Source organism: Monodelphis domestica, chromosome 3 (assembly GCF_027887165.1).
Source record: "Monodelphis domestica isolate mMonDom1 chromosome 3, mMonDom1.pri, whole genome shotgun sequence".
NCBI lineage: Eukaryota > Metazoa > Chordata > Mammalia > Didelphimorphia > Didelphidae > Monodelphis > Monodelphis domestica.
In genome coordinates, this window is record NC_077229.1 from 340,039,946 (window position 1) to 340,112,034 (window position 72,089).

Genomic DNA, 72,089 nt, shown 5'->3' on the forward strand with positions numbered 1-72,089 from the left:
CTGCTCTGAACTCTTCAATTTTCTGACCTGAGTTTGGGATTTTGCAAGAGTATACTGTGGCAGGACTGTGCCCCTATCAGCAAGCCATGAAGTTCAGTTGTTTCAGAGTTTAGGTTTCCCTTTGATATGGAATTCCTAGCTTATTTTTTTTCTTTTACAGGCTTGGTTAAATGATGGAAATGAGAACCTGCTTTTAACTTGGGCCAAACATGTACTCCTGGTGCTAACTGTTAATCATCCTCTTTTTTCTGGTACACTGCCCAGAGTTTCCCTACATGGGGAATATTACCCTCATGTGCAGATCCCCTTCCTTTTGTGTTAGTGATCGACAACTGGGTAGTGGGCAATAAAGCTGCCAGTTAGTATCTGTCACCATCTTTATGTCCAAGAATGGGTCTGGTGCTATCTTGGTATGTTCTGGAAATTTATCTTGAGCTTGTGTTTTTCCCTGGGTAATAGAGTGGGCTGCACAATTGGCTCATCCCTACTCTTTCATCAGTATTCAGAGAGCTTCCTGTTTGTCTCCTTATGATAAATATGGAAAGTAAATTGCCTACTGTGATTTTTTTCTGGATTTCTCCATCAAGATTCAGTTGGATGATCTTCCAGAGGTGGAGCCAAGATGGAAGAGTAAATAAGGCAGCAGCTTGCCATTTCACCATGAAAATCCTCTCTGACCAAGTGTAAAATATTGCCACAAAATGAATACAGGAATGAAAGAACCAACAGAGACAGAGGGAAACAACCTTCAAAAAAGAAAATCCCAAAAGTTAGGCAGAGATCATCTGGGGAATTGAGGTGAGAATGGAGAATGAGGTGAGAATGCCATTTATTGATAAAATATTATAGGACTGTTATTAATGTTTGAATCTGATTCCAGAAATTGGGATGAAAATAAGGAGCACAGACTTAACCTGAATAGTGCCAAAAAGAGCACACATGAAATACTAATGTGCGACTCGAGGTTGCAATGCTTGACATATGTTAAGTTGTAGGACTTCCTTGTATCTACACTCTTTACGAAGTACTCATACAAGTACAAAATTTGACTATCATGCTGGCTCCCTATATCCCTGAGAATGACAAAAAAAAATCAGACGAGGGAATGACATTTCTCCATCAAAATAGAATTCTAATTCTTCTCTTCTTATATTATGGCAACTTCCTGTAGTCTTGGTTACAAACGACTAAGTGAAATATCATGGCATTCTGTCCTACAGACTTGTGGGATAGAAATTACTTTATATTGGACCTATACAAGGGCCTATTTTGAATTTTTCCTTATGGTTTTGATTATTGTTCTCTTCTTTTGATAATTGACTCATACACCCCCATAACTGAACATTGCATTCTGAGCTAAAACTTGATGTTTTTAATGCCTACTTCAGGGGGGATTGTATTTTAATTTAAAATCTAAGAATTTTTGAATTTTTTGTTTGAGATTGTACTTTTATAAAAATTTAAGATTTTGATTTTGTTCAAGAAAAGATCTTCAAGAAAGAAGCTTGAAAATTTTATATCCAGAGAATGAACTGTTGCAGAAAGATGCCAGAAAACTTACACTTCATCAAGAAGATCAAGAATGAACTTTGTATATGATTGATTGAACTGAACTTTGATTGAACATTTATTGTAAATGTACACATTTATGCCAAAAGGGACTGCCCCTAATTTGGCTTTCTGTCAATGCGCCCAGCAAAACATTGGTTTTGCTTTCTTTTCTTTTCTATTTCCTCCCTCACTATTCTAATTTCTCTTAGAAAATTAAATATTGTGTATATCTATAGTTAGAAGTGCATTTAGAACTACATAATGATTATGTTAAATGATCAATGGGGAAACTAGTCTCCCAATGATCATCAGGGGGGATTGTAAACCTTAAAATTTCCCAGACCCTACTTTATAAGACCGGATTAAGACCATTTGGGCAGTGAACTCTACTTAAAGCAGGAATGTGAGAATTCTACTTTACCTACTTGGGTCTGCCCTAGGGGAAGATAAAGTTGTAAACTCTTTTCTGGACAATGAAAAGTACTTAAACCCATACTTTTTGTCAGCTAAGTACCTATAAAGGTCAAGCAACTTGTGAATTTACAAGGAACAAAGAACTAGAAAACTTACTCAGAGCTTTCCTGGTGTGAATTACTCAAAAATCCACACCTTCTTAGGTGTGGACTAAGAATGGGCGGTCCTTTAAAAACATCTACAGAGATTGGTAGATGTAAGGACTTAGGGGAGGTGACAGAGAAGATTTTGCCCTTAAAAATAAGAGCTCAGGGAAGAGCTAAAAAGTCATTCTGAAAAATTCAGATTGGAGAGACTTATTCTGAGGAGACTGATTTTGAAACATTCAGATGGAGGAGGGAGCTGGTGAAAGCAGCTGAGATGCTGCTGGCCTGGTGTCATTAGAAATCCTTACTTAGACAGATCTTATGGTGAGTTATAAAAAACTGGCTGATTTCTCTTTTAAGACTCAGGTCTAGGCCATATTGGCTTTGAGGCCCTTCATACCTATTCCTTTCTTACTCTTTCTCTCTTTCTTTGATTACTCATTGTATTGTTAATTAAAATCTCTATAAAACCCAATTAACTTGGGTATTTGAATAATTGGGAATATTTCCCTGGCGACCACCTTATATTTGATTTTAAACCCAAGACACTGTAGTGAAACATATTTCTGCGATCAAACTTACTCACCCTCTCTTATATCTATCACAATTTATATCTTCCACTATTTTAACCACTACAGTTTAAGACTTCAACCATTTTAAATCTCACAATCTGCTCTCACAGGTTGCAAACTTAAGCTCAAGATAAATCAGACCCTGAGATCCTGGTAGGTAATTAGTATTCCAAGCCAATTCACACCCCCATGAAATTGCAGACCTGTGGAGAAGCTCCCAGCCCAGGGCAATCTGGGCTAAAGGGGGTTGATTCTTGTGGGCCCACCAGGAAGCCAAGAATCTCAGTCGGGGCTTGGGGTGTGGATATAACCCACAGTTTGGGGTGAGGACACAGTTCTCAGAGGAAGCCTTCCTAGGATATTTTTGCCCAAAACTAGGGGTAGAGCTCCAGGACAGGGCAATCAAGGGAGTGCCTAATTGAATCAAGAAAATCTTGAGACCAAACAAACATGAGCCTAAGCCTGGGACTAGAATCTGATCAGCATCTGATCTGATCAAGTTCAGACTGAGATCAAAAGCTTATACTCATGCCCAAGGAAAGTCTTTAAATTATTAGCATCTCAAGGGTCAATTGAATCAGCAGGGGGAGGAGATTATCAGAGCTCTTAGAGCTCAGATCATCAAGTAAACTAGTAACAACCCAGAAAATAAGCTATAAATAACATCAAGGAAGTTTAAGAGGGTACCCCAACTCTTCAGAAAACAGAGCCTACCTATAGTTAGACAGGAAAAATGAGCAGATGATCAAAAAAAGCACATAACTCTAAAGATGTTTTATTTTACAAAGAGCAAGGTGCAGACACATAAGGGGACAGCAAAAGCAAAAGCAACACACAAAAAGTCCAAAAGAAAAATATGGATTTAACACCGATTCTGGAAGAGCTTTAAAAAAGACTTCAAAAAATATTTATGAGAGGTAGAGGAAAAGTGGGGAACAGAAATGAAAGTGATGCAAGAAGCAATGGGCCAATTGAAAAAGAACCAAAAACTGACAGAGTAAAACTAGGTCTTAAAAATCAGAATTGACCATCTAGAAACTAATGATTTCACAAGAAATCAAGAAACAAAGGATCAAAGGAATGGAAAAAAAGAGGAAAACATCAAATATTAAATAAATTTATTTAGTCAATTTAGAACATTATTCCTTGGTTACAAGAATAATATTATTTCCCTCCCTCCCCTCCCCTCACCCTTCCAGTAGTTGACCCGTAATTTTGCTGGGTATTACATGTATCCTTGATCAAGACCTATTTCCATGTTGTTGGTGTTTGCATTAGGATGTTCATTTAGAGTCTAGATCCCCAGCCATATCCCCTCGACCCATGAAATAAAGCAGTTGTTTTTTTCTGTGTTTCCACTCCTACAATTTTTCCTCTGAATATAGATAGTGTTCTTTCTTGTAGATCCCTCCAAGTTGTTCATGATCAATGCAATGCCACTAATGGGGAAGTCCATTGCATTCAATTGTATGACAGTATATCAGTTTCTGTGTACAATGTTCTCTTGGTTTTGCTCTTTCCATTCTACATCAATTCTGGGAGGTCATTCAAGTTCTCATAGAATTCCTCTAGTTCATTATTCCTTTGAACACAATAGTATTCCATCACCAACACGTACCACAATTTGTTCAGATATTCCCCAGTTGGAGGGCATCCCCTCATCTTCCATTTTTTTGCAACCACAAAGAGCACAGTTATGAATATTCTTGTACAAGTCTTTTTCCTTATTGTCACTTTGGGGTACAAACCCAGTAGTACTATGACTGGATCAAAGGGCAGACAATCTTTTAGCACCCTTTGGGCATAGATCCAAATTGCCCTCCAGAATGGTTGGATTAATTCACAACTACACCAGCAATGCAATCATGTCCCAACTTTGCCACATCCTCTCCAGCATTCATTACTTTCCATTGCTGTAATGTTAGCCAGTCTGCCAGGTGTGAGGTGATACCTCAGAGTTGTTTTGATTTGTATTTCTCTGATTACAAGAGATTTAGAATATTTTTTTCATGTATTTATTGATGGTTTTGATTTCTTTATCCAAAAATTGCCTATTCATGTCCCTTTCCCATTTATCAACTAGAGAATGGCTTGATTTTTTATACAATTGATTTAGCTCTTTATAAATTTGAGTAATTCAGAGATTTTTGTTATGAAGATTGTTTCCCAATTTCTAATTTTTGTTGCACTGGTTTTGTTTGTAAAAATAACTTTTTAATTTGATGTAATCAAAATTATTTATTTTACATTTTGTGTTTTTATTTTCTAGCGCTCTTGCTTGGTTTTAAAATCTTTCCTTTCTCAAAGATCTGACACGTATACTATTCTGTGTTCACCTAATTTGCTAATAGATTCCTTCATTATATTCAAGTCATTCACCCATTCTGAGTTTATCTTGGTGTAGGGTGTGAGATGTATTGATCTAAACCTAATCTGTCCCATACTGTCTTCCAATTTTCCCAGCAGTTTTTATTAAATAGTGGATTTTGGTCCCAAAAGCTGGGATCTTTGGGTTCATCATAGACTGTCTTGCTGAGGTCACTTACTCCAAGTCTATTCCATTGATCCTCCTTTTTGTCTCTTAGCCAGTACCAAATTGTTTTGATGACAGCTGCTTTATAGTATAGTTTGAGATCTGGGACTGCAAGGTCTCCTTCCTTTGCATTTTTTGCATGATTTCCCTGGATATCCTTGATCTTTTGTTCTTCCAAATTAACTTTGTTGTTTTTTCTAATTCAGTAAAAAAGTTTTTTGGTAGTTCGATGAGTATGTCACTAAATAAGTAAATTAATTTGGGTAGGATTGTCATTTTTATTATGTTTACTCTTCCTACCCATGAGTAATCAATGTTTTTCCAATTGTTTAGATCTAGTTTTAATTGTATGGAAAGTGTTTTGTAGTCCTGTGTTTATCTCGGCAGATAGATTCCTAAGTATTTTATATTGTCTATGGTGATTTTAAATAGAATTTCTCTTTCTAATTCTTGCTACTGAGATGTGTTGGAGATATATGGCTGATGACATGGGTTTATTTTGTATCCTGCAACTTTGCTAAAGTTGTTGATTATTTTGACTAGCTTTTTGGTTGATTCTCCAGGATTCTTTAAGTAGACCATCATATCATCTGCAAAGAGTGATAGCTTAGCCTCCTCATTGCCTATTTTAATACCTTCAATTTCTTTTTCTTCTCTAATTGCTACAGCTAGTGTTTCTAGTACAATGTTAAATAATAGAGGTGATAAAGGGCATCCTTGTTTCACTCCTGATCTAACTAGTCCCAATTGCAGATGATGTTTGCTGATGGTTTTAGATATATACTGTTTATTATTATTAGGAAAGACAATTTTATTCCTATGCTTTCTAGTGTTTTCACTAGGAATGAGTGTTGTACTTTGTCAAATACTTTTTCTGGATCTATTGAGATAATCATGTGATTTTTGTTGGTTTGCTTGTTAATATGGTCAATTATGTGGATGGTTTTCCTAATATTAAGCCATCCTTGCATTCCTGTTAAGAATCCTAGTTGGCAGTAGTGAATATCCCTCGTGATCATTTCTGGAGTCTTTTTACTAGTATCGTATTTAATATTATTGCATTTATATTCATTAAGGGGATTTGTCTGTAGTTTTCTTTCTCTGTTTTTTACCTGCCTGGAATCAGTATCATATTTGTGTCACAAAAGGAATTTGGTAGAATTCCCTCTTTGCTTATTCTGTCAAATACTTTGTATAATATTGGGATTAGTTGTTTGTGAATGTTTGGTAGAATTCATTTGTGAATCCATCTGGACCTGGGGATTTTTCCCTAGGGAGTTCTTTGATAGCTTGTTCAATTTCTTTTTTCTGATATGGGGTAGTTTAGGTAGTCTATTTCATCCTCTATTAGCCTAGGCAATTAATATATTTGTAAATATTCATCCATATCACCTAGATTGCTATATTTCTTGTCATATAATTGGACATAATAGTTTTTAATGATTGCCTTAATTTACTCTTCATTAAAGTTGAGGTCTCCCTTTTCATCTTGGATACTAACAGTTTAGTTTTCTTCTTTCCTCTATTTAATTAGGTTGACCAGTACTTTGTCTATTTTATTTGTTTTTTTTTTCAAAGTACCAGCTTCTAGTTTTATTTATTTAATCAATTGTTCTTTGACTTTCAATTTTATTAATTTCTCCTTTGATTTTTAGGATCTTTAATTTAGTTTCCATCTGAGGATTTTTAATTTGTTCACTTTCTAGTTTTTTAATTTGCATGCCCAATTCATTGACCTCTACCCTCTCTAATTTGCTAATATATGAACTCAAGGATATAAATTTCACCCTGAGTACTGCTTTGACTGCATCCCTTATATTTTGAAAGGATGTCTCATCATTCTCATTTTCTTAAATGAAATTACTAATTGTTTCTTTGATTTATTCTTTAACAGATTCTGGAGAATCATACTGTTTAATTTCCAATTAATTTTTGATTTGCCTTTCCATGTACCTTTACTAATTATTATTTTCATTGCATTCTAGTCTGAAAAAGTTGGATTTATTATTTATGCTCTTTTGCACTTGTTTGCAATGTTTTTATGCCCTATTACATGGTCAATCTTTGTGAATGTACCGCCGTAAATATAAAATGTAGCTGCTGTAAAGAAGGTGTATTCCTTTTTGTCCCTATTTATTTCTCTCCACATATCTACTAACTCAAATTTTTCTAAGATTTCACTCACTTCTCGTACTTTTTCTTATTTATTTTTTTATTTGATTTATCTAGTTGTGATAGAGGGAGGTTCATTTCTGCCACTAGTGTAGTTTTTCTATCTATTTCATCCTTGAGCTCCATTAGTTTCTCCTTTAGAAATTTGGATGCTATTCCATTTGGTGCATGCATGTTGAGTACTTATATTTTCTCATTATCTATACTGCCTTTTATCAGGATGAATTTCCTTCCCTATCTCTTTTAATTAGATCTATTTTTACTTTGGCTTTCTGAGATATCATGATTGGGACTCCTGCCTTCTTTTTATCAGTTGATTCCCAATAGATTTGGTTCCAATCTGTTACTTTTACCCTATGCATGTTTACCTATCACATGTCTGTTTCTTGTAGACAGAATATGGTAGGGTTTTGGATTCTAATCCACTCTGCTATTCATTTGTGTTTTATGAGTGAGTTCATTCCATTCATATTTAGAGTTATGATTACCAACTGTGCATTTCCCAGCATTTTTATTTCTACTCCTAGTCCTGCCTTTTCTTCTTTCACTATTTCCTTCTATACCAATGTTTTGTTTTTAAACAGTCTCCCTAATTCCCACCCTCATTTTATTTCCCTTTCTATCCTCTTCCATTCTTATTCCCCTATTGTTCCCTTTACAGTCTTTTAAAACTACCCCACACTCTCTCTCCCTTGTTCTATTTCCCTCCCCACCAATCTGTTTGTTACCATTGCACTTCCCTGTAGGATTCAAATCAATTCTCTGCCCCAATATATTTGATTGTTCTTCCCTCTTTGAGTCAATTTCAATACACATAAGAGTTGAGTATTTCCTATCTCCAACCTCTTTACCCTTCCAGTGTATTTATGTACTCCCTCCTCCCACCATGCTCATCTTTGTGACATGAATTTACCCCCTATTGTTTCTTTTCCCTTTTCTTTTATATTAAGGTCTTGTTTTAGCTCTAGTGGTATATATATATATATATATATATATATATATATATATATATATATATATATATATATATATACATACATGTATTTATGCATATCTATCTATCTATCTATCTAGTTATGTCTTGACATTTTATCCTATAGAGTTCAACACTGTTCCTTCTAAGTGTAATTCTTCTAGATGCCCAGGTGATAACAACAGTTTTTAAGAGTTACCAATGGGCTCTTTTCTTATAGGGATACACATCATTTTAAATTATTGGGTCTCTTAAAAAAAGGGTTTTTTTGTTTTTTTGTTTTGTTTGGCTTTGCTTTTCTTTTTCCCCTCTTTCCTAATAACCTTTTGATTATTCTCTTAAGTTCTGTGTTTGGGCATCAAATTTTCTGTTCAGGTCTGGTCTTTTCTTTCCATATTTGGAATTCTTCTTTTTTGTTAAATGACCCCTGTAAGAATATAGTCATTTTTCCAGATAGTTGATTCTTGGTTATAGACCTAGTTCCCTTGCTTTCCAGAATATCATATTCCATGCCTTTTGGTCTTTCAGCATAGATGCAGCCAGATCTTGTGTTATCCTCACTGTGTTTCCATGGTATCTGAATGACTTCCTCTTAGCAGCTTGTAATATTTTTTCCTTGGTCTGATAGTTCTTGAATTTGGCTATAACATTCTTGGGTGTTGTCATTTGGGGATTAAGTACAAAAGGTGATCTGTGGATTCTTTCAATCTTCACTTTTCTTCTTGTTCTAGAATATCAGGGAAGTTTTCTTGGATAATTTCCTGTAGTATGATGTCCAGGAATTTTCTCTTCTCATAGTTTTCTGGTAGACCAATGATTCTTAAGTTCTCTCTCCTGGAATGATTTTCTAAATCTTCTGTTTTGTGAATGAGGTGCTTCATATTTTCCTCAATTTTTTCATTCTTTTGATTTTGTTTCATAGTGTCCTGCTGCCTTGCGAGGTTGCTTGCTTCCAGTTGTTGCCTTCTGATTTTTAAAGACTGGTTTTCATCCCTGGCTTTTTGGTCATCCTTCTCCTTCTGATCTTTCATCTCCTTTGTCTCATTTTCAAGCTGATTAATTTTGGCTCTCAAGATGCTATTTTCTTGTTTTAGTTCAAGTGCCTCTGTTTCCAGTTTAATTATCTAATTTTCTCAGTTGTCTTCAGCCTCTCTTAATTGTGTTTTGAATTGTATTTTGAGTCCTTCCAAAGCCTATATCCAATTTTCTGGTGTTTCTGTTTTTTGTTTTTTTGCTTTTTGCTTGTTGTTCCATTATCCTTCTCTGTTCCATTTGCTCTTTGTTCATTGCCTGTATAGAACCTGTCAACTGTAATTTCTTTTTTTCTTTTTCTGTTATTTGCTCATATTTAGCCAGTCTTTACTCCCTGAAGTTGCCAGAGCTCTTGCTCTTCTCATTTTTTGTTGTATCTGTGGTTTTGGGCTTTTCTGTTAGCCTTAACCCTTGGAGCTTAGTCAGTAAATCTTTCAGTGCAGTCTGTGGGGTAGGGGTTTTGAATCTTGAGCTTCCCTCCCCTCTGAAGGCTTTGATGGGATTAAGTGTAGCTGGATTGAGCTGGATGTGTCCTCAGGGCAAAACCTCGGAGACTGGGGTTGGGGGGGCATTATGGAGTGTCTCTACTGATGCAACTAGGCTACCCACTCTATGCTCTGTGCTTCTTCTCCAACTGCTTCCCCACCATGGGTGTTCTATGCTCTGAGCCTGGCACAGCTTTGCCCAGATGGTGGTCTCTCCAGACCAGCACACTTGCCTGCCAAGATGTTCTAGCTGCCTCTGGAGGCTTAGCATTCTAGGTGGGGGAGGGACCTGGGACCTTCTTTCTTCCTTCTCCTTAAACCCAAGTGTTCTTGAATTCAGGCTTTGGGGGGGCATATATTTTAAGTTGAGTCCAACAGGAGGGTTCCTTGGCTCTGTCTTGTTATTAGGTTTGATTTTCAGTCCCCTAGGAACATTTAGTTTGTAATTGGTAAGGAAGGGTTTTCAGAGGTCTGAACTTTCTCTGCCTCTATGTTGCCATCTTGACCCCACCTCCCCAAATATTTTTATTAAAAAGACAACTCATGTAGAAAACAGGTCTAGGAAAAAACTATGTGAGAATTATTGGATTACCTAAATGCCATGATGAATAAAAAACCTTGAATATCATTTTACAAGGAATTATCAAAAGAAACTGTCCAGAGATCCTTGAACAACAACAAAAAAGATTCATTCTGCTGAATTTTTTAGATATACTTAATGATGTTTGTAGTGAAACATCTACAACATTGCTTCCTTTCATTCTACCATTGTGACTCATCCACAAATCAGTTCACTTTTATAGTTGGTCTATAACTTTCATTCCATATTTCATCTATTGGATATTGATTTGGCACCAATAGTATTGTGTTTAAAATACCATATACTTAGTACAGATTTTCATAATATTATGGTTCAAATTTGGACTTCCTGAATATAAGCAATTATGGATTTTAAGAAGGGAAGCTTTCTCGAAAAATAATGGACACAAAAATAATTGTTAGATTTTTCTCAGGACTATTTAGTGTGAAGATTTATGGAAACTTTCTCCTTTGATGAAGGTCTGCTAAAATTCTAGGATTTTTTTCTAACTGGTAGTAAAGCATCTTTTGAAGTTTGAATTATATATACATTATATATATATAAAACAGAGAGTGCTCACCTAGTAATCAAGAGAACTTGGTTTTAAATCCGACTTCTAAAATGTACAAGCTATATGGCATGAGAAAATAATTTCATTTTCTTGAAACCTTATTTTCTCATCTTTATCTTGAAAATAATTCCTTCATTATCTATATTCAGAGTATCACTATGAGACTAAAATAAGAGTTGTGAAATAATACTTATTATTAAAGATTAGAAACCTCTTATAGATCACATTGAAAGAGTTATAGAAAACTAATGAATTTATGTAAATATAGGGAAATAATATATAAAGAGAAGAAATACTCTTTTCAGCAGAGAAACTGAATATTGTTACATACATCTATACTTAAAGAAGATATTTCAATTTTAAATAATGATAACCCTTGCAAGGCCTTTTCCAGAGTCACTGGATTCTCACAATTACCTTATGAAATTGGTATTATTATTATCCCCATTAAAGATATGAGAAAACTGAGGCTGAAAAAAGTAAAGTAATTCATTCAGCATCACAAAGCTACTAAGTTTCTGTAGCAGGATTATAACTCAAATCTTTCTCATTTCAACTCTAGCCCCCTATTTACTATGTCACCTAGCTCACTTCATACAACCAATTTGGTTGATGGGATGCTTTAATACCTAAGAGCTTTGAGAATCCTCAAAGAACCAATAAGAATATCCAATAAAATTGGATAAACATGGAGAGTATTCAGGGAAATCTCTAACCTGGAACATGATATTTCAGACATAATGAGAGAAAAGCAAGGAGAGATCCAAGGAATGCTAAACATCTGACTTTTCACAAAATATAAACCTAATTGTCCTTAATGCTTCCAGATTCTTCAAGGAAGGGACAGAGAGAGAGATGATATAGAGGAAAAGAGATACAATCAGTCATTCCACTGTTAAGTTCCTTTATTGTTCCTAAATACTTGAGGTTTGATCTTTAGCCCATAACCAAGGGACATTCCTATTGTAATATTTAAATTAGTTGTGGGGCTTAAATTGTTGTAGATAAAAGAGTGGGAGCCATAAACTGTGAGATTTAAAATGGTTGAGGTCTTAAACTGTAGTGATTAAAATAGTGGAAGATATAAATTGTGATAGATATAAGAGAGGGTGAGTAAATTTGACCGCTGAAATATGTTTCACTACAGTGTCTTGGGTTTTAAAATCAAATATAAGGTGGTCGCCAGGGAAATATTCCCAATTATTCAAATACCCAAGTCAAATGGGTTTTATAGAGAGTTTAATTAACAATACAATGAGTAATCAAAGAAAGAGAGAGAGAGAGAGAGAGTAAGAAGGGAATAAGTATGAAGGACCTCAAGCCAATATGGCCTAGACCTGAGTCTTAAAAGAGAAATCAGTCAGTTTTTTAACACTCACCACAAGGTCTGACTAAACAAGGATACCAGGCCAGCATCCTTCCTCAAAGAGTCTTTCAGCCAGAAATTGTTTCAAAGGGCCTCTCTCAAGAGCCTCCAGAGCTCCTACCCCAGAGGGACAGAGCCCCTCAGAGGAGCTCCTCAAGGAGCTCTCCTCCAGAATGAGAGTCAGAAATCGAGATCTCTCAGAATGAGTCTTCTCAAAATGAGCTCCCTCAGAATCTCACCCAGCTCTTCTCTGAGCTCTTATTTTTAAGGGCAAAATCTCCTATGTCACCTCCCCTAAGTCCTTACATCTACCAATCACTGTAGATGTTTCTAAAGGACCGCCCATTTCGAATTCACAGCTGAGTAGTTTTAATCTCTTTAGTAAGTCAGAAAAAAATGCTGCTGTGTCGACAAATTTCATTAAGAAATAACCTCTGAATAAGTTATCACCCTTTTAGGTTTAAGTAGTGTACAAGTTGCCCCACCTTTATAGGTACTTAGTATCCCATTGTATCAATTCTAAAACATTCATGTCTCAAAGAACTTCCTGTCCCTTCCATAAGCATGGATCAAAGTACTTTCATTGTTTAGCAAACAGTTTTCTGTCCTAAAGCAGTTTTAAGTAGGGTGGAGCAGGGACACTCCCATAGCTAGGAGCCCCCACACTCAAGTAGAGTTCTCACCATCTGCTAGGGAATTTTTTTTTAAGTAGAAGATTACCCAATGGGAGAAACCCCTAACATTCATAAGTCTGAGAAATTTTGAGGTTTACACTATCTGGTTTACTGGTTTATCCATGGTCACTGAAGAGGTTATATTGTCCCTTAAGGGAGGACCAATTGAGATGGAAAATGTACCCTGCTATTGACAGAAAGGAAGACTTAAGTGAGAATAGTGAAAAATTAGCTATTAGAGTTTATTTCCCACAACTTTTTGCTTTGGCCTCAACTGTTGCTTAGAGGCACCTAATGAAATAGCCCTGGTATCAATAGATCTAAGAGACTGGACCTTTTGTTACATAAAAAATCAGGGAATTAATTATATCTAAGTAATTTATAGGAATGATCATTTTCATCTGCTCAGATGACAATTATTAGAAGCAACTACTTTATTTTAAGAAATATCTACCAGTTCTAAATTTATTCCCAGTCCCATGTTCAGACTATTTTATTTTTGCACTGAAATCTTTAGCACTTTCATTAAAAATGTCATCAACTTTAGTGTCTACTGGGACTCTGCCTGGAAGCTGAGAAGCAGCTTTAAGTTGTGGGCCACTAGCAGTAATACTTACTTGTAGAAGGACACAGAACAATTTTAAAAAATGAACTGGCTTCCAGCTTACAAAATAAAGAGAATCTAAAAGCAGACCAAAGGCGCTTTGGTATTGCCTACTGTCAATAGACTATGGGTCAGAGAGGTCATTGATCTATTCCCTGTATGAGGATAACTCTCCATTATGTGGCAATTTTTACTTTGAATTAAAGAAAGTGAAACCTCCAAGATGTTTTCAAATTTGAGTCTTTTGAGCCTAAACTGAAGTCACAATTTGTCCTTGGTTACCTCTTTAATCCCTCCAAAAAACAGCACTTCCTACTGCCCACTATGATACACATAGGCACCACATACCTATTTGTGAGCACTCCCTCCACCAATGTAGATTGTTAGGATTTGGGTCTTTTGAGAGTTATTATGGCAGCTATATGGCACAGTGGATAGAGCAATGGGCCTGGAGTCAGGAAGACCTGATTTTAAATGCAACTTCAGTCACTAGCTGTGTGGCTTTGAGCAAGTCACGGAACCCTGTATGCTCAATTTCCTTAACTGTAAAATGATCTGGAGAAGAAAATGGCAAATCAATCCAATATTTTGCCAAGAAAATCCCAAATGGGGTCACAAAGAGTCAAATAGACTGAAAATGATGAAAACAACAATGTGAACTAAAAACTATTTGAGGAATATGCAATCTGGTGCAAACTCCTCTCATCTTAAAGAGTCTTTGATTAAGAAACATATTCATTTGGGAAAGGAAATAGGAAGATTGAAAAACAATCTTCCTTCCTGCTGGATGGGACTTGCTTCTGGGTGTCGGAGGAGAGAGGAGCTTGTTCAGCCGAGTCTGGAGTGGCATGCTCTTCTTGGTTCAGCTGGAAGATTCAGGCCCAGTCGCTTCTAAAGAATTGTTCTTGTTTGCTTTCTGTCTATTGCTAAGATTCTTAATTAGAACAACGAGAGTAGACAAGGGTGGGACAAACCCTCTGCCAGCCTCTAGGGTCTGGCCCTATACTCTGAAGCTAAGGAAAAACTCCAATTCCAACTGGATTATTAAACTTTATATTATTTGAATTCGCAGTCAGATAAGTGGACTATCTTTTCTGGTCATAGAGGGAGCAGAAAATCAGTTTTAGTCATTCAAAGACAAACTGTCCTTATTGGACCCCTGCTGTTTCCTCTCAGCAGGGGGCATCTCCCTCCCTTGCCTCACCAAGCAGTGTTCCCTCTCTCCCCTTAACTCCTCCACACTCCTCCAACCTCCCATTATCCCCCCTGTTTTTCAATCTTCCTATTTCTTTTCCCAATAAATATTACACCTAGTAAAAACTACCAAAACTTGTGTTATGCACTCATAGTTTTCAAAAATTACAAGGTCACCACCATGTCATGATCAAGAATTAGGGAATGACTTTAGAAAACTAGATATATTTATTTAACTAATGTTGCAGTAAGGATGTCACTAATGTCAGTTCTAGTAAGGAAGGCTGTTTTAATAGTCTTAGTCACTCAGTCAAAAAGCATTTATTAAGTACCTACAAAGTTCCAGCTGTGCTAAACAAACAAACAAAAATGATCTCTACAATTTTATCTAAATCCATAATAGTGGAACCTTTTCTTCTTTTTTTTTAATACACCATTCATGAATAGGACAAACAGACTGTATTCCACTATGAACAGAATTCAAGATATAACCTGTTAAAAGCTACACAACTGATCCTATCGAACTGAGTTTGATTCCAATATTAAGCACCTAAAATGAGCCAAACTTTATGTTAACATACTGGGAAAAGATAGATAGACAAGACAGACAGAAAGAGAAACAGAAGGAGGGGGAGAGAGAGAGAGAGAGAGAGAGAGAGAGAGAGAGAGAGAGAGAGAGAGAGAGAGAGAGAGAGAGAGAGAGAGAGAGAGAGAGAGAGAGAGAGAGAGATGTAAGTAACTTTGTGGAGTGATTTACTAATATTTCATTTGGTCTATTATACTGATTCTTTCTTGACACATCTACCTTGGCATTTAACATTAAATGGTTCAGTCATTTTATAGTTGAGTCCACCTCTTTGTGACCTGATTTGGTGTTTTTTTGTTGTTGGGTTTTTTTTTAGCAAAGATCCTGGAGTGGTTTGCCATTTCCTGTTCCAACTCATTTTAAAGGATAAGGAAACTGAAGCAAACAAGTTATAAATGAATTGCCCAGGGTCACACAGTTGGCATGTCTGAGACTTGATTTGAACTCCTGACTTCAGCCATGACACTCTATTGTATTCATTGCTTCAGCTAGCTGATCCATTAAAAAGGTGTCTAGAAAGACAGATAGATAGATAGATAGATAGATAGATATACACACACACACACATAGATCCAAGAAGATAAAAGTAATGTGAGGTGTGGGTCAACATTTCACAATTATAAAGAAAGCTGAAATACTACATAAATTCTTTGATCTTAGACTGATCTGGTCCTTGATCCCATATCAATGACATTTGCTGAGTACCTCAGGAAAGAGGCTGACTTCTTTGATGTAGTTTCCTTCTTCTTACTTGCTGTCCAGTAAAATTTCAGTTCAGTGTTTTCAACAACAATATTCTTCATATGGTTCCTGAACAAAGCATTTTGCATTATACTTATTTGACAATGAATAAAATCTCCATTAATCTGTTAGATTAGGGCTCCATTTTACCTCAACTTATTTTTTTTTAATCTATCATTTGCTCTAACACAATCTACTTCACACTTGTTTATTGAGTTGAATTGAATTACATAGGCCTATCTTCTCTCTTCCAGGGTACTGCAAAAATAAGAGAAAGATTTTCAGTCAGGCTATAACTTGTCTCCAAACTTCCCAACTTGCCTCTAGGCTTTAGTCACCTAACACCTACATGTAAAAGAAAAGCACAAGGCCATCAGCATCAACTCAAGGCTTAGTCCCTTCAAAAAACACTGAGGAGTTTTGTCATTTTTTCTCTTCTTATATTTTTAAAATGACAGAATGAGGATGTGCATTTTCTACTTGCAATAAACATAGTTAAAACTTTCATACCAATATTATTCATTTCCATATGTCCAAATGCTAATATATAATGAGAAATGTATTTTTTAAGACTGGGACTTCTTCATTGCTCAGATTATTGTCTTTTGTTATGTTAGTTATCCATCAATGACCAAATAATAGAAGGAATGAAAATAACCAATGAAGATAACCTAGATTCATTTTAAATGACCTATTTAAACCTAATGGCAAAATCTTTAAAATAAAGTCCTATTTCAGAAACCAGAGCAACATATACCAAATAAAGCTTGCCATTTGCAATTCTCAGAAAGGATCTATAACTATCTGACAGATGAATGCTTACATATTTTAGTGATAATATTATTGGTATATTTTGAATAATTTAGGATATATGCATGATTAATCACAGTGAAACTATTACTCCCTTTCCTGGGAACTAGTTATTTTTAATTTTTAATGTGACTTCCTGATAAAACATAACTATGTCTACAATTAACAAATCATGCCCTTATAATGTTCATCAAGAGATTTTTTCTTGTCTTAATGATAATCCTATTTAACAAGAAGACAATTATATTTTATATTTTGGATCTGTTAAGCTCCACAATAAGAATTTTCAATTTCACAGTCAAGAAAGCATTAGACCATCACAATTTTATTCATCCTAAACTTTTTGGATTGGTCATGGCTTCCTTCACTAGATGAGCACTTGCCTTTCTTTCTAAACCATCATAATCTCTTAAACTAATCCTTATGTTACTAGACTAAAACAGCAAATAAACTCAGGTGGTCTCTAATGGGTAACAAATACAAACATCTGGCTTCAATAAATGAACTTGAATAGTCTCTATAGTATAACAAATAGGAAAATTGGCAAGGAGTGAACTGCAGAGGGTTGTGAGTGGCAGGAGAAAGCAAGGAAAGTAAAACTTAGACCCTCTAGAATCTTCTGCAATTAATTGTTTTGAATAACAAAATTTTCCAGTTAGTGAAGGTTTCACAATTTAGCTTCTGAATCTTTTAAAAGTTAATTGTTACCTTTTATTTTTACATTACTTTTATTTCCAAATATATACTTCCTTCCTTCCTCATTCCATGCCCAGAGAACAAATGCTTGCAATCAAAAAAAGTTAATTTATTAAAAGAAAAAGCATTTGAGCCACTTAACAGTTGAGTACAACTAGCAATCATCACTTGAGGCATACACACATATACATATGAGTGTTTGTATAGCTACATCCATCCTTCCCTCCCCAGATACATCTCTAGAAAATAGAGAAGATTTAATTATCTCCTCTCTTTTTGTCATTATAAGCCTTGTCATTATAATTATAACATATATTATAAAAACATTCAATTCTTTTTTCTTTCCATATACATTTTTTGAATCATTATATATGTATTTCCTGATTCTACATACCTTAATGGGTAGCAGTTCATTGTCTCATTATCTTTCCATGTTTTTCTCTATCCCTCATATTTATTATCTCTTATGACATAATACCATATTATATATATATATGTTCACATGCATATGTATATGCTTAACCATTCCCTCATTAATAGATATCTAATTTGTTTTCAATTGTTTGCTACTACAAAAATTGCAAACTTGACTAGTTTGTTATATAATAGGCATTATGTTCCATATTTGACCTCTTTGGAGAATTTCTAGTCAAAGTGCTAGAATATTTTAGTCATCCTTTAGCTAATTCTCAATTATTTTTCAGAATAGTTGAATCATTCCACAACTCCAATGATTATGCATGAGTTCCTTTTTTCCCCAGGACCCTCAAAACATTGACTCTTCCCATTTTCATTATCATTGCTAATCTGTTGTACACAATGTCTAAAGATTTGTTTTATAGCAACATCTTTATAAATGTCCTATATATCTTGACGAGAACAACACTGCTATTGAAGACCTATTGAGCAAAAAGAACAAAGCCTTTATGGAGTGGCAAAATAACCCAAATTCTGCTCCTAAAAAGGACAGTTTCAAGTCTCTCCAAGGCATGGCGCAGTGTGAGATCAGGAAGATGCAAGACCGATGGTGGGGAAAAAAGGCAGAAGAAATTCAGCGCTTTGCTGATACGAAAAACTACAAACACTTTTTCAGTGCCCTCAAGACTGTCTATGGGCCATTAAAACCCACCACCACTCCCTTGCTATCCTCTGACGGTGACACTCTCATAAAAGATAAAAAAGGCATCAGCAACAGGTGGAAAGAACACTTCAGTCAGCTTCTCAACCGACCCTCTTCAGTCGACCAAAGCGCCCTTGACCAGATCCCCCCAAACTGCACCATTGAACAACTTGACTTCCCTCCTTCAATAGAGGAAGTCCAAAAAGCCATTAGACACATGAGTGCAGGCAAGGCACCCGGTAAAGATGGGATCCCAAACGAGGTGTACAAGGCCTTAAATGGAAAGGTGCTCCAGGCATTCCACATTGTGCTGACCAGCAAATGGGAAGAGGAAGACATGCCCCCAGAACTCAGAGATGCCTCCATAGTAGCCCTATACAAGAACAAAGGCTCACGAGCAGCCTGTGACAACTACAGACGCATCTCACTACTCTCCACTGCTGGAAAGATCCTCGCCTGTGTTATACTCAACAGATTCCTGTCATCTGTTTCAGAGCAGAACCTGCCTGAATCACAATGTGGCTTCTGACCAGATTGCAGCACCATCGACATGGTCTTCACGGTGAGGCAAATGCAGGAAAAATGCCTTGAGCAGAACCTGAGTCTCTACATTGTCTTCATAGACCTGACAAAGGCGTTCGACACAGTGAACAGGGATGCATTGTGGGTGATCCTCAGCAAGCTCGGTTGCCCAGCAAAATTCGTCAAACTGATCCAGCTCTTTCATGTCGACATGACAGGGGAAGTCCTATCTGGTGGAGACTTCCGATCGCTTCAACATCTCCAATGGTGTAAAACAAGGCTGTGTCCTCGCTCCGGTACTATTCAACCTATTTTTCACCCAGGTATTACGACATGCTGTGATGGATCTAGACCTGGGCATCTACATCAAATACCGGCTGGATTTGACCTTCGCCGCCTGACTGCAAAAACAAAGACAACAGAGAGACTCATCCTGGAAGCTCTCTTTGCAGATGGCCCACCAAGAAAATCACCTTCAAACCATTGTGGACAGGTTCTCTACCACAACAAAACTGTTTGGCCTGACTATCAGCCTCAGCAAAACAGAGGTGCTGTTCCAACCTGCACCAGGGAGGCCAACGAACCAGCCGTGCATTACAATTGACAGCACGCAGCTTTCCAACGTCAACACTTTCAAGTACCTGGGCAGCACCATCGCCAACTACAGGTCCCTAGACCACGAGATTAATGCCAGGATTCAAAAGGCCAGCCAGGCACTCGGGCGGCTGCTCTCCAAAGTCCTCCAACACAGCGGTGTAAGCACTGTGGCGAAGCTCAAAGTGTACAACGCAGTGATCCTCAGCTCGCTCCTGTACGGTTGTGAGACATGGACACTGTACCGGAAGCACATGAAACAGCTGGAGCAATTCCACCAAAGCTCCCTCCGGTCAATCATGAGGATCCGATGGCAGGACCAAATCACCAACCAGGAAGTCCTCGACAGAGCCAACTCCACCAGCATTGAAGTCCTGGTCCTCAAAGCCCAGCTAAGATGGTCTGGACACGTCATCCGCACGGACCCACAGCGAATACCAAGACAGGTATTCTATGGTGAACTGTCAGCTGGACTCAGGAAACAAGGCTGACCAAAGAAAAGATTCAAGGATCAGCTAAAGTCCAACTTGAAGTGGGCTGGCATTACACCAAAGCAACTAGAACTCGCTGCCTCTGACAGAAGCAGCTGGTGAACCCACATTAACCGTGCCGCCACCACCTTTGAAGATGAGCGTTGCCGCTGTAGCATTTAAAAGAGTGGATGCCATAAACTGTGAGAGTTAAAATGGTTGAAGGTTTAATTTGTGGCAGCTAAAAGAGTGGGTGAGTAAATTGTGATCGCAGAAAATAAATATGTTTTCACCATAGTGTTTTGTTTTAAATCAAATATAATTTGGTCACCAGGGAAATATTCCCAATTATGAATATACCCAAGTCAACTGGGTTTTATAGAGACTTTAATTAATAATACAATGAGGAATCAAAGAAAGAGAGAAAGAGAGAAAAAGGAAATAATGAGAAAAGGATAGACTAGCCGAGGGTAGCCCTGGCCAACCCAGGCCTAAGTCCTAAAAGAAAAGATCAGTCAGTCAGTTATCACTCACCATAAGATCTGTTCAAGTGAGAATTCTGGGGGACAGAGTCTCCCCAGAGGGAGTTCCATCCAGAGTCAGCCTCCCTTGAGAGACCTCCTTAGAGATTGTCTTTCAAGAGTTTCTTCTCAAGAGGCCCTCCTTAGAGCCTGTCTCTCCAGAGACAAGACCTCTCCTTTCAGTCTGTCTTTTTTCTTATATAGCGAGTTTTCTCCTGTCACCTCCCCTAAGTTTTTCCATCTACCAATCACAGTAGATGTTTTCCAAAGGACAGCCCATTCTGAATTCACATTTTGTTATCACCTTCTTAATTCACATCTTGCTCTCACCTTTTCTGGGTAGACTAAAACTTCTGAGTAATTCACATCAGGAAAGTTCTGAGTAAGTTTTCACCTCTTTGCTCCTTGTAAGTTCACAAGTTGCCTGACCTTTATAGGTACTTAGCACCCCTTTCTAAAAATAGGCATGGCTTAAGTACAGGTTTAAGTACTTTTCATTGTTCAGCAAGGAGTTTTCTCCCCTAAAGCAGTCTTAAGTACAGGTGGAGTAGAGGTCCTCCCATTTCTGATCCAAGTAGAGTTCTCACATTTCAAATGGGGAATGTTCCCAGTAGGGAATTGTTCCAATGGAGAATTCCCCAATGGGGAATTTTTTAACATTCACAAGTCTGAGAAATTTCAAGATTCACACCGCTGTGCGTGAATGCTGACATCAGGCCACAACCGCACCTCCCGTAACAACTGGCGTCCCAGGCCCCATGTGCCACCAACTCTGCGCCTCAGCCTTTGGAATTCAGAGCCACATGAGGGTACATCAATAGATGATAATGCACAAAGACAATCATCATTCTTGGACACCGCGAGACTACCACTACATACTTCTCAGTCTTCTGAGAATACTGGACATAACAGAACATGCTGAAAAGTTTTCTATATCTTCAAATTTCAGTTTATAAGTTTCACTGAATCTTGGTATATTGAAATTCATTCCTGAAGTAAAGATATATTCAAACAAAATGGTAAATTTAAAATGGATGGGGAAAGTATCACATAATATATTTATAAGGATTCAGAGGAGGGAAATCTAGTGTCATCAACCATCAAAAAACTTTTGTTTAGTACATACTATGAGATTTACTCTCCATACTCATCAGTATTGAGGAGGATATAAAAACATGGATATACCAATTTCCAAGGAGGTTACATTTTATATGGGGAGATAATATATGTGTGTATATATATATATATATACATATATCTTTATATATATGGACAAATAGAAAGAAATACAGAACAAATACACAGTACCTTGGGGAGAGAGAAAAGTAGAGGCTAGGAAGATATAGCAAGGGTTTCTTGACTGGGCAGCATGAATGAAGAAGGGAATTGTTTGAAGCAGAAATGAAGAATAAGGCCTGGAAGATTGCATAGGGTTTGGAAATGGGTAGCTATATGTAGAAGCAAGGAGAAGATCATTCTGCCTGGCATAAATACAGTAAGGAAAGTAATGTATGATGCTAGTAAATATATTAGCCATACATTGGATGTCATTAAGAACCAAACAAAGCATTCATTTACATTTGATCTTTTGTAAACAGGGAGCCACTGGAATTTATTAAATAAGGGTAAGTAAGTAAAACATTCAGATATGTTGTTAATACAAATCACTTCATTATTAGCATAGAGGATAAACTGGGATGGGAAAGACACGAGGAGACTAAATAATCAAATATTGAAATGTCAGTGATTGTAAGCAAAGAGAAGGGGTAGATACAAGAGAAAGCAGAAATAGAAATGCTACAGTTTGAAAACTGACTGGCTATATTGGGAAAGAGAGAGAGAGAGAGAGGAGTCAGGAATAATATAGATGTTTTGAAGCTGCTATACTCAACAATGTTGGAGCCTCATATTGAAATAGGTGTTTGGGAAGATGGGTAATCAATATCTATTGCGTTAATGAGTTCTCTACTGGACATGGTGAGTTTAAGATATCTCCAGGATAACTTGGTTTTAAAAGTTCAATAGGCACTTTGTACTATGAAATTCAAACTCAGGGAAGAAACTAGGACTAGATATCTAGGTCTATTAATCATCTACATAAAGATAACACTTCATGACTTATCAAGTTACTAAAATGAGGCAAAGACAAAAAATTATAGAAAGGCATTGGGCAGTATCTTGGATTACAGTATAGTTTCAAGGCATGATGTAACTGATGAGACAGTAAAGAAAAGTAAAAAAGGAGAGCTCAAATCAGTGAAAGGAGAATCAAGAGATAATAGTGTCAGAAAAAAAAACAGAGATGGAAGAGTATCTAGGATGTGATTGTGGACAACTTTATCAAATAAAGCAAGCAGAAAGGTCAAGAACAATAAATACTTCAAAAAGACCACCAGTTTGATATCTGAGAGATCATTTACAATTTTGGAGAGGAAAAATTCATCAGAAAGATAAAATTAGAAGTCATAATTGGAAATTCTGAGGAATAGCAAGAGATGAGAAAGCTGAGGCAGTAAAGACAAAGAATTTATTTTTTTTTCTGAGAATTTTGATGAAAAAATGAGGAGCAATATAGGATGATGGTTTTAGAGGTAGGTAAGGTATAGTGAAAGATTTTGGTTTATTTTTTTAATGGTAGAGGCTATTGTAAATTTGGAAGTAATGGAAAAGGAACCAGTACATTTATGGACATCGAAGACTGGGTTGGAGTTGTTTGATGGGACAATCTGCTGGAGAAGACAAAGTTGTTAGGATCAGGAACATATATTTAAAAATTGTCCTGGACCTGAAGAAAGATCATTTCATAATCAGTGACCAGAAAAAAAGAGGAGAGAGTAAAGGGTCATATCAGTAGTGCTTTGAAAACAAAAGAGAAAAAAATACATTTGAGTTTATTCATAAAAAGTCCTTAGCTGAGAAGGTAAAGGGCAGAGGAGGTGTGAACTTCAGATGAAAAGGTAAAATTCAGACAGGAACATACATCACGGTCCTCCTGAACAGAGAAAAGAAATAGAAAAGCATAAGAAATAAATACCAAGCCTGACACAGGGTGATGACATAAAAGTACTTGATGATAGTTATCTAGACATTTAATCTAGCATTCCTTTTTAATTTTTTTTATATTTTTATTTACTTATTTTAAACATTCGTTTTTAAAATTTTGAGTTCCAGAATCTTTCTCCCATATAACTATACTGCACACAGTGAGAATGTAAGCAATGAGGAGCAATATAGGATGATGGTTTTAGAGGTAGATAAGGTGCTCATATATAAATAGGGATATTAGGGATTTTACCTGATTTCACCTGGATATCATGAAAACATATTGCCATATTAATTTATTAACTTCTTAATATACCTTAAGGGTTTCATACTTTGAAAGGTGCAGGAAAAAATAGGGTCCAAAAATCTGCTCTTATTTTTGCCAACAAAGAACTAGTTGTTTATAGTGAAATAATGAAAGAGAATGGGTCAATTTATATTTAACAGGACATTTTTTTTATTTTGTGAAATATTTTCTAACTACAAGTAAATTTTTTAACATTCCTTTCTAAAAGTATATTTATTTCTAAATCCTCCCCTTCCTTTCTGCCCTTTCCCCACCTCTTCAGAAGGCAGGCAATATGATATCAATCATAAAAGTGAACTTGTGCAAAAAATACTTTGATATTAACCATCCTACAAAAGAAAATATCAGAAAGAAAATAAGAAAAATGAAAAAAAGTATGCTTCCATCTGAACTCAAATTTATCAGTTCTCAGTCTCTGGAAATGGATAGCATGTTTCATAATGCTTGCCTTGGTTTATAGCCTTGATCAGAGTTGCTAAGCCTTTTACAATTGATGATTCCTATAATATTGCTAATGTATCCAGTGTTCTTCTCTGCTCTGTTTATTACACTTTGCATTGGTTTATATAAGCTATATTAGGTTATCTTTCAAAAGCATGTTGCTTATCATTTCCAATAGCACAATTGTATTCCATTATGGTCATATGCCACAACTTGGTCAGCCACTTCCCCAATCGATGGCCGTCTTCTCAATTTCCAACTCTTTGCCACCACAAAAAAAGAATATCTATAAATATATATCTTTTAACAAAAAAGTCATTTCCATTTTTCTTTGATCTCTTTGGTACAGAGACTTAGTAGTGGTACTGCTAAGTCAAAAGGTATGCAATTTTATATTCATTTGGGCATAGTTTCAAATAGTTCTCCAGAATGTTTAGACTAATTCACAACTCCACCAACAATACATTAGCTTCCCAATTTTTCCACATCCCTGCCAGTTTTTGTAATTTCATTTTACTTCATATTAACTATTCTAAAAGGTATAAAGTAGAATCTTAGATTTGCTATAATTTGTATTTCTCTAATCAATAGTGATATAGAACATTTTTATGTGATCATTAAAAGATTTGATTTCTTCTGAAAATTGCTTGTTCATAACCTCTGACCATTTATCAATGAGGAAATTGCTCTTATTTTATAAATTTTTCTCAGTTCCTATATATTTAAGAAATGAGGCCTTCAGAGAGATTTGCTATAACCCTACCCCATCCCCAGTTTACTGATTTCCTTCTAATTTTGGTTGCATTGGTTTTATTTCTTATTCATTTCATGTAATTAAAATCATTTGTTTTGTTTCCTGTGATCCTCTTTCTTGTTTTGTCACAAATTTTTCTCTTTTTCATGTATCTGACAGGTACACTTTTTCATAGTCTCTCAATTTACTAACGAAACCAATATTTATGTCTAAATCATTTTTTCCATTTTGACCTTTCTTGTTATATCATGTAAATGTTGTTCTTTGCCCAGTTTCTTCCAAATTTCTTTCTAGTTTTCCAGTTATTTTCTGTCATATCGAGTTCTTACCCCCAAATCTTGGATCTTTGGATTTATCAAACAATAGATTACTATAGTCACTTAGTGCTATGTACTATTGTGTACATAACCTATTCCATTAATCCACTACTCTAGTTTTTAGCCAAAACCAAATTGTTTTCATGATTATCATTTTCATAGAGTTTGAAATTTGATACTGCAAGGTTGCTTTCCTTTACATTGAAAAAAATTCTTTCTCTTTTTATTCTTACTTTTTTGTTCTCCCTAAAGAATTAGGTTATTTTTCCTAGCTCTATAAAATAATTCTTTGTTAGTTTGATTGATATGGGTCTGAATAAGCAAATTAGCTTATGTAGAATTAGCATTTTTATTATATTGACTCAGCATCACATTAGCAGTTAATAATTCTCCAATTGTTTAGCTATGTCTTTACTGGTTTGAAGTCTTTTATAATTATGGTCATCAAGTCCCTGGATTTGTGTTGGCAGGCAGATATCCCAAGTATTTTTTATTTTGTGAAGTTATTTTCAAAAGAATTTCTCTTTAAGTTCCTGCTGAGTTTTATTGGCAGTAACAAAATGTTGATGATATATGTGGGTTTATTTTATATCTTGTAATTTTGTTAAACTTCTTAATTGATCCAACTAAGTTTGATATTTGATTCCCTTGTATTCTCTAGATATACCATGTTAACTTGGAAATAACACAGAACTACTAAAGTAATCAGAAAAGCCAAGACTTTAATCAAGAAAGGGATAGATCCAAAGTTCAGTCACATCCAGAGCCCAGTGCCAAAAAGTTCTACTGGGTCTACACTCTGGGACTCTGGGGACAATATCCCTGGGACTGACAACATACTAACTAGATGGCAACTTCAGAAATGATAGAATTTGGGGAACTTATATACCTTTTTGGGAACCAAGGGACAGGGAAATATGATTGATTGATGGATATAAGGAAATGGGAGTGTTCAAACCACACTGACAGGATATAATCAGGCTTGGGAAAGGAACTATAGCCTGAGGCTAACATGTCAGGGAGTGGACTACTTACAATGCACCCTAAAAAGATAGCCCCTGCCCAGGTGTTGGTTTTCTTGGGAATGAACCTCTGATACAATAGGAAAACTTCTAAGACTAAAAGGGTATTTAGCATATGCTCAGGACTGCCAGATCCACCTAAGCTAGTTTTATCATTTACCATAAGGTCTGCTGTTCAGTCTGAGAATGACAGAATCTGTGAACTCCCTAGAAGCAAACTCTCATGGGACAAAAGAGCAAATTTGGGATTGCTAGATTCCAAACTGACACAAATTTTGGGGTCCCCCAGATTTCAAGTTGACAACCATCATATTATCTGAAAAGAGTGATACTTTTATTTCCTCATGCATATTTTAACCCTCCAATTCCTTTTTCTTGCTTTTTAGTTTAGCTAGTATTTTTAATATATTATTTACATATATGGATAATATTTCTTCACCACTGATAGTACTGGGAAGGTTTAACACTTATTCCCATAATAAATAATTCTTAGCTAGATACTACTTATTTTAAGGAATGTTTCACTGAATGTTTGCTTTAAAGCAGTTTTAATAGAAAATTAAATTAATATTTTATTTTGTCAAGCTTTTTTCCTGCTCATTTGATTGTTTTTATTTTTGATATGGTCAACTAGAGCCCATGGGCAGTTCTGCCACTGTAATTATAAGTAGATAGTCTACCTCACTCTGTGGCAGCAACCAGAGACTCCATACTACTGGGAGTGACCACAACAGATGGTGCCTCATTCCTTAGAAAACCTACTCAACAGTCTGTGCTCCTTCTCAGTCCTCCTCTTCTATCACTTCAGCCCAAGAACTGAGCAGATGTCCAGTCCACATTCCTTGGGCCTCCAAAGTACTTTACTTGTTAGCACTGAGGCTTGAGTCAGTGGTGACTAGAGATTGGCATCAGCTATTTAATAACTAGGAAGGAACATCCAAGTCCTCCATGCCAACCAAAGGACAGAATGAATATACCCACCAGAATCATTGAAAACAAAGTATGGAGTCAGGGAACAGGAAGGTTAGAGAGAAAAGAAGAGACCTGACACTTCCATAGCAACCTGCAGGTGTCCACTTTCCCACTCCAAGGCCCCCCAGAATTGAATGGCCATCCATTTTCAGGGCCTCATTCCCTGCTCTGTGCCTTCCAACAACTCTTATTTATAATAGAGTTTGAGATATGAATCTAAGCTACCTTCACATTTTTTCATTAATTACCTTGGTATTCTAGGTCTTCTTGAGATGAATTTTGTTGGTTTTTTTCAGGTGTTTAACAGGTCTGTTAAACAATTTGGGGGGTAATTAGGTTTGGCAATGAATAAGAAAACCTGAGCTCAAATTCAGGCAAAAGGCAGTTACTAGGTATGTGAACCTAGACAAGTCATTTAGCTGTGTTTGCCTCAGTTTCTTTATCTCTAAAATGACCTAGAGAAGGAAATGGCAAAAGCACTCCAGTATCTTTGTCAAGAACGTCAAAAGGGGCGACAAGTTGTACATGACTGAAAAATGACTAAACAACATAATACCTAGATACATATTTGTGTAGATGTATGTGTGGGTTTTTTCTTCTTTGAACCGATTTAAATGAGAGTGAGCTTCTAGAACTCTTGGGCACTTTTTTTATGTGAGATAATTTCCCAAATTCTTTCTCTCTCCTAACCCCTTCTCTGGGGATATCCTTTTCCTACCAATCCATTCCTTTTTACATCATCCTAATACAATTGACTCATTTCCCCACCTGTTCTGTAGAATTCTTCCAACTGTTCTCATAATGATAAAGTTATTAGAATTTATATATATGTATATATATCAATTTCTCATATTTTATATAACAATTTAATCTGTTTGAGTCTCTTATAACTTCTCTTTTGTGCCATTTTATGCTATTCTTGACTCTTGCATTTGAAAATTAAAAAAATTATTGAACTCTGTTCTTTTTATCAATAATTCTTGAAAGTTTTTTGTCTCATTAATTATTCATTTTTATACTTGAAGGATTATACTTAGTTTTACAGAGTAGGCTATTCATTGTAATGGTAGCTTTTTTGCCTTCTGGAATATTAGGATCCAAGCTTTCTTACTCCTTAGAGTGTTAGCTTCTAAATCTTTTGTGTCACTAACTTGCTTCATGGTATTAGATCAATTTCTTTATAGGTGCTCCAAATATTTTCTCTTTCACCTGGGAGTTCTGGGATTTGAATATTGTATTACTAGGAATTTTCATTTTGGGCTCTCTTTCAGGAAGTGATCATTGGGTTCTTTACATTTCTATTTTATCTTTTGATTGTATGATATCTGGGCAATTTTCCTTTATTATTTCTAGAGATATGATATCTAGACTTTTTTCTTTGTTCTTGACTTTCAGATAATCCAATAATTCTTAAATTACCTTTCCTATGAGGTATTTCACATTATCTTCTTTTTTCACTCTTTTGATTTTATTTCAATATTTCTTGATGTCTCATGAAGTCTTCTTGCCTGATTCTAATTTTGAAGGGATTGCTTTCTTCACTGAACTTTTGATCCCTTTTTCCTTTGTTTAATTCTGTTCCTTTTAAGTGTTATTTTTCTCAGCACTTTTGTGCCTCTTTTACAAAGCCATTAATTATTTCATAATGTTCTTTCCTCACTCTCATTTCTTTACCCAATTTGTCCTCTACTACTCTTATTTAAATTTGAAAATCATTTTTAGATTTTATATTAATTCTAATTTGGTTTGTATGTAATTCTTTTTTATCTTTGAGGAATTGCTTATAGGTGTTTTGATCTTATTATCTTCTTCTGAGTTAATGTTTTGATCTTTTTTTAAATCTTTACCTTCTACCTAAATATCAATTTTGAGACAGAAGAGTGGCAAGGACTAGGAAATAAAAGTTAAGTAATTTTCCCAGGGTTACATAACTAAGAATTGTCTAAAGAAAGAGATATACGGAGATCATCCCAACTCCATGCTTGACACTCTATCCTCTGTGCTACCTAGTTTCTCCTGTGTTTTTTTTTAATAATTTCTACAATTTTTTAACTTTCATTTTTCAAAGTTTTGACTTCCAAATTATTTGCTTTCTTCTTATTCTCCCTCCCTACACTCCTTGTTCCTTAAGCTGACAAGAAATATGATATACATTTTCATTTACAATTATATAAAACATTTTTCCATATTAGTCATTTTATAGAAGAAAGCTCAACTGAAAATACAATAAGAAATGAAAAAAGAAAATTATATATAAAAATTTCTGTCTGCATTCAGACTCTATCAGTTCTTTGTCTAAGGGTAGATGCATTTTCATAATGAATCTCTGGGATTGTCCTAACTCACTGCATTGTTGATAATAAGTAGGTCATTCACAGTTGTTCATCAAATTATATTGCTCTCTCTGTGTACAATGTTCTTCTTGTTCTGCTCACTTCATTTTTCATCAATTCATGTAATTTGTTCTAGATTTTCCCCAAATCAACCTGCTTGTCATTTCCTATAGCACATTAGTATTCAATCACCATCATATACCACAACGTGTTCATCCATTCCCCAGTTTATGGATGACACCTCAATTTCTACTTATTTACTACCACAAAGAGGTGATATAAATATTTTTGTACAAACCTGTCCTTTAACTTTTTTTTGTCTCTTAGAGATGCATATAGAGTAATGATATTGCTGCAAAATTTTGAATTCTTTTAGCATAGTTCCACATTGCTCTCCATAATCACTGGATCAGATCACAACTTCAACAATAGTATGTATTGTGCCAATTTCCCCCCTTCTTCTCCAAAATTCATTATTTTCCTTTTCTGACATATTAGCCAAACTGAAAAGTATAAGTAGTACCTGAGAATTGCTTTAATTTGCATTTCTCTAATTGAGTAATTTAGACACTGAACAGTATTGTTCTTGGTCTTATTGGTTTTACCAAAAATTTTTATAAGCACACATATTTGTGTTTACCAAATTTTAAATGGAACTCATAGGGATGGCCCAGACTGTTACAGTCTTGATAATCTTGAAATGAATCGAATAAGGCAAACTTCGATAGTGATATTCATAAATCATAAAAATCATATTTGAGTTAAAATCAGCTTCAAAATACAAGATGAGAAAAAATTATTCTGGGGCTCTTTCACAGGAAAAATACTTTTTTTTTTGACAAGAACTGCTAGTTTGATATATTAGCAATATGAGAGAGTTGTTAAAAAATGCTAATGTATTCTTGGGCTACAATAAGTTCCACAAAGATGGAATGAATAAGGAAATGATCATTTGCCAGAAATAAACCCTAATCAGATTGTATCTGGGTTATATTCTCAATTATGACCATCACAGTTTAGGACAGACAAATATACATTTGAAAAAACATCAAAAGAAGTATTAATAGAATGACAAACATCCATTACTTCATGCCTGAAGAAACTTGATAACATTCCTCAAGAATATATAATGATGTCATATGGATAAAGAACTTGATTTGTTCTACTTGGGCTCAATGAAAAGAATCAGAATGATGAGTAAATTGAAGCTCAATACTAAGAAAACTAACAATTAAATTAAAAAAATTATTAGCTATCTTGAAAGGTAGAGTTCCTTTCAGTGGTGGGAGAGTCTTCAAGCAAGAGCTGAATTAACTAATATATTTTTTGTAACAGTGAGAATTCTTTCTAATGCATAGGTTGGACAAAATGGGTGATGATTATTCTAATTCTGAAATTCTGTGATGATTTTTTTTCTTAACTTGGCATCATAAATCTTCACATTTGTGTTTTTTTTGGAAAACCTAATTTTACAGAAACTTTTTAAAAAATTGATGGTATGGACGGCATCTTAATCTCATATCTACTAAATATGTAAATTCACTTTATTTTGTTTACTTTCTGGTTAAAGAAGGAATACTAGAATTGTGCTATAACACTTTCCTGGTCTGACATAATAAGCACTTAATAAGTTATTTTACAGCAACTCCTTAATTATTATTTTGTAATAAGTAAAAGATAAATATAATATTGTAACAAATGGCTTTTAAACTCTTAATTCAACAAATATTTACTAAGTATGCAGTTATAATCTCAGAACTATATGAAAGTTATAGAGGAAAATATAAACAGAAGACACTTTATTCTCACTTATTCACTGTTATTATCAAATTTTTACTTGTTGGCACCATTCAAAACATCAACTATGTTTTCTACATCACTAAAACAATAAACCAGACATCTGTCTCCATGTAAGAATATATCCATTCTTTTATTTCCCTTGTAATATTTTGTTAATTAAATAGGAAGTAAAAACATCCCTCATCATTTAAAAATATTTTTGCCAAAGTAGCCAGCAATAAGGGCATGACTCATGTGAAAAAGATTTGGAATTTTTTTGTGTGAGCTTGATATAAGTCAAGAATTATAAGGACGATTTTTAAAGAGGTAATGAGTCTTAGGTTTCATTTGGAAAGGCAAGCTCTATGGGAACAGCTGGGTGTCTCAATGAATTGAGAAAGAGGCCTAGAGATGGAAGGTCCTGGGTTTAAATCTAACCTCAGACACTTCCTAGCTGTTTGACCCTGGGCAATTCATTTAATCCCCATTTCCTAGCCCTTACTGCTTTTCTGTCTTAGAACAACTACATTGTATTGATTCTAAGATGGAAGGTAAGGGTTTAAAAAAAAGACAAGGTCTGAAGAAATAAGCAAATAGGCTAATAATAATTCTATTTATTCATACTACTATGGAGTACTGTGTTCACTCATAGCTTATATACCATAGGAAGGATATTGACAAGCTGGAGAGTGTCATGAGGAAAGACACTGTGATCAAACTATGGGAGACCATGCTACATGAGATTTGGTTAAAGGAAATGAGATTAGAAGACTAGGATCTGACAGTCAAATACATATGAAAGAGGGATGAGATTTTCTGCTAGGTTGTAGAGAGCAGAATTAGGCATAAGGAAACATGGAGGTTTTAGCTTGACTAAGGAACAGTTTATTTATATTTTATTATTAACCTATATTAACAGTTTCTATAGAATTTATTAATAATTAGACATTTCTAAAAATGAAGAGCAGTTTGGTCATTAAATTGATAACATTTTCAAATGGAGAATTATATGATCACTTGTTAGGGTTATCATAGAGAGAATTCCTGTTGGGATGTGACAAGATGATTTCTGAGATTCCTTCTGACTGGCATTTTCAGATGAGTGATATCATACCTTGGACAAAACTTATACATTCTTTAAAATGAAAGGAATTTCATAATTCTTCAACCATAATCTCTCCAATTATGACTTTAATATTTGATCCTGTGATAGAGATATGAAGAGAGAAGTTTTTGCAGGACTGGAGATCCAGCTCTAAGATGCAAAAACCCAGGATTCTAATGGAATGTCCCCTGGTTGGTGGCAGTTGGAGCTGGGGGAGGGAGCTTTTGGTTGTGTCTCTGTGTCTGGGACTGGAAGTCATACTTTTCCCTGGAGGCTTTTGGCTGACCATACTAAGAAGAGAAACTGGGCTTTTGAAATTGGTCTCTGGCTTTCTGGTTCTGAAGAGTTGGAGTTGACCAGGGGGCTTTTTGGTCTCTGGGTCTCTGACTGGGGGACACACACTTGCTCTCTGGAGTTTGAAGTTGGCTGAGAGACTTTTGTGAAGCTGACTTGGCTTTTGGACTCTGGTGGGGCTAATTTGGTTACTTGAAGTTCTCTGACTTTGGACAGTTGAAATTGACAAGAAGGAGAAATCTAACTAAAGAAGAAGAAAGAAGATCTCGAAAAGCCATTGTCCTCCATCACACTGTCAATAGTCACAGTTTGTGACTGGACTACTTTCTCAATTTTATCTCAGTTAGACTAGGGACTTCTTTATCCCCCTTATCTCAGTTTCCCATCCTGTTATCCCAATAAACCCCTTACCTGAGAAAGAAACTTGGAATATTTTATAATACACTTGGGGGTAGAGGGAAAATTGGGAGAAGGGTGGCAGGGGAAAAGAGTTGTAGAAGGGAGTGAAAGAGGAAGGAGATTAGGAAATTGATCAGCCGTATTAGGGATCAATAGGCAAATTCCCCAGAGCAGTATCCCCTGCATATCAGTATCCCTGTGTGTGTGTGTGTGTGTGTGTGTGTGTGTGTGTGTGTTGGTATTCCCCAGCAGCATTTCTGTTCTACTTCCATTACCATTAAGTAGCCTCAGATTCCCTCGGCAGTTTCAGGTTCCTGTAGCAGCCTCTCTAGCCACAGCCATTGTGAAGAAATTGGTTCCCCTCAGTTTATCCTCTCTCTCAAGAAGTATTAGTTTTATCAGTTTACCCTCTCCATTTCAATAAGTAAAAGTTTTCTTCAGTTTATTTTTTATTACAATCCCATTAATGGCTTAATGAATTTTGGTTGAGCTGAACTGAAATGGATAAACAGAACTGTGAACAACATTTAACAATTCATTTTGGGTGAAAAATTACAATGGCAGTCCTGTATTGTGCCTGCCCAATGCAATCCATTTTTGTATGAAGTCAGTTTTGTGAAATGTCATACAATAAACAACACTCAATGCCCAATTTGAAGATATGAAATAATGTTAAAATAGTAAATCCATTTCCAGAAAATAATCCTTTGGAGGGTAAGATGGACATTTATATAGCAGCAGAAATATGTGTTATGTTCAGTTATATTAGAGACATCCATCTTCATTAAAAGATCTCAATTTATTAATATTTTAACACTATGAATAACATTTTCAAATTGGCTCAATGAATAGTCAAAGGATATGAATAGGAAATTTTCAGATTAAGAAATCAAGGCTATCTTGTGGAAAATACTTTAAAGCACTCTTGATTAGAGAAATGCAGATTAAAACAACTCTGAGGTACTACTTCATACCTATGAGATTGACTAATATTACATAAAAGGAAAATAACGAATATTTGAGGTGGTGTGGGAAAATTGGGAAACTAATGCACTGCTGCTGGAGTTATGAACTAATACAACCATTCTGAAGAGTAATTTGGAACTATACCCAAAGGACTTTAAAAACTCTATGTAATCTGCTGTGACAATAGCACTACTAGATCTGTATCCCAAATACATTTTTTTAAAATAGGAAAATGACTTATTTGTACAAAAAGATTTATAGCAATTCTTTATGTGGTAGGAATGAATTGGAAATTTAAGGAATGTCCATTAGGTGGGGAATGGATAAACAAATTGAAGCATTTGAGTATAAGGGAAACTATTAGGCTGTAAGAACTGATAAGCAGGATGATTCCAAAAATAACATGGAAGACTTATATGAATTGATACAAAGTGAAGTGAGAAGAACCAGGGGAACATTTTACAAAGTAATAACAATATTGTAAGATAAAAAATTGTGAACAACTTAGCTATTAGTAATAGAGTGATCTATGACAATCCTCAAGGACTCATGATGAAAAATGTCATCCACATACAGAGAAAGAACTGATGATCTTAATGCAGGACAAAATATATTATATTTCACTTTATTTCTTCATTTGGGGGATATTTTTCTTTGATTATTTTGTGTATGAGTCATTGTACGGAAAATGACGTTACATGATTGCACAAGTAAAATCTATATTGTATTGTTTACATCTCAGAGTTGGGTAGGGTTCAGAACTCATTTTTTTAATGTTAAAATAGTTTTACCAGCAATTGAGGAAAAAATAAGATATTTTAAAATTACATTCACTCAAAAATATACAGTAAAACACAAAATTTAAATTTTACCACATTTAATCTTAGAGTACGATATCTACTATAAACTAAATCAAAGGAAAGAACTTTAGAGTTGGACAAGAACTATAGATTTGTGCTTTATCTCTAAAGCGATTTTCCAACATAGGTTATAAATTGTACTTCTAAACTTGGTTCAACCAATTTTCCCATTGAAAGAATTGAAAGAATTAATGAAAAACACCCTAGGCTTTTTTTTTTTTTTTGGAGAGTGAAGATTAATCCTACCATTTGAGACTCAGATCAAAAGCCATGAGCAAGTGAATGAAAACCAGTCAACAGTGTCAGTGAATTACTTCATTTAGCAGAAAACAAATATAAGGAAAATTAGCATTTTATTCAAATGCAGCAATTATGCAGTCACTGTGAACTTCCTAAAAGTTGATCCTCCACCATCATGTGAATCTCAAGAACTTTAGGAATATAACTGAATGACTGAAAATCCTTGATATTTTTCAGAGCAAGCTGATTTTCCAAGTTGTCTAGATTCTCTAAGGGTATATGTTTAAAAATCAATCTCTCAAAAATATACTTTCTTCCTGCTTATCTTTCTTTCCTTACATTTCCATTGGCTCAGAGTTCTAGTGCAAAGCTTCCATATGATTGTGATTTGTCTTTATTATATTCTGTCACTCACTTATATGAAATAAGGACAAACTCTTCTCTGCTTTAACATCAAAATAGCTGAATGAAATCTCTGACATTGCAGTACAGGATAGCACTCTTACTCCTCAGGCACAGAGGCAATGCTCCTCTCAATTCAGCTTCACTACACCAATCATATGAGAAGAATGGATGATATAAGGATACACCAGTGAGTTGAAGGATGGCAATCAAACATAAGGCATAAAAAAAATGTTACAAGGATTCAGTGAAAAGGAACTGGAAGCAATGTAGCATCACAGTAGACAGCTGGAATGTGACAATGAAAATACACCTTATGTGACAGGGCAAATTAAAGATCAAGGCTCAACAAGTTCTATTTTTATCCAGCTTTGTACAATTTATGTACTGTCAATGAGGTGTAAAATTTTAAATATGAGTGTGTGTATACCAGAAAATTTACATATTTTATAATGATTTACCATGTTGTATAAATTACCAACTTATCCATGTGCCCATTTCAGAATGTGAACTCAAAAAGTTCATGCAATGGACTTTGGGTTAAAAGTTCACCTCTCTCATTTACTACCTGTATGAATTAAATTACTTAAACTTTTTCTGGGCAATTTCTTTATGATAAAATGAAGAAATGAATAATATTATATTTGAGTCACTTTCCAGTTTTAAATCTGTGATTATTGGTTCTTATGCCTAGGTGCCTAGTCCACTGCTCAACAACAAAAAATGAGTAGGATTTATTATAATTGTGATTTCCCAATATATTTATTTTTATATACACACATGAATTAAAATGAGAGGAGAATGAAGTATACATAATTATCTAGATATAGTAGGTAGTGAATAAATGGCAATTTTCCCAATAAGTTAATTGGAACATAGAGGCAGGAGGCAGAAGAAGTAACTCTTTTGAGCAGACAGAGTATCAGAGAAACACAAATATGGGGGGAATTCCATCTGAAAAATATCAGATCTGTGTTTCAATTGGCCAGATACAATGTAATACAATCAGAGATAATAATTCTAGAACTGGGCAGGACCTTAGTAGGAATCTAATTCAAACTGTCTTTAAATAAGAAACCAAACTGACTTCTGGACTAAAATGGTGGCAGTGTAGAAGGAACCTCACAATGCTCCTTATTACCAATCACAACAAAGAGTCTCAAAAGGACAAAATCAAATTCATAAAAGGAAAAGGGTTTCATCATTGGGCTCAGCCTTGAAGGTAGGTATGCTTTGGGCATTTCCACCCTATAAGGTGGTAAAATTACACTTACCAAAGTACAAGCTGATCACCCCTCCCCCACACCACCTATTGAGTCGGAGTTAAAGCAAAGGTTGGGTCAATTTCTAATTCTTGGAAGCTGGCTGAGGGCACCACAGGCTTACCCTTGAGGATAGATCCAAACCTTGGCAGAGAGACTTGGTGGCCTTGGAGCATGAGAGCAGAGATAGCACAGAGAGGGGATACCCATAGCATACACTGCGGAGACTGAAAAAAATAGCCTCTGGGCAAAAACCACACTGCAGCTTGCTATACCAAGAGCTGCCTGACCTCCTCACTCAGACTTCTGGCTAAAAAGGAAAGATAAAACTAAGGCAGCAATGGTCACCAACAGCCAAGAACTACAGTCCAAAAATATCAAAAAAGTTAGATACAACAGAGAAAGCCTCTAACATTAGATAAATACAGAATCTTCCACTTGGAAAAAAGAGGCACCGGAATCACATGAAATAATGAGCAAATTGGACACCAGAATTGACTGGCTAATGGCCATGAAAAGCAAGTTAGACCAAACCAAAAAGGAAAATCAAAAGATCATAGCTGAAAACCAGTCTTTAAAGACTAGAATTGAACAAGTAGAAGCTAATAATTTCACAAGGCAGCAAGAATTAATAAAGCAAAGTCAAAAGAATGACAAAATAGAAGGAAACATGAAATATCTCCTTGAGAAGATGACAGACCTGAAAAATAGATCCAGAAGAATCAATTTGAGAATCATTGGTCTACCTTAAAGCCTGGGGAAAAAAAAACAGAATCCTTGACATCATATTACAAGAATTTATCCAAGAAAACTTCCCTGATATTCTTGAACAAGAGGGCAAAATAGACATTGAAAGAGTCCAAATTAAATTATATAAAAAATTAAATTAAAATCCCTCTACATTAAATTCCTAAAAGACAACCCCCAGAAATGTAATTGCCAAATTTAAGAGCTTTCAAGCCAAGGAGAAAATATTGCAAAAAGCCAGAAAGAGACAACTCATATATCAAGTAGCCCCAGTTAGGATTACATAGGATCTGGCAGTTTCCATGCTAAAGGACCACAAAGCTTGGAATATGATATTCAGAAAGGAAAGACAATTGGTTCTACAACCAAGGATGACTTGACTATCAAAACTGACTATATATTTCCAGGGGAAAATATGAGCATTTAACAAAATAGAATATTTCCAATATTTGTAAAGAAAAGACCAGAACTAAAGGGAAAATTTGATGTCCTAATACAAAATTCAAGAGAAACATGAAAAAGTAAACAAGAAAGAAATAGAAAAAATTTAATGGCTTCAGTAAGGTTAAATTGTTTATATTACTACATGGAAAATGATATTTTTAACTCTCAAAAACTGTTTTCACTATCAAAATCGTTAAAAGATTTATTCATAGGTAGAAGTTGGGGGGTACTAAGTGGTTACGATGATATGTAAAAAAAGGGGGTGGGAATAGAAGCTAGCACCAAGAGAAACATGAATAATGAAGAAAAATGGGATAATCTATTCTAAAAGATGCACTGAAAAGACAACTATCACTCTTTGCAGATGATATGATGGTCTACTTAAAGAATCCTAGAGATTCAACTAAAAAGGAAGTGGAAATAATCAACAACTTTAGCAGAGATGTAGGATACAAAATAAACCCAAATAAATCATCAGCCTTTCTATATATTTCCAACACAACTCAGTAACAAGAGTTAGAAAAAGAAATTCTATTTAAAATTACCCTAGACAATATAAAATATTTAGGAATATATTTGCCAAGGCAAACACAGGAAGTATATGAACACAACTACAAAAGACTTTCCACACAATTAAAATTAAAATTAAACAATTTGAAAAGCATTAATTGCCCATGGGTTGGATGAGCTAACATAATAAAAATGATAATCCTACCCATATCAATTTACTTATTTAATGCCATACCTATCAAAGTACCAAGAAACATTTTTAATTGAATTAGAAAAAAAAATTATAACAAAGTTCATTTGGAAGAACAAAAGATCAAGAATATCAAGGGAAATAATGAAAAACATTGTGAAGGAAGGTGGCCTAGCAATACCAGATCTTAAAGTGTACTATAAGTAGTAGTCATCAAAACAATATAGTACTGGCTAAGAAATAGAAGAGAGGATCAATGGAATAGTCTTGGGATAAATGACCTCAGAAAGATAGTCATCAACAACAATGTGATTAACATCAATGTCACAAACAATGTTAATGTCATGAACATCAAGAACTTTAACATCATCAAAAAGATGAACAATATTAATATCATCAATATCATCACCAACATCATCAACAACATCAACATCAACAACATCATCAGTATCATCAACATCAAAATCATCAACAGCATCAACATCATCATCAAGAATATCAATGTCACCAACAACATCATCAACAATCAATGTCATCACCAACATCATCAACATTTTCATCAACTTCATCTACATCAACATCTTCAACATCCACATCACTAATGTCATCTACATTAATAGCATCCTCTACAACAACAATATCATCAACATCATCTTCTACATCCACACCAACAACTAAATATCCATCTTTTCCTGGCCCAGCAAAGATTTTTGCTGGTTGGTCTAACCTAAAAGCATACTATACAGAGTAATGAATGAGAGCCAAAAGACCTAAATTCTAGGCTTCAGTGCCACTATGTGTCCTTTGGGGACCTTCTTTTTCTTGGGCTCAGTTTCCTTATTTATGTCTGAGTGAACTTACCTGGACTCTGCATTAAATTAATCAATTAAATCAAAGAATAAAGCAGGTGTAAACAAGAAAAAATATTTTAATTCAAATTCTCTCCTTCTTTCTCATTATCTTTCTTTCATTACTTTCTACCTCAACCCATCTCCCAGATGATAAACCATCTGATACAGATTTTAAATATATAATCAGGCAAAATAATTCTCCATATTAGTCATTTTGTGGAAGAGAACTCAAATAAAAGAAGAAAATGAGACAAAGTATGTTTCAGTCTGCATTCAGATTCCATCAATATTTTTGCTCAATTATAACAAATTTAATGAAGAGAAATAGAATATATACAGCAAAGAAAGTACCTAGATTATCAGAGCAAGAAATAAAATACCTGAATAAATCTATTTTAGAAAAAGAAATTGAAGAGCCAGAAATGAACTTCTAAGAAAAAAAAATTCAACACCAGTTGCATTTAAAGAAAATTCTACCAAACATTTAAGGATCAAGTAATTCTAATATTAAACAAATTATTTGAAATAACAAGTAAAGAACTTTACCAAACTCCTTTTTTGAAACAAATATGCTACTGATATCTAAATCAGGAAAAACAAACAGAGAAAGAAAAGTATAGACCAATCTCTAATGAATATAGATTCAAAACTCCTAAGCAAAATACTAGCTAGGAGATTTGCCATTGAAAGCAAATGCCTTTTTTTCATCATCGGACTCTGGGACTGCCTTGAATCACTGCATTGTTAAGAATAACTAGGTCATTCACAGTCACTCATCAAAATATATTGCTGTTACTGTTTAAAGCATCCAGTTCTGCTCTTTTCACTTTGCTTCAGTTCATATAAGTGCTTCTAGCTTTTTCTGAAACCATCCTGCTCATTGTTTCTTAGTTTAAAATAGTAAAAACAGCTTTTAAGATAATAATATATTCAAAGACAGTTTACTTACAGACTGGCTGTAAAGGTAAATTAGTTACTTTTACTGGCCTTATTTACCTCATCTTTAAAGGAAATGATACACATTAGTCTTTTTGAATACTAATCTTCTAAGATTTCATAAATCCTCAAAAATAATACAAAAAGGTGACATATTAGTCAAGACCAGTACTAGAGGAGTACAAATGTCTCTATATATCTTATATCGAATTTTTTGAGAATTAGTATTTAAATGTATTAACATACCTAGTCACGAAAATGTCTTTTCATTATTTTTATAACTTATATGCAATTTAATTCAACAAATAGTAATAGAGTATTTCCTTTGTTCAGAGTCATGTTATATGAATGATTTTACTATTGCTGGAAAGAATAGAAATTGAATAGATTCTCACTCTGTGCCCCATAGAAATAAATAGTAAATGAATCATTGTGTAGCTTGATGTGTTACTATCAATAACAGTGGTTTGAGACTGCAAAATAAGTTCTACTCTGGAAGATCCAAAACAATTAGCCTTTTAAATTTGTCATAATGTGGTTAGAAATATTTAATGAATATAAGGAAATGCACAAAAAGTTTATTTACTTTACATGTGAATAAGAAGGATAAATATAGACATTTCAAAAAATAAAAGGTTAAATGGATTTTATTCTGGGACAACAGGGACATACTGGAATTAAGAAAATGGACATCTTAAATGGACAAATTTACTCTAAAGAAAGATCTGGTTGAGAACTGAGTGAGGTATATAGTAGAGTGGGTAGAAGTGACATATAGAGACCAATCAAAAGGCTATCTTGATACATTCCATACATTTCTTACACTCCAAGTATGAAGTGATGAGGGACTAAACCAAAGTGGCTGGAGGGTCAGAGGAGAAAAGGAAGCATATTAGAGAGATGTCACAAAGGTACTAATGATAGCACTTGATAACTGATTTGATTTGAGGACTCTGGTAAGAGAGTGAAGAGTCAAGAATAATATCTTTACTTGGAGCCTGGGTGACTGAGAAGATACTGGTATCATTGACTAAAATGGGGAATTTAGCAAGAGAGAAGGGTTTTAAGGAAAATATAAGGAAATTGATTTTAGATATGCTGGGTTCAAAATGTCTACAGGACTTCCAATTTCAGATATCTTATTGGAACTTGGAGATGTGATACTAGAGTTACTAGAATTCTCAAAAAAAAAACAAAAAAACACCTCAGATAGACATACAGTTATTGGGCATGACCTAGATCTAGAACCAGTAAAGAAGTCTGAGAGAGTAGATGACGGAGAAATATGAAGGAAAATTTCTAGGAAAACATGAAGAGAAGAGAGCATCAAGAAGAGGGCAACTGAGGATCAAATGTTATAGAGCGGTCAAGTATAAGTATTGAAAAGTGGTAATTATATTTACCAATCAAGAGGTCTTTGGTAACTTTAGAGAGAGCAATTTCAATTGAATAATGGGTGGTTAATCAAAATGAAGAGAATTAAGAAGAGTGAAATGAAAAGAAATGAAGACACTTATTGTAAATTATTTTCTCAAAGAATTTAGCCAAAAGAAGGAAAGAGATATAGGATAAAACCTGGCAGGGACTGATGGATGAAGCACAGGTTTTTTGAGTGGTAGAGAGATAGGCAGATTTCTTGGCAGTGTGAAAGTAACTGGAGCACCAGGAGAGGTTGGAGAAAAGTGTGAGATGAAGGATGATAAATCAAGCATTCTGCTGAAGAAGTTGGGATGGAATGAGATGACTTGAAAACATGTAGAGGGCTTTACCTTGGCAAATAGAAAGACATCTTTTCCTCTGAGGTAAAGTTAAAGATGAGAAATTGGAGGAATCCATCTGAGTGATGTGAGATAAAAAAAGAAGGAAAGAAGGGATCCTTAGTGAATTTTTCCAGAGAAAGATGAGGCAAAGTCTTTGACAGATAGTATGAAAAGAAGGGTAGTGGGGAGAGGTTCAGAGAGGAATAAAAAAGGTTTGAAAAGCAATGATAAGTAGGATGAGTGAATTAGGGGGTTACAAAATAAAACCCACTTCATTGAAAACTAAATCAAGATTATACATCTCAATAAATATTTGCATTAAAAATTTTAGTAGACTCAAGACATTTTCAGGAATGTATCTATCTTCATTCAGCAACATGGGAGGAAGAATAAAGGTAGTATATGTTAAAAGTAATCAAAAACTAAAACTTTACCAGATGAGATGTTTAATAGTATAAGAAACAAGGGCTGAGAGAAAAACAGGATAGTCTGGAAATTAATTGATTAACCAAGGGGTTAAGATTGGAAAGAAAGGAGAGTGTTGCTGGGGCACAATAAATATTTCCATATTCCCCATATCATGACTAAAGATATGGTTATATCATGTATAACCTTAACAAAATTCATGAAGGAAATAAAATGAAGGATGACATGCTTTGATCTGCAATCATATTCCAATAGTTCTTTCTTTGATGGTAAATAGTATTTTTATATCATGAGTCCCTTGTGGGTTGTCTTAGAACCTTATGTTGCTGATGATATTTTGGTCTTTCACAGATGATCATATAATATTTCTTTACTCTGCATACAATTTCCCCGGATCTGCTCAACTCACTTTCCATCAGTTCATGTAAGTCTTTCCAGGTTCTTCTGAACATCATTTATAATATTGCAGTAGTTTTCATTATAACCACAAACCACAGCTTGTTCAGCCTTTCCCTAATTGATAGATGCTCCCTGAGTTTCTTATCCTTTGCCCCTACAAAAAGAGCAGCTAAAATCTCTTTGTACAAATAGGTCTTTTTCCTTATATTTGATTTCTGTGGGCTGCACACCCAGTAGTGGTATTGCTGGATCAAATGGTATGTATATTTTGATTGCCTTTTGTCAGTGTTCCACACTCCAGAATAGTTGCATCAGTTCACAGTTCCATCAACAGTGGATTAGTGTCTCAATTTTTCCATACCATAGGGGTGAAGTGATATATCAGAATTGCATATCTCCTATCAATTGTGATGTGGAGGGTTTCCTCATATGACTATAGAAAGTTTTAATTTCTTCATCTGAGAACTGCCTCTTTATATCCTGTGACCATTTATTAATTGGGAAGTGCTCTGTATTCCTATAATTTGATTCTCTTTTCTATATATTTATGAAATGAGGTCTTTGTCAGCAACACTTATTATAAATACTTTTTCCCAATTTATTTTTTCCCTTTCAAACTCGTTTGCAGTGATTTTCACAGAAACTTTTAAACTTATTGTAATCGAAATTATCTGCTTCATTTTCCACAATGTTCAAACTTTGTTTGGTCATGAATTCTTCCCTTATCCATAAGTCTGACAAATAAACTTTTCCATGTTCTTCCAATTTGCTTCTGATATCTCTCAATTTCTAGATCAAGTATCCATTTTGATTTTTTTCTTGATGTACGGTATAAGATGTTGATTTATGCCTATTCTCATCATATCATTTTCCATTTTTCCTGGAAGTTTTTGTCAGATGGTGAGTTCTTCCCCTAGTAGCATAGATCTTTGAGTTTATCAGCCATTGAGTCACTGTCATCATTAACTACTGTGTGCCCCATTATCCATTTCTCTATTTCTTAGCCAGTAACAGATTACTTTGAGTATTACTGCTTTAGTGTATTGTTTAAGATCTGGTAAAGGAAGTATGTTAATCTTTTTTCCCCCAGAACATTTTGTTTTTAATCTGTTCCAATGAGCCATTTCTTTTTAAAATTTTTACTTAATTAGATGATTTAGAGTAATTTTCCATGATTAAAAGATTCATGTTTCTTACCTCCCTTCCCCCCAAGCCCGACATGCAATTCCACTGGGTTTAACATGTGCCATCAATCAAGATCCATTTCCTTATTATTAATATTTGCACTAGGGTGATCTTTTAGAGTCTACTTTCCCAGTCATAGTCCCACCAACCTGTGTGATCAAGCAGTTGTTTTTCTTCTGTGTTTCTTTTCCCACAGTTCTTTCTCTGGATTTTGGTCCCAAAAGCTGGGATCTTTGGGTTTATCATAGACTGTCTTACTGAGGTCACTTACCCCAAGTCTATTCCACTGATCCTCCCTTATGTTAATCTTTAAGAAAGTAGTTCAGATAAGTTATCACTGCTCTTATATGTTAGTCCTTAGAGAGAAATTGTCCAAAGATAACTTGAAGCTGGAAGATGATGGGAAGCAGTGTTGGGCAGAGGGACCACGAGTTGGGGAAAGGCAACTATTGTGGAGATATATGGCTTTTAAAGAGAGTGCCTGGAAAATGATGGAATGCTGCTCATATAAGCCAGGAGGTCTTCCTACATAGGCCAGGGTAGAAGGTGAGCAGCAGGACTAGTAGATTTGGACTTTTAAATATGAATTCAAGTTCTGCCTCTGCTCCTTACTCCCTGCATGACCTTGGGCAAATCGTTTACCTTCTCTGGGCCACAATCTCCTTTTGCAATAATGTGAAGAGGTTAGACTAAATGACATCTAAAGTGTTTTCTAGCTCTAAGTATATGATCCATTTATTACTTTTCCTGTCTTCTGCTGCTGCTGACACAGGCAGTATCATCAGCAAAATGATGCATTCAGAATCTCATTTTAAAGAGGAGTTCAGCAACTGCCAGGACCAAACAGTATCGGCTTCCCAGGACTTCAAAGTATAGAAGATCTGATACATTTCTCTACTGATCTTTAAGTAACAGTGACCCTCACCATTTTTCTCAGAGGAATTATTGCAAAGAAATAATCTATTTAGAGATCATATGGTATAGAGGGAAAAAGTCATCTACTCATGTACCCTAAAACTAGAAGTGAGGAAAGTAAAGCTTAAAAAGGATTGTGATTTGTCCAAAGTCACATAGCTGATTTGTTTCAGTGCCCAGACTAGAATTTATGCCCCTCTTCTACCTCTTGATGGAACAGAAATAAGAAATAGTACATGTCAAAAGAAAAGGGATGCTATATTAGAAAGGTCTTTGGGCAGTAAGTCTGGAGACTTTGTTTTGAGACCTGGCTCTTTCACTGACTAGCTCTGTGACCTTCTCAAAGTGGCTTTAACTCTGTGATCTCTTGTTTCCTCACTTTTTAAATGAGGATCATCATATCTGTCCTAATTCCTGCTGATGCTTATTAAGAGGTTCAGAGGACAAAATGGGAATTTGAAAGAGTAGCTCAGTACTATTGTAGTATTGGTATACTCTTACCACAGCTAATTACCTAGCCAAATTAGAGGTAGTAGTCATGGTCATTAAGGAAAGGGACGTAGGTGATCATTCATTCATAACCAGGCACAACCTTCTTAGTAGACAGGAGAAACAGACCATCCTCAGTATTTCAGTCTATCCTTTGTAGGACTAGCCTTAGAAATGAGCACTGACTGAATTATACCTAAATCATTTATCTGTTATTCCTTGTTTTGTATATAAATGGGATACATAGGCTGTTTTTCTAAGCAGCCATTATACATTTTTGTCCCTCAATTTCTTCTAAAAAATTGGGTCATTAAAGTGGTAATGATTATAATAATTCTATTTATTAAGTGGAGATGATAATGGAATCAAATGTGTAAAAGTGATTAACTTTCGAAATGTATACATTTTCCTACAGAAAGCAAAAGAAGGTAATTCCTGACCTCAACATTAATTATGAAGCATAAGAACAAAAATTTACTGCTGCTTGCCCAGTATTTGACAAGCAGACTCTGGTTCATCATCAGCACAAATAAAAAATAAGAGTGAATATTCTTCCTGATTTACAAATGTAGGCCATGCCCTTTCAACTCTGTTCTCAACTGATATAGCTCATTATTTTTCTCCAGGTTCTCAGCTGCCACCAGCATTCTGTATTTTAAAACTAAGACTCTAGCACTCTGTAAGCCATAAATGAGACTCAAAGTTTGCTCTTGAAAGTGCTGGAAGAATTCAGCATTGGAATTTTCAACTAAGAAAGATAAGAATAGAAACCATGAGAAAAAGAACTTGTTGGGTAAAAGAAACTGATAGCTTTTTCCTGAGTTTAATGAAAATAAAAATGATTGACTTGACTATCATTAACCTATGAATACAGCCTGCAATAGATTCATGTATATTTCTTACAATATTATCCAAACCAAATCCATTTTGAGATAATATTTGAATACACTATTACCAAATCTGGTTCAGTTCTTACTAAATTTTTCCTTTTAATCACCCCATTAGCTTAAAAAAAGTAAGCACATGGGGTCAGCTAGGTAGCTCAGTGAATTGAGAGCCAGACCTAGAGATGGGAGGTCCTGGGTTCAAATCTGGCCTCAGACACTTCCCAACTGTGTGACCCTGGGCAAGTCACTTGACCCCCATTGCCTAACCCTTACCTTGGAGACAATACACAGTATTGACTCCAAGACAGAGGGTAAGGATTTTTTTAAAAATTAAGCACATATCCTTAAATATGAAGACAGTAATTACATATGTGTATATTTATGCTATTGTGTTAAAATATTGCATAATTTATAGAACATATTCTAAAATAAAAATTAAAAAGATAAGATGAAGACAATTTTATTTTTAATTACTTATTAATAGAACCCTAATATTTTGCTTATAAATCTTATTTATAATTAAATAAATTTTGTGGTATGTGGTATGGGGGTACAGGCTTGCCCTAGACACCCCAAAATCCCAAATTGTCCCAGGTCAGAGAGAGTTCCTTTTTTCCTATAAGTACTGGCTACAGGAAAGTGCCTGAGCAACAGAAGCCAAATGATATGAAGTCTCTGAGAGTGTCCCTTGATCTCTCCTAGCTTCGTTTTTATTTTTAATCCTTACCTTCCACCTTAGAATCAATAGTTCCAAGGCAGAAGAGTGGTAAGGGCTAGGCAAGGGGGGTCAAGTGACTTGCCCAGGGTCACACAGCTGGGAAGTGTCTGAAACCAAATTTGAACCCAGGACCTCCTGTCTCTAGGCCTGTCTCTCAATCCATTGAGCCACCCAGCTGTCCCCTCTCCTAAGTTTCTTGATGAGCACAGATAGGCATCTCCCAGCCTGCTTCTGATAAGCATCTATTTTGTGTTTCATTGTTAAAGATCATTTCCTTAACTGGACAAGTTTACGTACTTTTTACTTTGAGGCATAGGACATAACCACATGACCACCTTGTGTCCCAGAGTCCCCAAAAGATCACTCCATCATCCCATCATCACTCCATTCCTAGTCCCTGTTGTGAAGAGTACAATAATCCAAACCCCCATCTCCTCTGGGAGGCAGAATTCCACTTGCTTCTACCTTCAGGTCATTCAACTCAATAATAAACTTGTAATAAACCTAATAAATTTTTCTATTTTTAAGCTAATTACTGCAGCCTTGTCATTTCTGAAGAAGGTATCTTTTCTGGCCCAGGTAAAGATATCCTAAACAGCTCTCCTACTCCAGTGTATATCCTTTTTGTTTATTTTTTGATTTATAACAATATTTGTCAGTGAAATGTTTGAATGTGCTTTTTGTCCCTTAAAAATGTATACTCCTGGGGGCAGCTGGGTAGCTCAGTGGATTGAGAGACAGACTCAGAGATGGGAGGTCCTGGGTTCAAATGTGACCTCATATACTTCCTAGCTGTGTGACTCTGGGCAAGTCACTTAACTCCCACTGCCTAGGCATTACCACTCTTCTGCCTTAGAACTAATTCCCAGTATTGATTCTAAGAGGGAAGGAAAGAGTTTAAAAGAAAATAAAAAATGAAATGTATACTCCTGGGTGAGGGGGAATAGAGAATATGTACAAATAATGTGAGTAATTAATTATTCAGGTAATTTAAACTATGTAGCTAGTCAAGAAGGCAAATTTCATTTTTTTTTAAAGATACATTTTATTAAAGGATACACAACACATGACAGGCGTGAGTATCATAGCTATTTAGCAGAGTCACCAAGCACAAAGCAAAATCAAGCAAAAGAAAATTGTCTCTGATTTCAATTCAGGAGAAATTTTTTTTGGTATAAATTCTTCCCTCTTGCTTCATGTGCTTCTTCTTCTTAATAGATGATATCATACCTTAATTTCTTATTCCTATATGGATATTTCATTTATGTTTTTTATGAGCATACGGAAGAGCAAGAAGGCCAGTTTAGCTAGACTAAAGAAGCCAGGAATGTGAGTATTGATTGATATGACTTGTAAGAGAAGTTGATCCCTTCCCTTCTTTTTTTTTTTCCTAGCCATCCTCACAGACTTAAGCCAAGGCATATTGCAGGACATGCTAACCCTATGAACCTCTCCCTGGATTCACATTCTTTTTAAAGCACCAAATTTCCTTTTCTTCCCTTACTTGGCCTGAAGTTCTTTCTCTTTTCTTCTTCATTCTTATGACTTCTTTATTTTTTTATTACTTCTTCAACAAAATTGAAATTGTATGCCCTAGGAATCCAATACACAGGAAAAAAGAGAAAGGATTTCCTCTGTAGCTTTTGTCAGCCTAGAAAAACACAGAACTACTAAAGTAGTCAGCAAAAGCAAATCTTTAATCAGGAAAAGATAGGTCCATAACAATCAGCTGCTACACAGAGCCAAGCACCAAATACTATAGTGAGCACCCTGGGACTCTGGGGACATATCTCAGAGAGGATCATGTGAGATGATTCTCCAAAGAATAATAGAAGATAGAGATCTTATATACCTTTTGGGGAATTAAGCACATCAAACATACACTGATAGGTTGTAAGCAGGCTTGGGAAAGAGGCTATAGTCAGAGGCTGGGGTATCAGGGAGTGATCTACTACAATGGATATTAACAGGACGGTTCCTGGACATGTGCTGGTCTTCTTGGGAATGGATCTCTGATACAATGGGGGAAACTTCTAAGACTAAAGGGGTGATTGAGCATTTGAGCATTTCTATTACTCCTATTCAGGACACTTAATAGGTTCTGGGATATTCAGTATTCAGTCTAAGACAAAGTCACTTTTGGACTTCCCTTAAAGTAAGTTCTCAAGGGAAATGGACACACTTGGGGCTTCCAGAATTCATGTTGACACTTTCCTTCTCTATAGGTCTTAGCAATAGTTTTTATTCTTTTCATCATGCAACTTTTCCAGACTCCCTTTCTCTTAAAATTCTCCATTGCAATCATTACCCTTTTCTACTCCCCTAAATAGAACATTGGCCTTTTCTCCTTAAAAAGAAATTAAGGAAAGGTTAAGCATTTGATTACCAAATAGTTGAGAAGTATTGAATACATTTGAACTTGAACTTTTTAAAATGAGCCTTTGATGGCAAGAGCTCCTTGTTAAACCCCTGAGTCATTGTTCTACTATGTAGTCCTTACCCACCCACCCATGTACATGAGAAACTCCCATCATTCCATAGTACAGGCTTTATGGAAGTTAGATATACTATAGGAGATTCTCTTTCTCCAATTTAAACTTTTAACTCTGAAAACCCACTTTGAAGTTTGCAGTCCCTAGGGCCCTGTGGCTTGAATTTGTTGATTGTTTTTTGGAAGCTGTAGGCATTTTTTGGGAGCAGGATTCTTAGAGAGAAGAGCCTTTAATCTCTCTGTTGATGTTACTTAAGCTCTATATCTCTAATTGATGGCTGTTCACACCATTAGAGCCTATAATGCAAGACTAGTCTGCTTACTAGCAGCACTCCCAACTTGAACTCAGGAAAAATACCTTGGAATCTGCCCTTGATAGAGTGACTGGTCCTGCCTTTACCCTCTCCTCTCCCAAACCCTCATTCAGAAAGAACTAACCATGGAAGGGTTTTAAGTTTCAAAAATGATTTTTCTATGCCTTGACTACCTACTTTTTCTTTAAAATATGTCCAACTGAGGTCTTATGAAGTTCATTAAACATTGGCTCAATGGTACATGTTTTATGTAGTTCTGACATTCAATTAAATTGAAAAACATTTATTAATCACCTACAATACTCAAGGCAATGATATGGAGTGAAATAATGGCTAGAGAGATCCAGCCTTGGATCCCAGAAGATTTAGGATCAAGTCCGTAGGTCAGATTACCCAAAGCTGTGTATCTCTGGGAGAGTGATTTAAACCCAAGCAATCTCAAAGACTAGTTGCAAAACTGATTAAGGGAAATGGGAGGGGAATCCCAAAAACAATCAAATCTCTAAACCTGTATCAAAAGTTTGAGGTTAGTGATGGGGGCAGACATCATATTAAGGTAACACAGAAGATAGCATCAATCATAAGAACAAGAAGAATAATAGTAATAATGCTAATAATCCCAAAATAAACATGCTAAAACCAATCCCTCAGCTCCTGAGATAATTTTGGGAGGAGAGAGCTGATGCTTCCTTTTATTTTTTTTCTTGCTGGTCTTTTCTAATTAAAAAAGATTAACTTTACTTCTTTTAAGTCAGAATTCTTTATTTGGTACCACTGAATTTGTTAAAAATAGGCAGACAGACAAGCAGACAGACAGACAGATAGATATATACATATAATCATATGCATATGCTTATATAACTATAGTTCATTATAATTGGATTCCTAGGCATTATGTACTGTACTTAAAAACAGCATTCTAAGGAGAGTTCTTTAGGCTTCACCAAACTAGTAAACAAAAAGGTTAAGAACCTCTGCTTTAAGATATTTCTGCAGACTCTTTGTGCCCTGAATTTCATTTAGGAATTAGATCAGTGGCTCAGGTTCTCCTACCTTAGAAACTAAGTAGCTACCTAACCATGTAAGTGTTCTCCCTCTTTTTTTTAAACCATGCCTTACTAAGTTTTGGAATACCCCACTTGGTTTATCTTTTAACTCTTATTTCAGTTATACTATCTCAGAATTTAATAGTCTCCCCAAACCACAAAAAAACTTAATTCAAATAGACATGAATTATTCACTATTGAGGAAGAAATAAACAGAGGAAGGCAGCACTTTCTTAAAATTAAGTAACTATATAGTCATTTAGTTACTTTCTTATGACTCTTCCTTTACTTAATCTCACAAAAAAAAAAAAAACCATGGAAACAAAACAAATAAAATTAGTTTATGTGCTCTCCCTGATGAACTACCTTTTCAGAACTCAGTCATAAATAATCAGTACAGATCATCCACACATTTACTTTTTAAAAATATTTTAAAATTTTATTTAATTAATTTAGAGTATTTTTCCAGGATTACAAAAATCATGTCCTTTCCCTGTCCTCTCCCCAACCCTCTTCTGTATCCGATGCACAATACCACTGGGTTTTACATGTGTCTTTGGTCAAGACCTATTTCCATATTATTGATATTTGCACGAGGGTAATCAACACATTTACTTCTGAAGAAAAGCAATGAAGATCTGGCACATGGGAGAGGCTGGAAAATGAGACCAGACATCATTAAGCATAAGTAGTAGCTTCTGCAGCATTGATTATACTCTACCTTTTACCCTTTTACCGGTAATTGGTTACTAACCAGGTGGTTTTTTGTTGTTTTTAGAATTATTACATAGCCATCACACATAAATTGTGTGAGATTCAGGAAAAAAAAACCCTTTGTTATGAGTACTACTGGTCATTTACCATCTTCTCTTAGGTTTCAGTTGATTTTACAGTTGTATTTATTATGGCAAACATTTGAGTTAGAATTAAGCTGAATGATGGGAATAAGTGTCCAGGCTTTACCTGCCAAATTACAAGTACCTGAAAAAGGGGGGGGGGGGCATTTTTAGTAAACTATGGTTTTGAACTAATATCTTTTTTTAAATTTTGGAATGCTTTATTTAATTAATACATTTAAAATATTTTTCCATCATTACAGTATTCTTGTTATTTCCCTCCACTACCCCCTACCTCCTTCCCATTTAGAGAATATATCCCCAGTCATATACCCATCAACTCATGCGATCAGGGAGTTGTTTTTCTTCTGTCTTTCTATTCCCACAATTCTTCCTCTGATGGTGGTCTTTCTCATAGGTTTCTCAGAATTGTCTTGGATCGTTGCATTGCTGCTAGTAGAGAAGTCTATTACATTCGATTGTACCACAGTATATTCATCTTTCTGTACAATCTTCTCCTGGTTCTGCTCCTTTCACTCTCCATCAATTCTTGGAAGTTGTTCCAGTTCACACGGAATTCCTCCACTTTATTATTCCTTTGAGCACAATAGTATTCCAACACCAACATATACCACGATTTGTTCAGCTATTCCCCAATTGGAGGGCATCCCCTCATTTTCCAATTTTTTGCCACCACAAAGCACAGCTATAAATATTTTGGTACAAGTTTTTTTGCTTATTATCTCTTTGGGGCACAAGCCCAGCATTGCTATGGCTGGATCAAAGGGCAGTCTTCTGTCGCCCTTTGTGCATAGTTTCAAATTGCCCTCCAGAAAGGTTGGATAAATTCACAACTCCACCAACAATGAATTAATGTCCTGACTTTGCCACATCCCCTCCAGCATCCATTATTTTCCTTTGCTGTCATGTTATTTAATCTGCCAGGTGAGAGGTAGTAGCTCAGAGTTATTTTGATTTGCATTTCTATGATCATAAGAGATTTAGAACATTTTTCATGTGTTTATTGATAGTTTTATTTCTTTATCTGAAAACTGCATATTCATGTCCCTAACCCATTTATCAATTGGGTAATGGCTTGATTTTTTTTGTACAATTGATTTAGCTCCTTATAAATTTGAGTGATTAGATCTTTGTCAGAGGTTTTTGTTATAAAGATTTTTTCCCAATTTGTTGCTTCCCTTCTAATTTTGCTTGCATGGGTTTTGTTTGTACAAAAACTTTTTTGTTTAATGTAGTAAAAATCACATAAGAAAAGTGCCAGGCTGAAGAGTATGTGGATTTGATCACCTTGACAGGAGAGTGGCCACAGGAGTTTGGAATCTTGAGGGGGAGAAGATTCTGGCTGAAAGAGCAGAAGAGCATTTGATCTCTCAGGCAGGAGAAGCTGAAGAGAGAAAGTTGAATAAGACTTTCTCCTGAGGGTTACATACTTTTTCCTGCTCTTGACTGTAAATCCTTCCCCCCCCCCCCAACATTGCCCAATTGAAGAGACTCACTGAAGAGAAACTTAAGCAAAGGCATTTTGAATCTCTGTCAGACTTTACCTTAGCTCCTATTATCCTGGGTCTGAACTGTAGCCAAAGGGCCAAACTGTAAAAATGGAGGTTTGATCCCTGGACTTCAATCCCCAGAAGTCCTTGCTCTAGTTCCCAAGATGCCCTCTAATATCACTGAGATCCCCACCTGGGCGAGATCAAAATTTCTATTTAAACTGGTTGTAAAGCCTACTGAACTCTCTCTCTCTCTCTCTCTCTCTCTCTCTCTCTCTCTCTCTCTCTCTCTCTCTCTCTCATTCCGCTTCTAGGAACAGGCAGCTCTCTCTACCAAGCCGGCAAAATGTAGGTTGCATGTGCGTTCTTATTTTGTATTTTCTTCATTTCTTAATCTTAAATAAACCTCTAAAATTATAATACTTTTATTACTAGAAACAAATTTTAGTCATAACAAAACCCAGGGTCATTCAACCTGACATTCTCTCAGGGGACTCAGACTGCCAAAGCCTGAGTTTCCCCCAACCTTGAGGAGGAAGGGAAAAACTTTTAGATAGAGACAGGCACCCCCCCTTTTTCCCACTTTCCTTTCCCATTCTTTCCCTGCAAGTTATTCCTTTTTATTATCCTGATTTAATTGACATTAAAATAGTTATCTTTTCCCCAAGCTCTGGATCAAGTGTGAGTGAACAGATCCAGGAGGGATCCTTTGGTCTGGAGTAGTGGAGAGGTAACAAGAGGGACAAGAGCAAATCTGAGAGAGCAGCCATAGCTAAATCTGGGGTACCAGTTGCAATCTAAATGAGAGGAGAAGAGTGGAGACCTCCCTTCTCAAAGTGGAGATCAGGGGAGACAGCAAATGTAAGGGAAAAAAGGTTTAGGGATGGTAAAGGGAACTGGATCTAGGAGATGTTTAGGGTTGTCTCAGAGAGAAGAGAGGGGTTTTGAAGACTTTCCCCCTTCTGTCTTCCCTCCCTAGTTATGGCTGCTCTCCCTATCTATCAGCAAGTGTCAAGGAAGGAAAACAGAAAGAAAATAAAAGAGTACACAGGTTCCTCACCCCTAACTTCCTCCTATTCATCTCACATTGATATTGATAGGAATATTCAATCAAATTATTTTTACCAGACATTTCATGACTGTAAATTATATGCAACAAGTAGAAAATGCAGTGAGTCATTTTTATTTGAATCTCTTTATGTAAGCAGGATTTGAAAAGAAATATAACTAGTTTAATTTTGACATTCCTAGCCCATTTCTTTCTGTAATAGAAGGGGCAGGAGTTTAAACAGAAAAGAAAAGAGAATCAAAACCATGACCAGGAGCAAATAATTTAATCTATGTAACCCTCAATTTAACTATCTATAAAATGGGTACACTAGAAGCATCTTGCTCACAGGGTTACTGTGTGAGGACTAGTTAAAAGAACAAATGTAATATGCTTTGCAAACTTTAAAACCATATATTATTATTATAGAGCCTAGACTGAGACAAGATTTGTTGGCATCTCAAATATGATGCTTCTTACCATGTTTGTGCCAAATATGTATCTCCCTTTTGATGTATGAGTTTCATTTACAATCATTATATACACTGACCATTCTGACTTTGGACTTAAAGGAATTCATAGACTTAAAGAGCAAAAGCAGGCATGGTTGTAGCAAGATCACTTCTTAATTTATTTTTTAAATAAAATAAGCATAAATCATTCTAAAGGAGGCAGGAGGCAATGGCTACAAAAATCAATCATGATGATATCACTGTGTTACTCCAGGATCAGGTAAGCTTTCTAAAAGTCATATACTTGAAAAGTAAAAGAAAATTTTGAGATCTTATTTTGTCCAATACCTTTATTTTACAAGTGAAGTATTTGAACCCCATAAAGCTTAACTAATTTACCAAGTCACATAGATAGTAAGAGGCAGAACCAGAATTTGATCGCAGATTTTCTGACTTCAGAGTTCTTTCCAAACTCCATACTTATATGGCAATACACATTTCTGTGTGTTTCTAAAACCATCACTGCACAAGCATGCTTGTATTTAGATTACAACAGAAGGCTTTTGCAAGTTGACAGCTGTAGCAAAATATGTTCTTCATTATTAATGACTAAAGCTTGTTACTCCTTGCATATGCTAGGGTTAAACCTCCACTAAATACTTAACTCTGAAGCTTCACCATGCCATGGAGGTGAGACTGGCTTCTTTGAAGCTATGTTGAAGAAGCAGCCTTTTTGCAAAAGCCTACCAAGGTGCAGAGGTGTAAAGTCCAAGCCAGGTTTGGAACAGACCCTAAATATCTGCCATATGAGACTAATGAAATGTTCCTGATCACAGAAAACTAGGAAGATGACTGCTTAAGTTTGGTGAGGACAATCTACATGCATAAAATCAAAGGCCCTTGAAATCCTATAGCATCTAGTCAACTGTCAACAATATATTAATGTAATATATTATAGTATAATAATAATATTTAATTACATAATTTAAGGCTAAGGAATCATAAAATATTAACAAAATCAAGAGGGTTCTTAGGAACCATCTAGTTAGATTATTAATTCTGCCTCCATATCTCTTGCATATTCCCCACTCAAATAACTGCAAAAGGCTCTAATTGGCCTCCCTTCTTTTGTTCTTTTTCTTTCTCTCTCTCTCCTCTCTCTCTCACACACACAACTACTGCCAACACAAGATTCTCACAGCCCCGTAGAAAGTGCCATTGTCAGATCTACATATTAGGGAGATACTTTTGTCAGCTGAGTGAAGAGTAGACTGAAGTAGGGAGAGGGTTTTTTGTTAACTCTTCAAGACTGAAAAAAATGTCTATTTTAGTGGACCTCTCACATGACAGTTCCTCTTCTGTCTCTACACCTTTACAAAGAATGTCTCAAATATGTTCCCTCTGAACTTTTGCCTCCAGTTTCCCTCCCAACTAGGATATGGACCACTCAAGCAGTCACTGCTTTCTTCATTCTGAAGGAAATTAATTTGAATTTATTTTATGTGTTCTTCTATATTAATAGGAATATGTTATCTCACCAGGAGAATATTAACTTCTTTATAATGAGACTATTGTACTTTTGTCTGTGGATCCAGCAACTTATAGAATGCCTATCACAAAAGATGCACTTAATCAAAGAATATTGATTGATAGGTTGGCATATCCTGACCCTTCATTTCTAGACAAGTAAATTTAAGTTCCATAGTGGGGAAATAACTTCACCAAGGCTACATAACTTATAACAGTGAAAGTGTTGGGGCTCATACTCAAATCTTCTCATAATAATCTTCTTCTTGTTTTGTTCCACACATCTGTGTGCATACAAACTGGCAAAAACTGTTTTAACTGGTACAGTCTTAAAACAAATGATTCATATATTCTGAGGTTAACAAGCCTAGAGATTGGCATTACTCATCACCCTACTATTGGCTTTTCCATGAATGGTACCATTAGAATTATTTGCCATATCAATGTCTTCTTTTCCTTCTTTCTTACTAGGCAATTTAGAAAATACTTTTATTTAACTAGTCTTGAATATGCATTATCTTCTGCTCTGGACTGAGGCAATTTTGTATCCAGGCCAGCCAGCCTTTTTCTAAAACTTTATATAATTTGGAGTCTTTAGGGACTCCTGAACTTAGTTCAAGGTATAGAAGCTAGTAAGCCAGAGCAACCCCACTGGGTGTTGGTCTCAGCTCAAAGTAAATATGGCTGATCTCTGAGACCATTCTCTGTCATCTTTCTTCTACTCATGTGAGTAGTTATGATATTTTGGTAACTTCTGTTCTTGTGTGGTGTTTATGTTCTGCGTAATTAGAATCTGCTCCCCAAGACTCTCTTTCCCAGCAATCCATATTCCTTCTCAGGTTACATGCTAATGTAGGGAGGATATAAGTTTTGTGTAGCCCCACCCCGCTCTCTTTCCCCCTGATTGCAGCTATGGAAGCAGGCTTTGGGCAGGCAGGAGAACTTACTCACGTGATCTTATTTTTGTTAAATAATTAGGTTTGAACTTCACTTTCTTTAAGTTTATTTTCTTTCTACTCCAAGTGATTATTAACAAACTTTATAAAATATAATACTTGGAGTTATTGGAAATTAATTTAACTGACAGTTTCTCATTTGAACTCTTTTGCATAATAGTGGCCATCAGATAAATAAACCCTATATTAAGTGTTTTCCTGACAACTGAATAAGGATCATATGATCCTATGAAAAGACTGCTGTAAATGATTATAGAGTTAAGACACAGTGGAAAAACCAATGGATTTCAAGTAAGAAGATTTAGATTCAAACCCCCTGATCTTCCATCTACAACCTGTGTGAACATGTGCAGTCTATTTAACCTCATTTCCTTTATCTATAGAGTTATGGGGTTGAACTAGATTAAATTTAAAGTCTAGTTTTTTAATACCTGATGAATGATGAGATTTAAAACTGTGTAAATGCCAGCTATTGTTACTACTATTTATAAGCAGCCAATAATTTAAGATATTTTTAAAAGGCAGTTATCTAGACTCCAACATTCATTTTCTTATGGATGTAGTGTTACAGTAGTTTGGTTTGATAGTACACAAAAAGTTACTTATCCAAAATTATGAACTGAATGAGAGTATTAATAAAACTAACCTAAATTCTAATCTAAGGGACATGGGAAGAAGCAAATATTGAATGTTCTCAATTTGTTTTTTCTACTTCCTCTACTAAGAGGCCCTACACTTCGTTTTCCTTATTACTCAAAGTGTTCAATACTCCAAAAACACCTCTTTTCCTTCAAATCCAATTTAAAATTTCATTTCTGTGTGAACTACAATCCTAGGAGTAATGATTTAAGCTAATCTTGAGAAGAAAACAGCTTCAATTAATTAGTTGTAGTAAGGACAGTAGATTTGAAATTAGAAGTTCAGAGTTTGAATCAAAATTAGTTTACCTGTTCTATTTGTGACTTCGGCAGTTGCTTAACTTTTCTTGGACTCTTTTACATAATGTATAAAATGAAGAGGATTACACTAGATCATTTCTAAAGTACTTTTTAGCTTTAACATTCTCTGATAATGTGATTTCAGTAATTGCAGGAGTGGTTATTTGAAAGCATAAGTGGACCACCCTACCCCATCCTGTCCACAGATTCAGTTCCTCTGAATTGTTCTGTCTTATCACAACTTCTTTCCTACCTTAATTTACAAATCTAAAATTTATAAATATTTTCAAACTATGTCTTTACAAATTGGAGAGTTCCTTGTTTTATTGTTTGTTTGTTTTAACCAGGCTTATGTTTACATTGGAATAAAAGACCTGACATCAAGAAAATTTCCTCAGCACCTGCTCTGCCACTGAAGCTTTGAGATTTGTGAAGAGACCTAAGAGATTAAGTGATTTGCTTTGGGTCATCAGATAATAAGTGTCAGAGATGAAACTTGAACCTTGATCCTAATGACTTTGAAGTGACCCCTCTAGTCATTGCACCAAGATGTCTTTTCCTGCTCCTATAAGATAGAAAGAACAAAAGAAAGCAAAATCAAAACAGAAATTAAGCATGATTAAAGAAACAGCAATTTTAAAAAATGAAAGTTAAAATTTAAGTATCTGATTTATTAAAGGTTTAAAATATGTAAGGTAACTAATGTCTAATAAAACAACAATACATTTGTGTTAATGGAGAAATGAAATATTGTGATTTTTTTTGAAGATTAAGTCTTTCCATCTCACCCAGGCTAAAAGTTCAGGGGCCAAATCCTACTCAGATATAGACAGGAGCTTTCACATTATCCATTTCTGACCTAGGATGGTTTGCCACTTCTTGGGCAAACTGGTTCCTCCTGCCATCTTTCTTGGGCAACCTGGTCTCCCTGTCCCCTAATGCTGGAGGTGTACCATATGAGGTCAGGCTCACAATATACTGCCAAATTTAGTGAGGAACATTCAATTTGTTTAGACAGCAGAGGCTAAGAGCTCCTGACCTTAAAAAATCTGCTAGCCACTAGAGTCACTCTTTCCAGTGATTGGAATTAGAGGTATGTGCCACCACATCTTGCAAAATGTAATTTATCTATAATTGTATACACTGAAATATGGAAGCTTTGCTGATTTCAAAATAAAAAAATAAACTCATTGTTACAGCAAGCTTTGTGTCTTGTTATAATTCACATATACCCTACAAAACCTGCTAAAGTGTAAAAAAATGTACATTACAAATATGTTTGTGCTTCTGCTTACTACTGAAGAAGTTCTCATTTTCATAGACCCTTACTGATTAATACTAATTCAAGATCTATTTTAGAGACTGTATGGCCTTCATTTCTTCCCTACCCCCACCCCAAACCCTGAATTTTGTATTACATTATATAAGAAACATATAAGATGTCCCAAGTTCAGCACCCCATGTCTCCAGGGATACTAATAATTACAAGAGTAATGACAAAAACTTACATTTAAATTCTTATTAAATGGCAGATGGCCTCTATGTCACACATAAATGGCATAATGACATCTGTATCACACTTTAAAGATTATAAAACACTTTGCCAACATAATTTCATTTAAGCCTCACAGCTCTGTGAAACTACTTGTGATTTACAACACTAAAGATATTATTATCATTTTTTAAAGAAAGGGAAACCAAGGTTCAAAAAGGTTAAATATAATTTCACAGCCCATAAAAACCAAAGTTGGAATTTCAGCTCTGATTTGAATTATTGATCCTAAATCATCAATCTCTCCACTAATATCAGATATGACAAGATTTCTCTCTGACTGTTCTTGTAACACTAATTATGCAAGTGGACATTAAAGTGCAAATAAGACCAGTTGTTCTAGGTTTTAATAACAAGTGAGAAAACAGCATTTTCTTATGAGGTAACATAGATCGTTTTCTTTGTCTCCTTCTTCATGGATAGAAAAAAATGTTATCAATCTGGTCTTCCACTTTTTAGTTTTTCTCTGGTGGCTGCACCTAGTTGATCCTAGAAGTGATTTCCATTCATAATTCAGATTCATCTTCATTTTTTAAAGAAATGTACCTGTGTATGTCCTTATGGCTATTGTTACAAATAATAACCTTATTTGATACAAGTCACTTTCAATGAGCAAGAAATTTCCCTGAAAATCCATGTGCTTGGTAAACCTCATTCACTCTCTGCCTTCTCTCTAGGAAACTTCTTTAATTAAAAGATCCAGTTCCCCAGCATTCTATGAATTTCCTTTAATCAAGGAAGAAATGGCTTCACTAGAAACCACCAACCTAACCCTACCCACTCCTCCTGCCCTCTACCCCTGACAAAAAGCTCTTTTCAAAACAATACTCTATTAAATAAGTATGGAAGAAAATATAATTAAAAATAAAAATTTAGAGAAATAATATTGCCTTAATATCCCTCACACCTAAGATATAACAACTAATGGACTGACATTCTCAGGGAAAGAAGAAATGAAAATACCTTTAATTTTTGGAAAGCTGAAGAGAAATTCATGGTGAATTCTGAGGATATAAATCTTGTCCTTTAGGATTTCAAGGCAGAATCATGAAGTATTGGGACCTGGATATGATATTTCAGTAATGTCATCTGAAAGAACATGAATTAATGGATTCAAAGAAATATTCAAAGAGATTTTAGAGAAGGTCCATATCAATAAATAGGAAGGTTAAGGCAAGGGGATAAGAAATGGAATATGAGAAGACATTTGCATTAAGAAATAGAATGTCAAGGCAGCTAGTTGACCCAGAAAGCCAGTACAGGATGTCTTGAGTTCAATTCTGAATTCAGACAATTCCTAGTTATAGTTCCTGTATAACCCTGGGCAAGTCTTTAATGACAATCACATACCATTCTTCTGGCATGAAAAGGATACCTATTATTGATTCTTTCAGAAAATAAAGATTTAAGTAACTTAAAAAATTCATGGATTCAAGAAAAATTCTTAGAAAAACAAATGATTGTATTACACACAATTATAGTGTCCAGGTTACATAAAAAGCATAATTAGAGGGAAATGTATGTTTTTAAATGATAACATCAATAAAACAAAGAAAGAGGAGATCAATTAATTGGATTTACAAGTTTAAAAAACAGAACAAACAATCAGAGAAGAACAAAAACACCTCAAAACAAATCCTGGAGTGACAGAACCAACAGAAGAAAGGAAGAAGCCTTTTTCCAGCCCAAAACAATGTGGAGAGACATCAAGGGGAACTAATATCACTGGAATATAGTGAAGAAAAGTTGCTGAACAAGTAAGCCTCAGAGGAATTCAAATATGACACAGAGAAAGCAGTAGGGGAAAGCACAGTCAGGTCCATCCAGCCTCAGCAGGGTTAGAGCAGAAACCAAAACAATTCAGAACAAGCATCAGTGGGAGAAAAGTATCCCTGCATAGTCCAAATGGAACAGGTGCCAGAAAAGGCTTCATAAGATAGCAGGAATTAAAACATAACAAAAGAATGAAAATAATAAAAGAAATTTGAAATGTCTTACTGAAAAAGCAAACCACCTGGAAAATATGTCCAGAAGAGAAAATCTAAGAATCATTGGATTGAGTGAAAGCCATAATCAAAAAAAGAACTAGGCACCACATTGCAAGAAATTATCAAGGATATCAAGGAAAACTGCCCTGATGCTGTTGAACAAGAGGGGAATATAGAAGGAATCCATTGATTATCTCCTGAAAGAAATCCCTAATTTACAAATCCAGATCTATTACAGCCAAAGTCCACAAATTCTAAACCAAGAAAAAAATGCTACAAATATACAGAAAACCCCCCACCAAATGTTGTGGAACAAAATTAAAGATATATTGAACCCACTATTTTCTACATTAAAGGATCAGAATTAATGGAATATGATATTGCACAAGGCAAAGAATCAAGTCCTACAACCAGAAATCATCTACTCCAGAGGAGGAAATGGATATTTAATGAAGTAGAAGGATTTCCTGACAAATAACCAAAGCTAAAAAGAAAATTTGATCATCAAATCTGACACTCAAGAGAAGCGCAAAAAGCCCTAGTTATGACTTCCAAGCCATACTATGGCTAAAGAAAAATAAGTCAGCCATTAAGAGCCAAGACAAAGGAAAGGTGACTGAATCTGAACCACAAGGGATCCCAAGAAATGACCAGCAACTTCAATAAATTCAGAATTCCAAATATGGCTGAAGAGGAGCACATGGATAGGAGTCATAGCACAAGACCATCCCCCACATATTCACAAAGTACAGTTAATAGAATCCTTGCCATTCCCAAGTATGTGTGGGAAAGTCTAAAGGTGACATCAATCTGTTCCAAAAGATGATAAAGTTCATATCACAGTTGAAAAGACCATATGGTTATAGAATTAAAAAAAAATTATAACAAAGTTCATCTGGACAAAGAAGAGATCAAGAACATCAAGGGAAACAATGAAAAAAAATTGAAGGATGGGAACCGAGTAGTACCAGATCTTAAACTGTTCTATAAAGCAGTGGTCATCAAACAAATATGGTACTGGCTAAGAGACAGAAGGGTGGATCAATGGAATAGAAGAGGGGTAAGTAACCTCAGCAAACTAGTGGTTGATAAACCCAAAGATTCCAGTTTTTCAGATGATAACTCAATATTTGACAAAAACTGCTGAGAAAATTGGAAAACAGTATGGGAAAAATGAGGATTAGATCAACATCTTATGCCCTATACAAAGATAAATTCAAAATTGTTAAAAGACTTAAATATAAAGAGGGAAATCACAAATAAATTAGGTGAACATAGAATAGTATAGCTGTCAGATCTGTGGGAAAGGAAGGGATTTAAGACCAAGCAAGAGAGAGAGAATATTGCAAAATGTAAAATGAATGACATTGATTGTATCAAATTTAAAAAGGTTTTGGACTAACAAAACCAATGCAAACAAAATTATAAGGAAAGCAACAAACTTGGAGAATATTTTTATAACAAAACTCTCTGACAAAGGTTTAATTTTCCAAAAATATAAGAAACAAAGTCAAATTTACAAAAAAATCAAGTCATTCCCCAATTGGCAAATGATCAAGGGACATGATATGGCAATTCTCAGATGAAAATATCAAAACTATCAATAAGCACATGAAAAGTGTCATAAATACTCCTTATTATAGAAATGCAAATAAAAACAACTCTGAGGTATGTAATATTGTGAGGGAAACTTAAAAGATGAAGGGACCAGAGAGCAGCTGTTTTTGAGGACTGAGTCCTTACACCTTCTTATTCCTCCACTAAGCTGAGCAACTTTAATAGAGTCAGTCAGTCCAGACCAGAGAGTAAGTCTATCCCTCAAAGCTTTCTTCTTTTGATGAATTGAAAATCCCCCTCCTATTAATAGACTTTGAGTCAGTTCTGTTGTAATTTAAAGTTATTTAATTTATTTTGAAAGGAAGGGTAGAGGGTAGAGGGAAAGAAGGAGATCCCTGCTATCACTTTCCTGTGGCAACTTTTGATGGCTTGATCAAAAACTCTCTTCAAGGAATATAACTTTGAGTTCCCCTAAGGGAAAATTATAATCCAAGTCTTGTCTTCAATTGGATAAGAAATTTAAATTCTTTAATTGGGTTGGAAAAGAGTATCTCTCTCATCCAGCTCTCTCAGAGTCTTAGATAAGAAAAAGACCAGAAAATCTTTCTATGGCTCTGTAATAAAATAGATGCTGGTGTGTCAATTATAATAACTCAGAATATTGGGGTTGCCTATTGTAATAAATGGATACTCTGGTTGACTAAAGAGATACTAGGGGAAACCAGAAAGTGCCTAGTTGTAATAGAGAGAGAGATACTAGGGGAATACTTGAGGGTTTCTATTAATTCCCTAGATGACTAATTGATTAATATTTTCCCTACCCTCTTCCTCTCTCAATATCTCCCTTCATCTCTTACTTCTGAAGCCTTTAACTTCGCCCTTCCCCCCCTTCCCAGAGTGGACTATGAGGTTTAGAGAAAATACTCTTTCTCTCTTTTTCAAGTAAGAGGGTTTATTGGGAAAAACAGGACAATGATGGAAGATGAGGTGAGAGGGATGGGGTTATCCCTAGTCTATAATGAGGGTTAGGAGGATTTTGGGAAATGTCAGTCCTGTCACAGCTGTGACACAAAAGTCTGTCAGGGAGATTGGAGGACAACTGTTTAATCTTCTTTCTTCTTCTTCACCAGCCAGATAATCTCAGCTTGATTAATTCAAATCCAGAGACATAATTAGTTTTTCAGGTTCAGATACCAACCTCAGCCACACAAAACTTCTTCTTACCTCCCCTCTCAGAAACCAAAAGTCTCTCAGCCTCAGGTCAGAAGCTAAGAAGGGTCCAGTCTGAAACCTCTCAGCCTGGCTCAAAAGCAAAACCCTCCCAACTTAGGATAGAAGCTAAGAGGGGTCCAGTCAGAATCCTTTCCGCCTAGCTCAGAAGCTACCAGAGTCTCTCAGTTCAGCAGCTGGTTTTTCTCCAACTGCCTCTCCTGGGAACATTCCAATGGAATGTTATGTTTGATTGGCAGCTCTTCTTTTCTCAGCTTTGTGTTGAATGCTTGCCTCATAAATTCTCTCTTACATAGGTCCAACAGTTTTTCTTTTGAATCTGTATGGAACTCTCTGATCTCCCACAAGTCCTGAATGTTCCATTTGCCCCTCAGAAACATTTTCTTCAAATTTCAGGTTTCCCTTGTTTTTGGCCATATAGACACATATCTTAATATTTTCTTGTTTCTTGGTAACAAAAAACTTGGATGAATAAAGCATTTATCAATCAGCTGGACAATAAATCATGTAGCTCTACTTGAATATAACAAAATCTTAGTGATTTTTAAAATGACAAATATGAAAAATTTAGAGAAGCATGTGAAGACATGAATTGATGTGAGTGGAATAAGCATAAATGGTAAAACATTATATACATTAACTAACATGATGTAAATGGAAATAATAGCAGAAATAACAATAAGAAATAAATTGAACACTGCATGTATAAAGACCAACATTGTACCCGCAAAAGGGATGAAAAACCATATATTTTCCTCCCTCCTTAAATGGCAAAAGATGCAGTAAGAAGAGCATTTTGTATATTGTTAAACTCAAATGATAGTTTAGCTGAATTCATTTTTTTTACTTTCTTTTTTAGCTCTTGTCATTAGAATAGATAGATGAAGGATATATTCTGAATGTAAAAATAAAATCTTTTTTTAAAATAACAAATTACTTTCTGAAGTCAATCATCTGGCTCCAGAAAAAAATTAGACTAGAAATTGCTCATTGGGAGTTGGGGAGTATTCCAAGTTGTATACATTTTAATGGTAATTATAGCCATGGGATTTGAGGAGGTCTGAGTCATTTAGCTATCAATTCCTGAAAGTAAGATGTTAGATGACCATTGGAAAGGGGAAGAACAAGAGAATTTTACATTTTCCTCCAATATCAGAATTCTTTCTCTACCTAGCCTGGTACATATACAACAAACTGAAAATAAACACTTAAGAGAAGTGAGGGGATGTGGGCAGGTGAACATGGGCAACCAGACTGGTCACACAACAGAGGATTCCAGGGCAGAACTCAAAGCCACCATTATCATTCATTTTGGCAACCCTTACAGCTAAACAGTGAAAAGCCTACTATCTATGACTTCCTTTAACTGTTAGATATTTCCATATGTTTCCCTAAACTGATTTAAATATTCCTTGACCTTACTTCTATTTTTTTTAACTTTACCTTACTTCTAAAATACTCTTTATTTGTAAATAATATGGAGGTTGCCCTCATCCCATCCCATCAACAAGTATTAATTAGGTAGTTTACTATGTACTTAGGCCTGAGTATACAAAGAAGCACAGTATCTTCTCTCAGGAAATTCATGTTCTTGTGGGAGAGGCAATAGGAAAGCAACTATGTGTAGAAAATAAGAGAAGCAGTCTCGATGGGAGATAATCTCAGAGGAAAGGCGCTGGTCATGTGAGGGGTGGTGGTGAGGAGGAGCAGGCCTCAGAGAGGGCCTCTCACAACCTTTTGATTTGACCCGTCTTGATGGAGGCCCAGGAAATCAGGGGAGAGAGAGGTGAGGTGTGACAATGTTAAAGATATCAGGGGCATAGTCAAAAGGAACATATGGATGATGGAATGTTGTGCAAGGGAAATAGAAAAAAATGTACCTGAACTCTAGAATACACAGATAAGAGATAAGAAGGGACCAAAAAAACCTTTAATTTTGCATTTTGGGGGATAATAGGAAGCCACTGGAGTTCATTGACTGGAGAAAGGGGATGACATATTTAGGCTTTCCTACTAGGAAAATCATTTTGGCAGTCAAGAGAAGGGTGAAGTGGAGTAAGAAATCTAAGGAAGGGAGGCCCACCGCAAGGCTAATATTACTGCAGTTCAGGCTTAGGGTGAAGAGAACCTGCACTGAGGCAGTGCCTGTCTGAGGAGATAAGAGAATGTACAGGGATATGTTGTTAAAACAGAAATAATAAGATGATAACGTTCTGGAAATGCAGTGTGAATGAGAGCAAGGAGTCAAGTATTACACTGAAGATATGGGCCTGGGTAACTGGGAAAATAGTGGCATTCCTGAAAGGGAAGTTTAGAAGAGGGGAAAAAGGTCTGCGAAAAAGATAACAAGTTCTGTTTTAGACATTTTGAATTTGAGATGCTTGTGAGACATCCAGTGTGAAATGTCAAAAAGGCAATTGGTGATAAAGACCTACAGCTTAGGAGAGAGACTACAACAATCACGAATTCTAATTAGTGGGGTATAACATCATATACACTCTATAAAACTGGCTAAGCAGTAAATTCCTCTTGAAGTAGGTTTCTGGGATGTTCCTGGTATCCCTAGTTATTAGGGATTATTTTCTCCTAGTAGAGGTTACAAATAATAATAATTAACTACTATTGCAACTTGATCATATTTTTTTTGTAGTGCTTTAAAGGTTTATAGAACACTTTTTTTCACACCAACCCATATCACATTGTTCCAACTACTTGAGAAATCTAAGCTCAAAGGACCTTCATGGAATTATATCAGGTTTGAAAGGACCTGAAGAGGTCATTATTTTTTATCCTGCCTTCAAGTAGAAATTGAGAATTCCATATAAGATGCTGTCTTTTTATATTTTCATGAACAGAAAAAAATATAAGCCAGAGAAATGACAACTAAAATGTTTTCATATTTGACATATCTCAAGAAAAGTGAAAGCTGCATTTGGGCCATGCCCAAAGATCAAATATCTTTCCAGATTATAAATTTTATTCTATGTTAATTTGAAATTTGTCCTGCCAAATCAGTTACACATGGCTAACTTTTGAGATAGAAATAATATCATTGAATATTGAATTGCATCCATTAAAATATCAATGATGCCTTGGCCTAAAAGGCATTTAGATAATTTAATATCACGATCATCTTTTTGTTGTGTGGAATTGAATTACTTTTTCTACATTTTAATTTTTGTTTCACAAATGCAATGGACTCTTTGTATTACTTTTGATTTTTATATATTTCCATTTACCATATAAATATGCTATTTCTGGCTGTAGTCAGCTCGATTATTTTTCACATCATAGAGAAACCAGAATCCTATTAATGCTTATATTTTGTGAATGTTCCTATATGTGTGGAATTGGGAGAGTGGCAAGCTCTCCTCTATATATACTTTCATGAAAAGATAGGTGATATATGTAAATATGTAGAGGAAGAAAAGTAAAGTCACCTCCAACAGATATATGAAAGATTTAACTCTGACTTTTATGTAAATATTAAATCCATCTTATCTCCTCTTTAATGTTTCAAAAGTGATTAATGAAAATTTTCCCCAACTTCTAGATAAAACATATTCATATTCATAATTTGTTCACTCTACAAACAACACAAAATTGGATGCCTAAATATAAATACAATAAGATTGAATAAAAAGTTTCCTTTATATGTATGTTTCATTTAAACTAAATTAACAGTCAAAAGTACTTTTTATTTTTTATTAGACAGCCAGAAAGTAGAAGTGCACAGGATTTTTTTTCTAGTTGATTCAGGCATAAATTAGATGAATGAGAAAATTGAGGGTGGATTTTTTCCATTTCTATGCCCAGAAGGTCATAGATCATAGAATCATATAACGTTGGAGTTGGAAGGGACTTTCAGAAGTCATCTAAAACTACCCCCTCAATATGTAGTTAGTGAAAAATGAGGCCCAAAGATATCAAGTGTTTGATTGAGATCACACAGCTTCCAAGTGTTCTTTCCGTTATAGAAATGGGGTCTGGACATGTCCATGTTTTGATACTTGTGACACATGTGACTGAAAAACTAACTTTTCCTCTCTAAGTTTATTTCATCATCTGTAAAATGTGGGGAATAATAATCACATGGCTGCTGTGAGGAATGTTTTTTATATAAGAAAACTGTAAGTATAAATATCAGTTATAAATTTTATTTGTAAATCAAAGTACTTTGAAGACAAACACATCTCTTGTTGCCACAATCTTACTTTTCCTTTTAAATACAATTCAGATGCTACTTATCTCATAATTTTTTTCCTGATTCTATGACTAGGAAGAATATCTCCCCCTTTTCAGAATTTCATAGAGTACTGTGTTTGGGTTTCTTATTTGCTCTAACAGAGTTTATTGGAGTTTCAAAGTTGTCACTGTGTTTTATCCCCTCCCATTAGAATTTAAGCTCTTTAAGAACAGGGACATTTACTTTCAACTAACTCCTAGAACAGAAAACTGATAAGTAGTTCCTGCTTAAAATATATTGAATGATGAAATATCACAATTAACACTAGAGGGTTCTCAAGGACAGGATCAGTGATGTCATGAAATTTATAATATAGTAGGGAGAGAAAATGTACACAGGCAAGTACATTACAAGTTAGAATGACTACTGAAATATATCTATATCTATATCTAGCTTTAAATTCAGGCTTAATATAATTGTAACTTGGGCAAATTGAAAACTCAATTGAATGAACAAAAATTGCCTCCGCAGATGAAAAGAACTATGACAATTTTTAAAGTATCATGAAAATTAAAAATGGAAACTGTATCCTTACTATAGTTACCATCAATAGGATCACATATCTAGCGCTAGAGTTAACCTCAGATTCCACTTTTATATGTTTGGTTTGTTTCTTTTTGTTGTTTTTCTAAGAAACTGAGATCCCAAATACTTAACTAACTTGTCCAAGTTCACCAGACAAAGGGATTGTGTTTATTTACCTGATTTACTCCCCTCAGCTTTGAAAGGATGTCACTTTAGATATGGCATACACAATAGGATGCTCCAAAATAAAGGCATACTAACAATGGACTAAATTTAGGGGCAGTTAAATGGCATACTGGATAGAGTGCTGAACCTAGATTCAGGAAAACTCTGCCTGAGTTTAAATCTGTCTTTAGACACTTACTAGCTGGTTGACCTTGGGAAAATCACTTAACCCTCTTTGCCTCAGTTTTCCCATCTGTAAAAGTAGCTGGAGAAGAAAATGGCAAACACCTCTAATATCTTTGCCAAGAAAATCTCAAGTGGAGTCACAGAGAGTCAGAAATGAATGAAAGTTATTGAAGAACAACAACAATGGACTAAATAGTAAAACAGTCTGAATAAAAATTTTTATAAGTGAAATTTAAAAGGCATCTTAAATTATTAGTCACATATGTCACAAACTTTATATAAAATAAATCAGTTTTAAAGAAGCAAGTAGATTATCAAAAATATGTTTAGTTGATAATATACTGTTTGTCCCCCAATCAATTTCAATTTGACCATATCAAGTATAGAGTTGTGCTTCATATCTCCTTGTTTTGAGCACAGAGTTAACAGTCTCCTTAAAATATTCCCCCCAGGGATTCAAAATAGTTTTATTTTTTTAAAGTAATGAAAATTCAAAGAACATTTCTCACAGTTCTTTACTTCTAAATTTTTGAGATGGATTTGGTATTGCTTCCAGTATTATCTTAAAAGAATAGAAATGAGAGCCACCCATTAAATTATTTCTGAAGTGCTGTTTCAGCAGATTTTTTTCCTCTGTGCTTAAATGCTATTAGAGAGTTAAAGAAAAATCCCCAAATTGTCCTTGACATCATCAATCACCATTACCAGCAATGCATCACTGAAAAAGAAGCTTACCTCTATTGATTTAAAATCTGAGCAAGAAAATGAGGAAACAACTGTTCTTTTGAGCAAATGAATATCCCAAGACTCTCTTTGTTTAAGAAAGTATAGTCTATTCAGGGATTTCCTAGCATATTTACTTCAAATTGCAATTCCTCTGCTGTTCTCTGTCATTAATGCCATTCATTAGTGAGGATGCTTGCTTTTTAAATACCAACAAGCAAGTGTTTATTGTAATAGAAGAAGGAGCCTAATAATATGACTAACCTAATCAGTCATTTTTAACCTTGCCAATATGTTTCATTTTTTTTAAGGAAAGCATACTGGAATGGTGAACATGGAAATATAAAACCAAGTTCCTTTTTATTATGTGTATGTTTGTGAGGACAAGGGAAGCATCAAGGATAGATCTTTCATTTCCTTTCTATAGGAAAGTCTTATTATGGAAAAACCATCATGTAGCTTATGGTCTTAGAGTGTTCCCTAGAAGACTGAACGAATAGATGACCTACTATGAGTCACATAGCCAGTAGGAGTGGAAGTTGAAGTTGAGTCCTCCTGTAATTGAAACCAGCTCTTGGCCACTATACCAATAGTAGATTAATATTTATCCACTCAACCAATATCAAACTCAAAGAGAATTGGGTGCCTGGGTTTGAGGTAAGGCACAAATTGACTTAGTGTAAGGGGTAAATTTAGGGTTGAGTCTGAATGTAAAAATTATTGGTCACCAAGGATTTAATTTCTTAAATCCCAAATGAAACACTCAAGTCAGAATGCAATTGTATGGTGTTTTAATTATAATAGGAGGAAGAAATTATGAAAGAGAGAGAGAGAGGAAAAATAGTTAATTTAAACTGCTCTAGCTCAGGCTGAGCCAGGAGATCAAGGCCTTGGCCAAGGGGGCCTCTCCTGAGAGTCA